Below are 72,089 nucleotides of genomic sequence, written 5' to 3'. Positions count from 1 at the left end.
AAGGAACTTATGTTCATCAATCAAAATATACTAAAGAACTTCTGAAGAAATTCAACCTAGATGATTGCAAAATAATGAACACTCCTATGCACTCAACTACCAACATGAGCAAGTCAGAAGATGAAGGAAAAGTAGATCAAAAGGTCTACAAAGGTATGATTGGTTCTTTACTCTATCTGACAGCCTCTAGACCAGATATTTTATTCAGTGTTTGCTTATGTGCAAGATTCCAGTCAAATCCTAGAGAATCTCATCTTACTCTGTAAAGAGAATCTTTAGGTATCTGAAAGGAACAACTAATCTTGGACTTCTTTATAAGAAATCCAATGATTATGTACTGAATGGATTCTGTGATGCTGACTATGCTGTAGATAAAATTGAAAGAAAATCCACAAGTGGCAATTGTCAATTTGTTGGTGAAAACCTTATCTCCTGGGCTAGTAAGAGACAAACTACTATAGCTTTGTCTACAGCAGAAGCAGAATACATTTCAGCAGCTAAATGTTGCACACAACTGCTCTGGTTAAAATATCAGTTAGAAGATTATCAAGTAAGCAGTCACAATATTCCTTTATATTGTGATAACACTGCAGCCATTCATTTATCTAAAAATCCTATCCTACACTCTAGAGCCAAACATATTGAAATTAAACATCATTTTATCAGAGATTATGTTCAGAGAGGCATTATAGATATTAAGTTTGTTGATATTGAAAATCAATGGGCTGACATATTTACTAAAGCCTTACCTGTTGAAAGATTTGATTTTATAAAGAAACATCTGAACATGTTTTCAATCTCTGAATAAAAAATTTTTTTTGGCAATTAAAGTGTAAGAGGTTATGTATATCAGAACTTATGATTCAGAACATCTGAAACACAAGCTCTGAAATACTTAACTCTGATAGAATATTTTAAAAACTCAGAGGCTCTGAACTATTCAAATGGAAAACGTTTGGTATTTGGTACTGAACAGTTGCCCATTAAAATAGCAGTTACCGAGTAATTTTCTGCACGTGGTCTACGTGTGTCAGGTAGTGGGTGGTTAATGATGACCTTTTGTATTCATTTTTTTTGTCAATTAGCGTAACTTCCCAAATTTGCCATTTCTGTGTTAACTGTATTCATTTAAATAAACTTACACAATACACTTGCACACTTTTCACACTTTTCACTCTCACAACCCACACTTTCTTTTCTCTCTAAACCTTCAACAAAAACTTTCTTTCTCTCTCGTTAGTTCCAAACCTTACCCTAAACTCCATCATGGCTGGTGCTTCGTCTTCGTCTTCAACAAAGATTCCACCTTTTATGTTCAAGAATCTTCAGCTCGTTGGGAACGAGATGGAGTTTCCAGAATCTGAACTTATATTTCTATCGGAGAAGATGGTTGATTTTGACAGTCTACAAGCAAATGGGTTTGATGTGAAACAGTACTTCTCCACTCAAGGTTGGGATAAGTACTTTGACATGCTTAATGGTCCTACATATCCAGATCTTTTGAAGAAATTCTGGATGAAAGCTAAAGTTTTCGACAAGTTTGAAGCTGAGAAGGAAGAACGTGCTGCAATCGAAAGAGATCCTAGTCTGAAAGGAAAAACTAGGAAGGATATGGGTCTGTTGGAATTCACTGGTAAACAGATTAGGTCGAATATTTGTGGTATGAATATGGCGTTCTCGCCTATTCACTTCAATGCTCTACTTGGTTTGCCTAACTCTGGGATAGAGTTAGATGCGTTTGAGAAGGATACCAGATACAGAGATGATCTTCTGCATCTGATTTGCACTGATTTGAAGTTGAAAGGCAAAGTCAAGGGTCTGACTGATGAATGCAGAGTACTTTTTAAGATCATCTTAGCAGCTATCAGTCCAAGGGTTGGTGGCACTGATACAATCTCCTGGACTCATCGTCATCTGCTGTATTTCCTTCTGACAGGAAAGAAGGTGAATCTAGGAGACTACTTCTTTGAGAGGATCTGTGAAGCAATCTTCTCAAGCAAATCTCAGAGGAAAACAACCATTGTTTATCCTAGGCTGCTGTCAGATCTTCTGTATCAAGGACATGTGGTTCAAAATCTGAAGAAGTTCCATCCAGAACTTGTGAAGAAGAAGTTCACGCCTGAAATTCTGAATGCAAGCTTTCTTACTAAGATGCGTCTCATCTCTACTAAGTTGGTTGCACCTCCACAAGAGTTCTCTGCTCGTCTTGAAGATCGTCTTTATGTGGATGGATATCCAGTAATTTCTGAAGCTGATGCTGAGCACATCATTCAAGACTATTTGGAAGTGTTAAGAGGAGAAGGGTTTACTGTTGATAGGAGTATGATTCCTCCAGCTCCTGTAAACATGTATAATCCTACAAGGAGACCAAAGAGGAAAGCTGATTCTCAAGATGATCAACCTAAGCCAGATCTTTTGGCTCAGAAGAGGATTAAAGTGGAGCAATATGTGGCTGAACAGAGGACTAAGAAGAAACATGAAGATGTTGTTAACAAGGCTGCTGAAGGGTCGTCTAAAGAGCCTATTGTTGTTGAGGTAGACAATTCATCTGAGGAGACTGAATCTGAAGATGAAACTGAATCTGATGAAGAGACTATTGGTGCCAAGCTTCGTAGAAGACAAGTTCCTGATCCTAAAGGTAAGTCTTCTAAGTTTGTTTTTAATGAAGCTGAAGTTGGAATAGGTTATACCAAACCCCTTAGGACTGTACTTCCTGAACCTGCTAATATTTCAACCTCTGATAACCCTCTTTCAGAACTTGAAAAACATCTTAGCCCTGACCCCCTCAATAATCAAACCTTCACCCATCAATCTTCATCACCCCCTAAACCAAAATCACCTTAACCCCAATCACAAATAGAAACATCTGCCATTCCATTATCTGAACCTGAACCAAATATTCCAATCACTGAACAAGATTCTCCCACAAAACAACCTTCTCCAATTAAATCTCCTGAACACTCATCTCGTGAACCTCAACCAAACCCAAGTGTTGAACATGCTTCTCCTGAGCGTATTCACACTTGTGCTCTCAAGCCTTCAGAGGCAGAAGTTGTTATCATTAACAACCCTGCTAATGAATCACCAAATCTCCCTACCATTCCTAATATCCCACCCTCATCCTCTGACCCTTTTGGTAACCTATCCACTCATCTTTATGATGACTTACTTAGGTTATCTCAGATAAAGGACAGGTTCTTGGTGTGTCCCTCTGATGTGGATATAGAGGTGTCAAGTCTTAAGGCCAAGATCTGCAATGCCTTGGATGCTGTGGGTGAAGACATCAAGGCTGTTATTGGTAAAAGAGATCTGGAAGTGGTGAGTCTTATGAAGGACAGTTTAGCAAGGGCTGGTTTGAAGAGGTTGACTTCATATAGTCATGAGGAGTTTGAGCATGCCAAGATTGAAGCTATTACTGCTACTGCACAGCGTTTGTCTGCTTTCAAAGTTTGCTGGGTAGATTCCAAGTTGTTTCAGAGTCTTGAAGCTCAAAGGGTTGAGAATGAACGTCTGGAAGAAGCTGCTGCAAGGGTTGCCCAAATAGCTAATAAGCTGAATCAAGAGGATGCCCCAGTGGATGATGTACTTGATGTACTGAATCAAGATGATGTACTGATGCTTGATTATCAAGAGGAAGGTGAACCCTCCTCTGATAAAGGAAAGGCTCCTATGGTTGAAGAACAATTGCAGACTCTCCAAGAAGCTCTGAGGGAACAGCAGGAAGGATTGGAAAGGCAAAGAACAGCTCAACAAACATTGGAAACCAAGGTGGATGGTTTAGTTTCCAATGTGGGATCGCTGAATGACAAATTTGACAAACTCTTAGCCTTCCTTCAAAAACCCTAGGAATCTACGCACAATCTTTTGTTTAAGCTGTTTTGTTTTTGTTTCAACTTCTGAACAATTTTTTTTGGTTTATTCATTTCAAGTTGCTTATTATGTTTTGGTTGATTTTTTATTCTGCTTATGCTTTTATTGATATGATCTGAGGTCTTTGTGTCTTAGATTAGAAAAGAAAAACAACACAAGAACATTTATTCTAAAACGAAAATTTTATTGATTCAAAGAAGATGTAGAGTACATTGGTGACAAGAAAAAGAAACAAAACAACCTAATCCTACTCAGACTGATACTCAGCAGAAATCTCAGATTTCTCCTCAGTATCATCTGAGGAAATTTCAATGGGTTCTGGGTTGTGATTTTCTTCTTCTTCATCTTCTTGTTCCTCTTCAGGAACATAGCCCGCCAGGTACTCTGCATAATCTTGATCAATTTAATCGTCCTCAGACTCAGAGTCTGAAGAGATGACTATGATCTCAGCTTCTTGTGGTGTTTTCTCCTTTTCTTCTCTCTTATCTCCTTCTTCTTCTTTCTCGCGCTCTTCTCTTCTCTTACGGAACTCAGCTATGCGCGTACTGAATCTTCTCATTCTTTCTCACTTTCTTTTGATAAAATGTTTTTGGTGTGAAGAATGTGTGTTCACAAAGTTCTCTTTTATAGCGTTTTTGGCGCTTTGGTTTTCGTCTTTTGAAATAAATTCACCTTTGTAACCACCAATTCACTTCTTTGACTTTCTTGATTTTCTAAAATTCTTACTTTTTGATAATGACAAAAGGGGGAGTAGGTTACGGCATTAATTGATAAGTTTCAAAAGCTGAAACCACGCTTTTATTTGCTTAAGTTAAAAGTTATTTTTTTAAGTATTTTGCGTATTTCAATGTGGAGACTAAGTAAGTTGAAACTGAACTAAATTTCATAAGTAAGGATAAGTTAAAAGTGCAATTTTAACTTAGACTTATGAGACTCAGGGGGAGAGCTTGCAAACCTCTCACTCTGAAGAAAGATATGAAATTTATTTCATGTCAAACTATCTTAATCTTATACTAAATTAAAATATCATGGATAAAACGTAAAGTTTAGACTTTATGGAGTATCAATCTTAGGGGGAGCTTGCAAACCTCATAAACCTAAGAGAAACATGATAAGTTAATTTAACAACAATTGTCAATTAATACTTATGTTTGTCATCATCAAAAAGGGGGAGATTGTTGGAACAAAATTGATTTAAAAATGTTTGCCCCTAAATCTATAAAGGTTTTGATGATAACAAAGTATTAATAAACAATTGGAAGGACTAAAAATTTATTTTAAGTGCGCAGATATAAGCTTCAGATAAGCTCTGAGTGAAGCTCAGAAGATGTGAATTCAGAAGTTCACAAGCGCTCAGAAGATGTTGGACTTCAGAAGTTACAACCTTCAGATGATGAAGTCATCAGAACTTCTTAAGTGACTAAAGCTTCATCAACCTCTGAAGATCTTCTTGTAATCTGTGAAGATTCCCTTTTGCAAGTCAACTCTTCTACCAATGAAGAAAAGGACCTTTCAAGCCTGATCAGTACAGCTACTCTCATTTTGTCTGTTCTCTCAAGAACGTGGGTTTTCAGACTTGTTAGCTGAATAAGGAAAGTCCTCTCTGCAGTAGTCAAAGTACCTGAAACTCTTACTCAGTTTTAGATACAAACAAACTGCATCAAGACAGGCTGCTTGAAGACAAAAGGTTATCTACTTCAATGGTTCTTTTGCAACGACTCTTTTCTGGTGATATATATACTAGAAGGATCAGTTGTATTAAATAACAACTTTATCAAGGATTGAACTTGCGCTGAACAAACTCTGAATTCTGTGTATACAAGCTCTGAACCTCTGATCTAGTGTTTTTGCACTTATAGTTCAAATACTCTGTACTCATTGTATTTGCTCTCTTTAGGTTCTTCTAAGAGCATCTGTACACTTTCATATACTTTACTATTACTTGAGGAAACTTAAGCTTGTGTGCTTAAGTGAGAAGTCTTAAGCTTGTGTGCTTGAGCATTGTTGTGAAGTCTCTTGCTTGTGTGCTTGAGCATGTGTAATCTTGTGTGATTATAGTGAAATCCCTTGGAAGTGCAAGGGGACTGGACTACTCTCGTTTTGTGAGAGGAACCAGTATAAATTGCTTGTGTACTTTCTCTCTCTCTATCTTGTTATTATTTGTGTTATTTATCCGCTGCTAACGTAGTTAAGTTAAGAACTTGAAAAAGTTTTAACTTAGCTAAAACACAATTCAACCCCCCCCCCCCCCCCCCCCCCCCCCCCTTCTTGTGTTTTCACACCTTCAACAGATATAATATAACAATAAATATATGCATGACTGAAGCTTTTATCAACCGATCAATTTTGCTTAATCATGATTATTTAGAGAGAAAAATAAGAATGAGAATAATTCGAGTCACGAGCCATACGTCAGGGTCTCGAATTATTCGGGGAAGAAAGTCATACGTCAGACTAACCCTTTTTCATTCCATTTATTTTAGTTACACGGTTTTTCAAGTAAGGAAAGTGTTTTTGAAAAATGAACTTAAGATGAAAACATTAAACCAAGTAAGCAACCCGAACATTGAATATGAGTTTATTAAAATAAGCTTGAGAGGTTTTGATTAATTGATCACTTAACTAACAATCACTTATTTAAGTGTTTAACCATTTAAGCACTTAGTAATTTAAGCACTTTTTATCAAACAACTTAAATGGTTACTCACTTAATAAAGTATTTAATTAATTGACTAATTAATCAATAACTCAAATAATCATTTCCAATGGATAAGCACTTATGTAAATAAGCAGTTATGTAAATAAGCACTTATGTGAATAAGCTCTTATTTGAATAAGCACTTATATGAATAAGCTCTAAAAAATAAATAAATCGCCTCTGGGGTGTAAACTGGGTCTGGGGGTGAGGCAATAGCAAAGTTGCAACACCAAGCCCAGCCCAGTTCGTCCAAAAAAATGAACAGAACAAAAATACTCTAGTCCAAAACAAGAGGCTCTGAAGACTTCCTCTAAGTTTCATCTGAGGATATCTCTATTGGGTCTTCCTCTTCCTCAGGAACGTATGTAGCCAAGTACTCAGCATAATCAGAATCAATTTTATCTTCTTCAGATTCTAATTCTGATGAGATTATTATAATCTCAGCCTCTTGTTTCTTCTTTTCCTGCTCCTCCTGCTGCTTGTTGTCTCGCTCTCGTTCCTCTTCCTTCTTGCGACGAGCTTCTGCAATTCTTGTGCTGAATCTTTTCATCGTTCTTTGGTTTGTTATTCTTTGCTTGGTTTGTTATTTTGTGAGTGACAATGACATCTAGTAACGTATTTATAGCCTATTTGGGGCGTTGGTTTTATCTTTTGAATTAATTTCTTCTCTCGTAAAAACAAATTCTTATCCTTGACTGCCTTGGAATTTTACATCTTTGACCTTTGACTATTACTTTTTGATAATGACAAAAGGGAGAGTAGTTACGCATTAATTGATATGTCTCAAAACCTGAAACCACGCATAAAGTTGTTAATAAAGTTTGTTACATTCTTCTTCTTAAATATTTTATGCGGAGACTAAGTGTTTTACAAGTGAAAATAAATTTTCATATGTAAGGATAAGTGAAGAGTGCAATCTTAACTTAATCTTATGTGACTTAGGGGGAGAGCTTGCAAACCTCTCGTCCTAAAGAAAAATATGAAATCTTATTTCAATTTAAAAACAACTTAATCTTATACTAAATTAAAATATCATGGATAACACTTAAAGCTAAGGCTTTATGGAGTATCAATCTTAGGGGGAGCTTGCAAAACTCATAAACCTAAGAGAAACATGATAAATTAATTTAACAACAATTGTCAATTAATACTTATGTTTGTCATCATCAAAAATGGGAAGATTGTTGGAACAAAATTGATTTAAAATTGTTGCCCCTAAATCCAGTAAGATTTTGATGATAACAAAGTATTAAATGTACAATTGGAGATACTAAAAATTTATTTTAAGTGTGCAGAACTAATATACAGGCAAGCTCTGAATCAAGATCATAAGTTGATTCTCATAGCTTCTCAGTGACTCAGAGGATAGAATCTTCAGAAGTTATGTATCAGAGGATGAAGACCTCAGGACTTGTTAAACTCTGATGTCAATCAAACTCTGATGTTTATCTTGGTTTGTGTGAAGATTCGAAATTGAAGGTCAACTCTTTTACCAATGAAGAAAAGGACCTTTCAACCTTGATCAGAACAGCTTCTTACATTTTGTCTGTCCATAAGGGAGAACATGACTTGTCTGGCTTCTTAGCTTAATAAGGAAAGTCTTCTCTGCACCAGGTCAAAGTTACTGAAACTCTTACTCAGTTTTAGTAACATCCAAACTGCATCAAGACAGATGCAAGAAGACAAAAGGTTATCTTCATCAACGGTCTTTTGCAACGACTCTTTTTCTCAGTAATATATATACTAAAAGAAGTGAATTGCAACATACAACACACGCACGAACAATCTTTCATTTGCTAATACAAGCTCTCAACCTCTGAACCGAGAATTCCACTCTTTGTCAAAATACTTTGAAGTCTTTGTGTACTCATTGTATTTAGTCTTTAAGGTTCTTTTAGAGTATTGTATTACACTTACAAACTTTATTTACTTTCTTAAGTTTGAGAAGTCTCTTGCTGTGTGGTTGAACATTGTGGTGAAGTCTCTTGCTAGGTGCTTGAGTAATTGTAATCTTGTGTGATTATAGTGAAATCCCTTGGAAGTTCAAGGGGACTGGACTACTCTCGTTTTGTGAGAGGAACCAGTATAAATTCTCTATGTGTTGATTCTCTCTATCTCCTTTACTTGTTTTATGATCGTTCTAGTTTATCCGCTGCTAAGAACTTGTGTGATAAGTTGAAAAAGTTTTAACTTACCAAAACACAATTCGATCGTTCTAGTTTCCTCTTGTGTTTTCAATCCTTCAATTTGTATCTGGTCTGTTACATTCACTTAACAGTGAGACAGTAAAGATCGTGAGAACATCATGTCTGGAGAAGAAATTACAACTAGAACTGGTGCTAGTGTTGCAGGTGAAGGTAGTGGTGGTAGCTTTTAGTGATGACTATTTGAATAATGAATCATATGAACACAGTGGCAATAGAAAAGCCCCTGTATTCAATGGTGATGCTTGGAATGAAAGACTTTACAGTAACATCATTGTCATTTATCATGAGTTATGGGACTTGGTTGAGCTGGGAGTAACTTTCGAGCATTTGAATGAAAATGGAAGATTATCCATTGAGCATAGGAAGTTACTTACACCAGCTAACCTAAAGCTCTATACTAAGCATCACAGAGTTAAGGACATTGTTGTTGGTTCTATCAGACATGAGGATTAAGTCAGGATAGAAGACAAGTCATCTGCTAAATCCATTTTTGACTCTATGTGTGCAACATATGATGGAAACAAGAAAGTTCAGGAGGCTAAAGCTAGTCTCTTGATAAGACAGTATGAACTCTTCACCATGGAGAAAGATAAAGATATTGAAACCATGTTCACAAGGTTTCAAACTCTTGTATCTGGTCTCAAGGTGCTGAAGAGAAGCTACACTACCTATGACCATGTTTAGAAGATTTTGAGGAGTCTTCCTCTTGTGTGGAGACCTAAGGTCACAGCCATTGAGGAAGCTCAAAATCTCAAGAATATGAGTCTTGAAGTTCTGATAAGCAATCTCAGAAGTCATGAGATGGTTCTGAATGCTGACTCAGCTGCTAAGAAGAAATCCAAGTCAGTGGCTTTACAGTCAACAAGGACTTCTTCCAAAGCACTTAAGACTCAGCTTCTTGATATTGAAGAAGAATCTTCTGGAGACTGTCAAGAGGAAGACATGGGAGAAGATGAATTTGCGCTTTTCACCAAGTTTCAACAATGGACAAGATTCAACAAAAAGAATTTCAGAGGAAATAATTCAAGAAACTTTGTTGGTAAAAAGGAGGAACAGAAGAACTAACTGCAAAAAGCCAGGACACTTCATAGCTGATTGTCCATAAATATCCTCCAAGGACAAGACCAAAAGATTCAACTCTAAGAAGCATCAGTTTAAGAGTAAGCTGAAAAAGAGTCTGATGGCAACATTTGAAGAACTATCATCTGAAGAAGAAGATGAAGAAGCAATGTCGCGGCGCGAAAAATATCCTCGAGTGTGAACACTCGAAAGATGACAGAGTCGCCACCGAATTTTATTTATCCCAAAGAAGGGAAAGGAAAATATCGAGAAAACCTTGAGGGGTAGAGAAATGGATTCGGGAGTTGGTTATGCGAGGGGAAGGTATTAGCACCCGTCACATCCCAGTTGTACTCAACGGGAACCTTTTAGAGGGAAATTGTTTGTTTGCTTTAATGTGTTTTTAATGTTTGTTTGATTAATTGTTTCTTGCTTCATCGATAGAAAAAAGTTTGTTTTTTATTATTATGATTATGGATACGGGAAAAAAGGTTTTGTCTTTTATTATTGTGCCCGACAAGATGTTGAATCCTGCTCCTACGTATTCCCAGGTGCAATGGGAAAATCAGGGTTTCGTAGTTCAGGGTAAAAAATGTTTGTGGGTTGGTTGTTTTTAGACGCATGACGTCTAAGTCGCATTCTCGTATTTAAACGTTGCTTGTATGCTCGCACTTTGGAGGCTTAAGCGTGGTTTGTATTACAAAGAATGTCGCATTCTCGTATTTAAACGCTGCTTGTATGCTCGCAAAGTGGAGGCTTGAGCGTTGTTTGTGTTGCGGAGAAAGGACGAAAACGTCACCCGTTTTATGAAAAGAGTTTTACTTTTACTGCGCGCATGGGCAGTGAAAAAAGTTTGAGTGTGTTGAGTTGATTTTAGGAGTTTTTATGAAAACATCCGAGAATGAGGATAATCCGAGTCACGAGCCATACGTTAGGGCCTCGAATTATCCGGGGAAGAAAGTCATACGTCAGACTAACCCCTTTTCACTCTAATTATGCTTAAGTTCTTTTATTTGATTTAAGAAAATCAAAAGAAAAGATGAAGCGGATGACGAAGTGTTTTAATGTTTTTTAGTGTTGGGGAATGAGAATGATTCAAGTCACGAGCCATACGTCAGGGTCTCGAATCATTCGGAGAAAGAAAGTCATACGTCAGACTAACCCTTTTTCATTCCATTTATGATTTAGTTTGATATGTTTAAGCAAGATTACCAAGAAACAAAGCAAACAGATATAATATAACAATAAATATATGCATGACTGAAGCTTTTATCAACCGATCAATTTTGAACAGAACAAAAGAAGTGAATTGCAACATACAACACACGCACGAACAATCTTTCATTTGCTAATACAAGCTCTCAACCTCTGAACCGAGAATTCCACTCTTTGTCAAAATACTTTGAAGTCTTTGTGTACTCATTGTATTTAATCTTTAAGGTTCTTTTAGAGTATTGTATTACACTTACAAATTTTATTTACTTTCTTAAGTTTGAGAAGTCTCTTGCTGTGTGGTTGAACATTGTGGTGAAGTCTCTTGCTAGGTGCTTGAGCAATTGTAATCTTGTGTGATTATAGTGAAATCCCTTGGAAGTTCAAGGGGACTGGACTACTCTCGTTTTGTGAGAGGAACCAGTATAAATTCTCTATGTGTTAATTCTCTCTATCTCCTTTACTTGTTTTGTGATCGTTCTAGTTTATCCGCTGCTAAGAACTTGTGTGATAAGTTGAAAAAATTTTAACTTACCAAAACACAATTCAACCCCCCCCCCCCTTTTCTTGTGTTTTCACACCTTCAGTTTTTTGTTGCAGGAAAGAAGACATTCTCACCAATAGCGAATTCTAAATCATACCAACTAATTTAATATTGCTAAAGCAATTACGTTCGCAAATAGTTAATTTAATTCCAGTTTAAAAACTTAGGGTCAGTAGCGATTTATGCCTTAAAATCAAATAAAAAGTGATAGAGAATAGAAAAGAATTAAATACAAAATTAATTTAATAACTATTACTAGTTTTTATTGAATAAACTAGATTCTCGTAGTTAAATGGTTCAAATAGTTCCAATGAGTGTCCGAATGAATTGGGTGAAATGTATGTACATTAAGGATGAGTGCATATGCATATATGAGGGGTGGATATGCATGAAGATATGCATAACAACCTTGTAGTTGTAGTCCTCAACGTGAATGAAATTGACAGATGTGCAATCCATGCAGGGTCATTTATACGCTATAGATAGTGCAACATAGAGTATGGTGTGCCTTGAATATAACATGGATGAGCTGTCATGGACTGAAGGACGTATTGGGTCATAATCATTGTAAGCTTTAATCCAGTCTAACTCTCAATTATTGGTTATTGATGACCAATGATTCTCTCTTTTTGGCTCCGTAAGATTCCCAAAACCCTAGCACCCCTGAAAATCCAGTACTACTCGCCCCGCACGTGAGGTAGAACATGTAACTCTCCCTCCGATAGAAAAACTTGAGATTTTAAAGCATACACAACAAATAAAAAATCACAATTTCATAACCTTTCATTATAAATATACCTCTAAATTTACAAATCACAATTAATTAATGTGTTAAAAAGTAAACAACAATTAACAATGAACATCTATTAAATAAATATGTATGACTATTATATATCTAATCTAATTCTTGAATCACTTCCAGCTCAAAATCCATACATTTTGCAGTGCTAGTAGGAGTTGTATTAGTTGAAGTTGTAAGGCATAAATCACGAAGTTACACCGGAACTTCGCCAGAGAAACGCCATTTCCGATCTTTTTTTTGCTCATCCATGGAGTTTATTGTAACTTTTATCACGTAAGCTCTCTTTCAGACTACTTCTTTCACGATTTTGGTTTGAAACGCTCAACTTCTCTTCTCCACTTCTCTCATACATGCAACAACAAATCAGAATTTGGATTTTGGATCTCAACATTTCTTGTTTAACATTATTTTGTTGAAAACAGTAGTTAATTCATTTTGAATCTGTTTTCTTTATTTGTCTGCAATTTGTTTTGTTAGACAAAATAGTCTCATATAAAGAGAAATTGATGTAGATGTTAAAAAAAATTGTTAATTTAATTTTTGGACCTATAATTTAATTTTTGTTTGGTAGAATTATTTTTTGTTAAGTTAGATGACTACATTTTCCGGCGACTACCGCGCCGAAAACCGCTGTCCCGCGGTAGAAAGTAAGTTGACTATGTTTATGTTATTCCATCATTCAATCCTCTGTTCTTCATTATCTTTTTTTTTTTTTAGATTTGTTTCTTACTTTATTGTAGATCTTAAATAAATTGTACAAAAATAAATAAATTAATTTTGAAAGTTTTGATCTTTTGTACAAGTACAATAACAATGTTTTTTTTTTTACAAAAGCAAAATAACAATGTTCATAAAAAAATAAAGATAAAAAATTCAAAAGTTTTCAGGTATTTATTGTTAGTAAGTTGTAGTTTTTTTTTTCTTCTCCATCATACATGTAAAAGAAAGATAAACAATTTTAAAGATATATTTGTAGATCTGAAAAACAAACATAAATTATAGTTTTCTTTTTATTTGAAAAGAGCCATCAAAAGATTTTTGAAAGTTGTTTGATGCAATAACATATCCCGTTCTCTCTTCATGTGTTTTTTTTTGTCCCGTAAAAAAATAAAATAAAGTGAGTTTAAATTTCAATTTATTGTTTCTGTAATTTCAAGTTAAATAAAAATAAATAAAATTGTGGTATGTGTTTCTCATTTTTTTTCTCTTTGTGCTCCCTGAAGGTCTAAAACAAAAATCAAAGGATTTGTGAAAAATTCATATGAAGGTTTCATGTAAAAAAACATTGATAGCGTTAATAACGAAAAAATGTTGCATCTATAGCGTTAAATGAATGAAAGAGAAAAAATAACATAGAACACTATTTGTTTATCATTATTTGCTTACCTTATTCTTTTTTCTTTCTTGTAGAGATAAGAATTATCCTTTAGATAAAAAAACATGTTCATTTTTATCAGTAAATTAGAAAACATAGAGAGAACAAATCATTTATAAATTTTTTATGGTTTTATTTATTATGTATTAGAAATGTTGTTAAAATCATACCTTGTGATATAGTCACTCTTCAATGATGAATATGAGAGTAAAATTATTGTTAGTTAATAATAATATGAACAAAGCTAGATGAAACACTGCCAACCATTCTTTCAAAATATGCCCCTTGTAGAGTGTTAGTGAATATGTCCACTAGTTCGGCTTCTAAGAGTGGAGGATGTACTTGTGCAGCCAACTCTCTCCAACGTTGAGCATAGACCCTGAATGACTCACCCTCCTTTTGAGACATGTTTTGTAACTGAGTACGATCCGGAGCCATGTCAATGTTGTACTTGTACTGCTTAATGAAAGCATTTTCCAAATCTCTCCATGACTGGATACGACTCCCCTCCAATTGCATGTACCAATTGAGTGATGCCCTAGTGAGGCTATCTTGGAAGCAGTGCATCATGAGTTTTTCATCTTTAGCAAAGGAGGCCATCTTCCGACTATACATAATCATATGATTCTTTGGACAGTTGAGGCCTTTATACTTTTCGAAGTCAGGGACTTTAAATTTTGGCGGGAGCACCAAGCCTGGCACTAAGCACATATTTGCAAGGTCTATGGGGTCACCTCCACCTTCCATCATGCTTAGACGGTCTTCAATGGCCTTGAATTTCTATTGAGTTTCCTCCAGCTGAGGAACAACAAAATTTACTCCAATTTCATCATTTGGTATCTCTATACCATGATAAGCAATTCTGGGATCCTCCAAAGAGTTGGAGGTTGGGGGTAATGTGAGTTATGGGTTGAAGGGCCTGGACTTCACGACGAATTTCGGGTGATAAACCGGAGATGAAACAACTAAGAAGAAAAGGGTGAGGTAAACCTACCACTTTGTTTGATATGCGCTCAAACTCGTTGAGGTATTGGTTGACAGATCCTGTTTGAGTGAGTTTGAAAAGGGCACCGCGCGGGTCATCATAGAAAGAGTGAGCAAATCGTGTTTCCAGTGTCAAAAGAAAATCTTGCCAAGAGTTGATGAGGTTATTGCGAGTCATCCACTAAACCAACTCAGTGCTGGTCTGTCCATATAGAAGGAGGCGATTGTGAGCCTTTCATGGTCAGGGGTGTTAGGAAATCAAAAAATTGACTGATTTTGAAGATCCATCCTATTGCATCGTGGCCATCAAAACGAGGAACTTCTAGTTTCATGTGTGGTCGTTGGCGTTCGGTGGTTGGAGGAGGGGGCGGCGGTGGTGTGTATGTGTTGTTGTGAAAAGGGGGTGGTGTGTATGAGTTGTTGTGAGAAGGGGGTGGTGTGTAAGAATTGGATGGTTGTTGACGCAGTGATGAGAGATTGCTGGCTAAAGTATCAATTTTGCGACGAGAAAAACCCTTGTTGAACCGAAGGCACTTGGACATTCTGAGGACCAGGCTGAACTTCAATAGATGTAGGCAGATACCCTGACGGACCATATCCAATGGGGAAACATAAAGGTGGACATATTGCATTTGGAGCTGAGAGCCCTCCATGGGATGTGGGAAGCGTGGTTTCAACCACAGCTGGCTGCGCTGGTTTATTCAGATTAAGCAACAGCTCAAGAGCCTTGTCCAACTTTCCAGTCAGTTGTGCTACCTCTCCCTTCAAGGCATCGTGCTGGTCTTGCCAATTCTCCATGACTTGTTTGGTGACGCTTCTTGTCCAATACCGACACCGGGAATATGACTGGTTATAGGAACGAATGGAATGAGACATATGAATGAAAATGCATGCAAAAATCTACGAATCTTTTTAGTCATTTTGGCAGTAAGAGCTATAAGGACGGTTTCTAAGGGTGTGGGTGGAGGTGTAGGGGGTGTGGCTGGTGGTTCAGACATGTTTGTAGCTTGAGTAGAAAAAAGCAATGAGAGCACCAATTGATATATTACCTAGGATTCTAAGCTAACTACTAAGAAAATAATAGGATAATTCGTTGCTTTCTTTATTCATTGTCCTTAACTTTATACAAAAGTGTTGGCCTTTGATTGGCTCATTGGAATCCAAGGACTAAGTTGGTGCCAGCACATAGCTATCCAACTGATACATTAAAATGATAATAAAGACAAATAAAACAGTAACTTATTAGAAAGTTAGATACTTCATAGACTTATGGAATTCTTGGTTCAATGGGCTTCAAGTTGGTAACAAAATCACTTAAGTAATTAGGCCTAGTAATAGTCCTTTTGGGCCGGATGTTCATTTTTATCAGTAAATTAGAAAACATAGAGAGAACAAATCATTTATAAATTTTTTATGGTTTTATTTATTTTGTTTTAGAAATGTTGTTAAAATCATACCTTGTGATATAGTCACTCTTCAATGATGAATATGAGAGTAAAATTATTGTTAGTTAATAATAATATGAAGAAATTTGTGGGGCAGTTTGGACATTTGTGCAACATCTTATTTTCTTATGTTGTATAGTAGATTAGTGTTGAAAGATCGATCTCATCTTTTGACACCCGAAAAACACCTTACTTTTATAACGTCCACTACTTAAGTAGCGGACGGCATTTTTTAGAAATTTTCATTTTTATAACATCCGCCATTTAAGTAGCGAAAGGGTAAAAAGGGAAAAGGCGTGCGTATGGCGCGCGACTAACCGATAGGGAAAAGTAATTCTCTTAAAAAATATATTGGAATTGATCTCTAAAAATATGTAGAACATTTTATTTTCAACCAATACAGACTAGCACCACACGAAAATAGGGACTAATTTCAACATTAACAAGACAACTAACTTTTTTGTACTATTCTATGGAAATTTTGGTTTACTAGCTAGGAACCAATTGATCTTTAATAATAGAACTTTAAACCCCTTTGAGGTGTCCTTAAACACGTCTAATTTTGTGATTGAATATGGTCATGTCGATCCTATTCCCATCAGGCCTGTTCCAAACCCTCTATTTAAGCTAAAACTGCTTTTGATGACAACTTTAAATTAAATGTTGACACTGGCTATTTTTAATTTGGATGGATATACTTGTTGAGGGTTTGATTATTCGTGATCAATTTGGCTCCATTGTTTTTTGTTGCAGGAAAGAAGACATTCTCACCAATAGCGAATTCTAAATCATACCAACTAATTTAATATTGCTAAAGCAATTACGTTCGCAAATAGTTAATTTAATTCCAGTTTAAAAATCTAGGATCAGTAGCAATTTATGCCTTAAAATCAAATAAAAAGTGATAGAGAATAGAAAAGAATTAAATACAAAATTAATTTAATAACTATTACTAGCTAGTTTTTATTGAATAAACTAGATTATTGTAGTTAAATGGTTCAAATAATTCCAATGAGTCGAAAAAGACATATCTCAATTTTGGATAATATTGAAGTTTTTCTCAGTGGGAATACATTAATAATGCCAATAAAGTATTCATACAAAGATATAAAGAAGATGACTTTAAGTTCAAGGACAAGCTTGGTCAAGGTGGCTTTGGTTCTTTCTGTATATAAAGGAAAGTTAAGTAGCCTGGGTCATTTGTTGATATAAAAGATGTTGGGTAAACCTAAGGGTAATAATGGACAAGGTTTTAAATAGCGGTCGCGGTCACGGTCGCGATCGCCTGTTACGGCTGTTGCGTTATGAAATACGGTCGTCGCGGTGTGAATAAATCACAACATCGCACAAATCTTATTAAAATTATTTGTACTATGATATATGTATAACAACTTAAATATGAGATAAATGTAAAGTTTTGAACCTCGAAAGAGTTAAAAAGATATAACATTTTATAATTTATGTTCATATTTGTATTAAAAATGTGATTTTTATGCATTTCTATTGGAAAAAATAGAAATCTCTATCTATTAGCATTTTGTCGCGGCTGTACCGGTGTTTCGTCGCGGCCGTAACGGCGTTTCGGCGTGATTTTTTTTCACCATATAAAAACGGTGAAAAACAGTAACGCTAGGCCCCAATACCTTTTTGTCGCGGCCGTTTTCGCGGTAACGGATCTTTATTTAAAACCTTGATAATGGACAAGATTTCATTAGTGAAGTCGCGACTATAGGAAGAATACATACACCATGCTGATGTGATGAGACTTATAGGATTTTGTGTTGAGAGATCAAAAACATGCTCTTGTTTATATGAGTTCATGCCCAACAGCTAGCTCTCTTGATAAATATATTTCCTCTAAAGATGGTACTATCTCTCTAACGTATAGTATAAGAAAATGTACGAGATATCTCTCGGAGTGGCTCATGGAATCACTTATTTGCATCAAGGTTGTGACATGCAAATCTTGCATTTTTATATCAAACCCCACAACATCCTTCTTGATGAGAACTTTATCCCCAAAGTCTCCGACTTTGGTTCAGGAAATTATTCAAGAAGATTTCGAAGTCAACACTGATGACTTTGATGAATCGTCTTCTACTTTTGGCTCTGCTAGTCTTATTGAAAGAGACTACAACAGAGCCTTTATTGATGAATTCTGGTTGTTCGTTTGCTTTCATAATTATATTTCTAATATCTATAGAAGAACATTAATATAGTATTTATATTATAGTGAAATCCAAGTTTCATAGTTTGTCATCGCTAAAGGGTAAACTCTTTTGGTGCTTTAGTTATCAAAGTAGATTGAAATATTCGAGTGGGCCATGAAAAAAAATTATAAATCAAATATGTAAATTATATATACTTAATCATTAAAAAAAAAATAACTACATGATTTAAAATATCTTAAAATGATACATTATGTTTTGAGCGTAACATGAAATCATCAAGGAAAAAAAAAAGAATATAAAAGAAAACAAAAGCATGCGGGGTGATAAAACCGTATAGCAGTGTCAAAAGATATAAATTATCGTATAACATGTAATGATTGTAAAAGTATCGAAGTAAAAGTTATATATCTATGTTTCATATAATGTTTCAAATTATCTTTACATTTTCATCATATGTTTTCCTATCCGACAAACAACGAGAAATCCTTTATACCTATTAATCTCAGATGTCTCGCTCAGTTAATCAATATAACAACTTTACAATCCGATAGTTTCATGACTATGAAATTAACCCAATGTCCAGCAATTAAATTTCATAGATGAAAAGTCTTTCTAAATCAAAAATCAATTTCAAGGTTTAAAACCGGAAAATCATTAAATATGGGATAGTTCATAAACATATCGAAACATATATATTTCATATATAACCATTGAAATCACATATTTACATTAAGATCATAAATAACTAACCTAATACTAAATCAAGAGAGAGTTTAGTTACTCATAATCATGAGAACCGACTTACAAATGAGAAGAAGCAAAGAGTACAGATTGTACACGAGCCTGCTTGAAAGCAAGTATGCTCTCCAATGGTGGAATAACACCTTCTCTATCCTTACTCTCTCTGATTTGTACCTCTCTAACTAGTGATATCTTAAACCAAAATAGGTTTAAGAACAATAGCCTCTAATTTTTATATTGATCACAATATTTGCAACAACAATTTGATAGTCTAAGTGTTTGTTCCTTTGAGTTGTTTGCAGATCCAAATAAACTAAACCATACAAATAAAATCATCTCAAGCGTTGATTGAGTTTTTGACATTGAAAAAACTTTCCCAAAATGTGAACTTGTATTCCAAAGTTCTTTCATCTCAAGCGTTGAATCAAGAAAAACCACCACAAACAGATAACTAAACCATACAAATAAAATCATCTCAAACATTGATTAGATTTTTTGACATTGAAAAAATGGTAAATGATTGTTTACCCCCCCCCCGCAAAATTAGGGATTTTTCGTTTACCCTCTGTGCAAAAAAAATTTCTGTTTACCCACTACAATGTGAAAATTTTCTCATTTTGCCCCATTATATGGACAACTGGGCATCTGATTGTGCATCTTTGCTTATGTGGCATGCACACGTGGAAATACATTAAATTACATTTATTTTTAACAAATCCACGTCAGTTAATAAATTATTTTTTAAAAAAAAAATTATAAAAAAAAATTATTTTTAAAAAAAAATCTTAAAACTTTATTAATATTTTTTTTTACTGTAAAAAAGAATAATACATTTGTAAAAATAATAATTTTATTTATAAAAAAATAATAAAATAATAATACTATTCAAAAAATAATAAACTTATTTATAAAAAAAAACTCTTAAAACTTTATTATTATGTTTTTAAAAAGAAAAAATTGACTCTTAAAAAAACATAATACTAAAGTTTTATGAATTTGTAAAAATAATAAAAAAATAAGTTTATTATTTTTAAAATTTATTAGTTAAAATAATTTTTAAATTTTATTTTTATTATTTCTTAAAATTATTAAAAAAAGAATAGTAAAGTTTTAAGTATTTTGTTTTTTTAAAAAAATATTATTTTTTGAATTTTTTATGGCAATACCAAAATAATAAAGTTTTAAGAATTTTTTTTTATTATTCTTTTAACAAAATATTAACTGACGTGGCGTTTTAAAAAATAAATATAAATTAAATGTATTTTCACGTGTGCATGCCAAATCAGCAAAGATGCACGGTGAGATGCTTCGTGGTCCACCTAGGGGGCAAAATGAGATAATATGCACATTGCATGGGGTAAACAGAAAAAAAATCCGCGCATGGGGTAAACGAAAAATCTCTAATTTTGCATGGGGTAAATAGGCATTTATCCTTGAAAAAACATGTAAAAATGTTACCTTGTATTCAAAAGCTCTTTCATTGCTGAAGTTGAACCTTTTTCTGTTGACACTGAAAGTTCTTTGGAGCTGTTTGCATACATAGAATAAAATGAAACATGAGAAAGATGGAGAAAGTCTGCTTTGGAAGTTGATGTTGGAGTGTCAAAGACCACAAAAGTAGGTGATTAGATCCTCTCCTTCACTCTCCTCTTCATCCCTCTCCATCCTCTCTATCTCTCTCATAATCTCACTCTCTCTCATTATTATTTTAAAACTTTTTATTGAAGAGAAAGATTGAAATTAAGAGAGAGATAGAGAGGATGAAGAGGATGGTGAAGGAGATGATCCAAATCCACAAAGTAGTGATGTGACTTGTAGTGTACGGAGTATGAGACAAAACCCAATTTTCCTCTTTACTTTGTAACTGAACCGTACTTGTTGTGGTAAATGGCTTAGATGGCTTGGTTTGAATTGGTTGGAAAAGCACTTTTCTACTCACAATGAGCCAATTGGCTCGTGTGGCTTAGTTACTTGTGCATTTTTAGTTCAGTTAGCAAATTTTTAGACATCAATATTGCTCTTACTTTAGACAGATGGCAATATTTTAAGTAAGGATAATTTGGAGTTTAACGGAAAGATAACTTTCTTATATTATATAGATATAGATTATTTCAACTGATAATTCATTGGTCATATTCTTTCTTTGGAAAGTTTTACAATGGTATTTGAGCTTGTATAAAATTTACATCACGTTGAGTCATTGTAAGCAAACCACTTGTAATCACTTCAATTCCTCCATGCGATGAGTTGTCAGTAAACCTCAAGGTTTTTGAGGTAGTAGAATCTAGGACTTGGGTGTTTTAGTGGAAGTCTAGGACTTGCATGTCTTAGTAGTTGCATTGTAATATATAGGATTATAGTGAAAAACTTCCAAGTGCCAAGAACCGGAGTAGCACCGATTTGTGGTGTGAACCATGATAAATTTATGTCTGTCTCTCCCTATCGTCCAACACTATTGGGTTTTGTCTGCGAATATAAATGGTGGATGGCCCGATCAGAAATTTGACAGCAGGCGGCCCAGCGGATCATGAAGAGGCTCTGATACCATCTTAGAATTGAGTTTTGAGCTTAACTCAACCCTACAAAATCGGCTTGTAAGGTGAGAATTGCTCTCAGTTTATAAACGCATATTCAGGTCATCTCGCAACTTATGTGATACTTCTTAAGAGATGTGATGGAAATGAGGAGCTAGAAAGCTGATTTAAGTTTGAAATCCTTGAAAATTTTGTAAAGGAAGATTAGATTTTTTGTTTGAGATAATAAGAAGTGTTGAAAAGTGAAAAGGGATAAAGTATTAGGCTTATGGAATGAAAACCGAGTAAAAGTGAGAGTAGGTGTAGGTAATGAGGGAGTAAATTACAGTTAATGGGTGGTTATGCATTGGAATCCATAACCATTAGTTATGTTGTGGTTGCTCGGCGACCATTAATTATGCTATGTTGTTTACTCCAATTCAGCGAAAGTACTCCTTTCCTTATTAACAAATAATAATAAGAGGATAAATATTTTTCTAGGCCAGAGAACCTCTTTGGCTTATGATACCAAGTCGAATATATTGAAGGAATTCAGAGTGGAAAATTCTAGGAAGAAGTCAAAAAACTCACTTCTTGAAAGAAGTCGTCACTGTAGCCAATTAATGAAACAGTTGAATTAGTCAATTGCCACATAGGATTATATGGTGTAGAAGGCTTACCATACATCTTCATGTTGCAAACAAGTCCCTAACAAATTAAAACTTACAAAATTACCCCAAACTTAATATTGTTTTATTAATCATAATTCCCAAATAATCAAATCAAATAATCAAATAATCAAATAATCAAATCAAAATATCTGTTGTTTCATTGTTCGTATTTCCCCATTCACCAGCCAACCTGTTTGTTCTTCGCCCACCATTTTTGAACGAATTGATTTCTTCAACTTCTTCGTTTCATCGTTCATCAACATCTTATTTTCTCACCACCCAACCTCATTTATCTTAGACTCTATCGTTCTCCTCCACCATTGTTGAACGAAGTTCGAGTTCGACATTCAAAAATCAGATGCTCGTCTCGTATTAAGGTAAACGATTTACAACTTTATTTGTAATTAGGTATTAAGATATAATGATATCAAATTTTAATTTGGGTTTGTTAAATTTGATTTCAATTTGTGAATTAGGGTTTTCTAGTGGAGCTCGTAAATTAATTTGGGAATTAGGTTAGATACCTTTTGATTTTAGTGTTTAGGTAATATGGTGGTTTTGTAATTGATGCTGAGCTGAGTTTTGTTTGGTGACAACTTGTGTTAATTCAGGATAACAATGGAAAACTATGATGAGTCTGCTGATGTTGATGTTGATTCCATTCATTCAAGTGAACGTGATTCATGGGACGAGGAGTTGGATGATGAAGAAAGTTATTCGATATCTAATATGAATCAAAGTTCAGTGGATGGCGATCATTCAGCTGATAATGGCAATGGTGATGGAGATGCAGTTGGAGGCAATAGCCAGATAAGGTTTGATACCATAACTGCTGAAGAAATTCGTTCTATGGAATTTGCCACTCTTAATGAAGCTTATGACTTTTATTACCGTTATGGTAAGTATAATGGTTTTGCTGTTAGGAAAGGTGATAGTAGGGTAAGAGGTAGTGAAGGTAATAAAGTAATAAAAATGAAGCAGTTTGTATGCAACAAACACGGTGTAAGAGAGAAGAGACACTTAGTTAGGATAGATAGGAAATTAGAACATAGACGTTTGACCCGCACTAAATGTGGAGCCAGTCTTCGTGTGAAATACAAAGCTGAAAAGGATAGATATGTAGTTTCAGCTTTTGAAGAGACTCATAACCATGAATTAACCCCAGCTAGGTTTGTGCACTTACACCCCGTATATCGTAAAATTTCTGAAGTAGATAAGGCTCAGGTGGATAGTCTTCAGAAACGTGGCATTAGAACATGTCATATAATGGGGTACATGGTTGCACAGAAGGGTGGATATGCTGATGTTGGTTTTACAAAGAAGGATTTGTACAACTATTTTGATAAAAAAATGCGTGCTGTTATTAAAGATGGTGATGTTGCCGCAGCTTTAAACTACCTGAATATGAAGTCGTCTAGTGATCCCATGCTTTATGCTGAGTATGCTGTAGACAACGTTAATGGAAGAATGAAGACTCTTTTTTGGGCTGATGGGATTAGTAGGACCGACTATTTTTGTTTTGGTGATGTGCTTGCATTTGACACGACTTACAGGAAGAACAAGTACAACTATCCGTTGGTTGTATTTTCAGGGTGTAACCACCACTCTCAAACAGTAATTTTTGGTGCTGCATTGGTGTCAGATGAAACGACGGAGACGTATAAGTGGGTGTTGAGGTGTTTCCTAGAATGCATGGAAGGTAAACAACCAAAAGCGGTGGTAACAGATGGGGATGGGGCAATGAGAGAGGCCATAAAACAGATTTTTCCCGATGCTAACCATAGGTTATGTGCTTGGCATTTGAATAAGAATGCAAGTGAGAATGTGAAGAACGGAAATAATTTTTTGGACGGTTTTTCAAAGGCCATGTACTCAAATTTTACAATAGATGAATTTGAAGAGTATTGGTCACAAATGATTAAAGAAAATGGAGTGCAAGGACATCCTTGGGTAGTCAAAACGTACGAGAATAGGTCACTGTGGGCTACTGCATATCTACGAGATAATTTTTTTGGACGTATAAGAACTACGTCGCAGTGCGAAGCTGTTAATGCAATAATTAAGAGTTATGTCAGGAAGCAAGGATGCATTTTTGAATTTATGAACAACTTTGATCAGGCTTTGAGAGATTATAGAAATAATGAGTTGGTTGCTGATTTTAAATCATCGTCTACAGATCCTGTGTTGTCGACGCAACTGCCTGTGATTGAGAGTCATGCTGGTAAAATATATACGGCGGAGCTTTTCAAAGAAGTTAGACATGAAATATTGAAAGCCGGTGAATTGATAGTTAGGGAGAAAAGCGAAGTTGGGGGTAGGAAGAATTATAGATTGACAAAATAATGTAAGGATGGTTATGAAAGAAGTGTTGTTTACGATGGTTCGACATTTGAGTGTTCATGTAAGAGGTTTGAGTCCCGTGGCATTCCGTGTTCTCATATTTTTTACGTAATGAAGGAAGAACACGTTGATCGTATCCCAAACAATTTGGTTTTGACGCGATGGACCAAGGATGCAAAAATTCAGTTTTTGAACAGCAGCAATTTTAATGATAATGTTGATTTGAATACGATTGCCGAAGCTCGTTTTGGTTCATATTGTACTGTTTTAACAGAGTTCTGCAAAGAAGCTTCAAAAAAAGATGGTGTTTATGCACAAATAATGGAAGACCTGATGCAGCTGAAAAAAAAGTATTGCAGTAAAGATGATGATGCAATCGGTACACAAAAGTCAGCAGTAGGCGATCCAGTTATGGTTAAGTGTAAAGGTGCTCCAAAGAAAAAGAATAATGTCGCAAAATCTGCCAGGCGCCGTTCAAATGGCAAAAATACAACTCCTAATTCGAAGAGATGTTCGGTAATTTTAATAAATCATTATTTGTTTGTCAGTTTTATATAATGTTTTACTGGTTATCGAGCATTGTAATTGATATTGTTAAATTTGCAGGGTACACAACAAACGACAGAACAAGTGGCAGAACCAAATGTCGATTTGTACTCGGTGTCGATTTCTGATTCTGTAAGCCAAATTGCTGAGGTATTATATTTGTATTTTTTGTTATTTGGTTATTATATTCTGAAAGCCAAATTGCTGATTTGGTTTTGGTTTAAATATTGTGTAATTATATAAGCAATTATGTTGATTTTTCAGAAAAGGAAAAGAAAAGAAGCTTGCAATGTTCAAAGAAGTGTGCAAAACAAAACTTTGTATCCGCCAAGATACCGCGCTGCTACCACCATTACGACACCTGCACATATGGAATTACAGAGCACAAGCAGAAATATGAATCAACAACTGTATCCTATGATGCCTATGGTACATCCGATGATTCAACCGATGCCCGTACAACCCATATACCCAATGTATGGACTGCAACCTGGAATGCAACAAGGAATGCAACATGGAACGAATGTTGGTCAAAGTTCATGCTATGGTCTGCTACAACATGTTATGAAATCTGCTAAGAATGATTGACTATTTTGAGTAGATTTGAATGTATTTTGGTAATAGTTAGGTAATGTTTATGGATGATTTTGGGTGTAATGTTTGTGGATAATTATTTTGGAGATATTGAAACAAAATTAAAGTTTGGGATTCGATGTTTGTTAAATTTAATTTATACAAGTTTTATTAAAGTTTGAGAAATTGATGCAAGTTCATATTGTTTGCTTAATATGAACACTAATTCAGGCTTATATTGATGGTTGGAAGGTAGACATTGATGCAAATTTTATAAAACTGAAGGTTGAATGTGATATTATTTTAAGATTCATAATGCATAATAATTCAAATGGTTTAGAAGTGTGTCAGTGGTTTAAGGTGTTTCATATTGCAAGCAGGATGTGGGTTCGAATCTTGTTTGCTACATTTTTAAATTTGTTTTTAACTGTTAACTGCAGTGGAAATAAATTAAAAAAAAGTGGAACAGAGGAGGTTCGAACCAAGGACCTGAACATGATGGACAAATAACATATCCGCTAGACTGTGACAATTTCATTTGTAAATGTTTCATTCCGTAATTATATATTTATACACTTAGATCATGTTTCAAAAAAAAATAGATCTAAATTTAGTTTCTATAACACATTTAAATTACATTAAATTAAATAAAAAGGACCAAACATAAAGTCATTTTAAAATAAGTGGATTACAAAAAATAAATAATAATAAATATCACAACTTACTCAAATTAAACGAGGCATTATTAACGATAGGTTTTTGCCAAGGGTTAAATTCTTATTATCTGGTCAATACGACATATACTCAATCAAATGAGATGATTTGTACATTAAAATGAAATAAACTAAATATTCCACCTCGCTCGAATTTGACTCGTGCGTTATTGTCGGAGTACTTTTCTAAATGTGGTTATGATCCGATTCACCCGAGCTACTCTACGACCTATTATCTGGTCAATACGACATATACTCAATCAAATGAGATGATTTGCACATTAAAATGAAATAAACTAAATATTCCACCTCGCTCGAATTTGACTCGTGCGTTATTGTCGGAGTACTTTTCTAAATGTGGTTATGATCTGATTCACCCGAGCTACTCTAAGACCTATTATCTGGTCAATACGACATATACTCAATCAAATGAGATGATTTGCACATTAAAATGAAATAAACTAAATATTCCACCTCGCTCGAATTTGACTCGTGCGTTATTGTCGGAGTACTTTTCTAAATGTGGTTATGATCCGATTCACCCGAGCTACTCTACGACCTATTATCTGGTCAATACGACATATACTCAATCAAATGAGATGATTTGCACATTAAAATGAAATAAACTAAATATTCCACCTCGCTCGAATTTGACTCGTGCGTTATTGTCGGAGTACTTTTCTAAATGTGGTTATGATCCGATTCACCCGAGCTACTCTACGACCTATTATCTGGTCAATACGACATATACTCAATCAAATGAGATGATTTGCACATTAAAATGAAATAAACTAAATATTCCACCTCGCTCGAATTTGACTCGTGCGTTATTGTCGGAGTACTTTTCTAAATGTGGTTATGATCTGATTCACCCAAGCTACTCTACGACCTATTATCTGGTCAATACGACATATACTCAATCAAATGAGATGATTTGCACATTAAAATGAAATAAACTAAATATTCCACCTCGCTCGAATTTGACTCGTGCGTTATTGTCGGAGTACTTTTCTAAATGTGGTTATGATCCGATTCACCCGAGCTACTCTACGACCTATTATCTGGTCAATACGACATATACTCAATCAAATGAGATGATTTGCACATTAAAATGAAATAAACTAAATATTCCACCTCGCTCGAATTTGACTCGTGCGTTATTGTCGGAGTACTTTTCTAAATGTGGTTATGATCCGATTCACCCGAGCTACTCTACGACCTATTATCTCGTCAATACGACATATACTCAACCAAATGAGATGATTTGCACATTAAAATGAAATAAACTAAATATTCCACCTCGCTCGAATTTGACTCGTGCGTTATTGTCGGAGTACTTTTCTAAATGTGGTTATGATCCGATTCACCCGAGCTACTCTACGACCTATTATCTCGTCAATACGACATATACTCAATCAAATGAGATGATTTGCACATTAAAATGAAATAAACTAAATATTCCACCGCGCTCGAATTTGACTCGTGCGTTATTGTCGGAGTACTTTTCTAAATGTGGTTATGATCCGATTCACCCGAGCTACTCTACGACCTATTATCTGGTCAATACGACATATACTCAATCAAATGAGATGATTTGCACATTAAAATGAAATAAACTAAATATTCCACCTCGCTCGAATTTGACTCGTGCGTTATTGTCGGAGTACTTTTCTAAATGTGGTTATGATCTGATTCACCCGAGCTACTCTACGACCTATTATCTGGTCAATACGACATATACTCAATCAAATGAGATGATTTGCACATTAAAATGAAATAAACTAAATATTCCACCTCGCTCGAATTTGACTCGTGCGTTATTGTCGGAGTACTTTTCTAAATGTGGTTATGATCCGATTCACCCGAGCTACTCTACGACCTATTATCTGGTCAATACGACATATACTCAATCAAATGAGATGATTTGCACATTAAAATGAAATAAACTAAATATTCCACCTCGCTCGAATTTGACTCGTGCGTTATTGTCGGAGTACTTTGCTAAATGTGGTTATGATCCGATTCACCCGAGCTACTCTACGACCTATTATCTGGTCAATACGACATATACTCAACCAAATGAGATGATTTGCACATTAAAATGAAATAAACTAAATATTCCACCTCGCTCGAATTTGACTCGTGCGTTATTGTCGGAGTACTTTTCTAAATGTGGTTATGATCCGATTCACCCGAGCTACTCTACGACCTATTATCTCGTCAATACGACATATACTCAATCAAATGAGATGATTTGCACATTAAAATGAAATAAACTAAATATTCCACCTCGCTCGAATTTGACTCGTGCGTTATTGTCGGAGTACTTTTCTAAATGTGGTTATGATCCGATTCACCCGAGCTACTCTACGACCTATTATCTGGTCAATACGACATATACTCAATCAAATGAGATGATTTGCACATTAAAATGAAATAAACTAAATATTCCACCTCGCTCGAATTTGACTCGTGCGTTATTGTCGGAGTACTTTTCTAAATGTGGTTATGATCCGATTCACCCGAGCTACTCTACGACCTATTATCTCGTCAATACGACATATACTCAATCAAATGAGATGATTTGCACATTAAAATGAAATAAACTAAATATTCCACCTCGCTCGAATTTGACTCGTGCGTTATTGTCGGAGTACTTTTCTAAATGTGGTTATGATCCGATTCACCCGAGCTACTCTACGACCTATTATCTCGTCAATACGACATATACTCAATCAAATGAGATGATTTGCACATTAAAATGAAATAAACTAAATATTCCACCTCGCTTGAATTTGACTCGTGCGTTATTGTCGGAGTACTTTTCTAAATGTGGTTATGATCCGATTCACCCGAGCTACTCTACGACCTATTATCTGGTCAATACGACATATACTCAATCAAATGAGATGATTTGCACATTAAAATGAAATAAACTAAATATTCCACCTCGCTCGAATTTGACTCGTGCGTTATTGTCGGAGTACTTTTCTAAATGTGGTTATGATCCGATTCACCCGAGCTACTCTACGACCTATTATCTGGTCAATACGACATATACTCAATCAAATGAGATGATTTGCACATTAAAATGAAATAAACTAAATATTCCACCTCGCTCGAATTTGACTCGTGCGTTATTGTCGGAGTACTTTTCTAAATGTGGTTATGATCCGATTCACCCGAGCTACTCTACGACCTATTATCTGGTCAATACGACATATACTCAATCAAATGAGATGATTTGCACATTAAAATGAAATAAACTAAATATTCCACCTCGCTCGAATTTGACTCGTGCGTTATTGTCGGAGTACTTTTCTAAATGTGGTTATGATCTGATTCACCCAAGCTACTCTACGACCTATTATCTGGTCAATACGACATATACTCAATCAAATGAGATGATTTGCACATTAAAATGAAATAAACTAAATATTCCACCTCGCTCGAATTTGACTCGTGCGTTATTGTCGGAGTACTTTTCTAAATGTGGTTATGATCCGATTCACCCGAGCTACTCTACGACCTATTATCTGGTCAATACGACATATACTCAATCAAATGAGATGATTTGCACATTAAAATGAAATAAACTAAATATTCCACCTCGCTCGAATTTGACTCGTGCGTTATTGTCGGAGTACTTTTCTAAATGTGGTTATGATCCGATTCACCCGAGCTACTCTACGACCTATTATCTCGTCAATACGACATATACTCAACCAAATGAGATGATTTGCACATTAAAATGAAATAAACTAAATATTCCACCTCGCTCGAATTTGACTCGTGCGTTATTGTCGGAGTACTTTTCTAAATGTGGTTATGATCCGATTCACCCGAGCTACTCTACGACCTATTATCTCGTCAATACGACATATACTCAATCAAATGAGATGATTTGCACATTAAAATGAAATAAACTAAATATTCCACCGCGCTCGAATTTGACTCGTGCGTTATTGTCGGAGTACTTTTCTAAATGTGGTTATGATCCGATTCACCCGAGCTACTCTACGACCTATTATCTGGTCAATACGACATATACTCAATCAAATGAGATGATTTGCACATTAAAATGAAATAAACTAAATATTCCACCTCGCTCGAATTTGACTCGTGCGTTATTGTCGGAGTACTTTTCTAAATGTGGTTATGATCTGATTCACCCGAGCTACTCTACGACCTATTATCTGGTCAATACGACATATACTCAATCAAATGAGATGATTTGCACATTAAAATGAAATAAACTAAATATTCCACCTCGCTCGAATTTGACTCGTGCGTTATTGTCGGAGTACTTTTCTAAATGTGGTTATGATCCGATTCACCCGAGCTACTCTACGACCTATTATCTGGTCAATACGACATATACTCAATCAAATGAGATGATTTGCACATTAAAATGAAATAAACTAAATATTCCACCTCGCTCGAATTTGACTCGTGCGTTATTGTCGGAGTACTTTGCTAAATGTGGTTATGATCCGATTCACCCGAGCTACTCTACGACCTATTATCTGGTCAATACGACATATACTCAACCAAATGAGATGATTTGCACATTAAAATGAAATAAACTAAATATTCCACCTCGCTCGAATTTGACTCGTGCGTTATTGTCGGAGTACTTTTCTAAATGTGGTTATGATCCGATTCACCCGAGCTACTCTACGACCTATTATCTCGTCAATACGACATATACTCAATCAAATGAGATGATTTGCACATTAAAATGAAATAAACTAAATATTCCACCTCGCTCGAATTTGACTCGTGCGTTATTGTCGGAGTACTTTTCTAAATGTGGTTATGATCCGATTCACCCGAGCTACTCTACGACCTATTATCTGGTCAATACGACATATACTCAATCAAATGAGATGATTTGCACATTAAAATGAAATAAACTAAATATTCCACCTCGCTCGAATTTGACTCGTGCGTTATTGTCGGAGTACTTTTCTAAATGTGGTTATGATCCGATTCACCCGAGCTACTCTACGACCTATTATCTCGTCAATACGACATATACTCAATCAAATGAGATGATTTGCACATTAAAATGAAATAAACTAAATATTCCACCTCGCTCGAATTTGACTCGTGCGTTATTGTCGGAGTACTTTTCTAAATGTGGTTATGATCCGATTCACCCGAGCTACTCTACGACCTATTATCTCGTCAATACGACATATACTCAATCAAATGAGATGATTTGCACATTAAAATGAAATAAACTAAATATTCCACCTCGCTTGAATTTGACTCGTGCGTTATTGTCGGAGTACTTTTCTAAATGTGGTTATGATCCGATTCACCCGAGCTACTCTACGACCTATTATCTGGTCAATACGACATATACTCAATCAAATGAGATGATTTGCACATTAAAATGAAATAAACTAAATATTCCACCTCGCTCGAATTTGATTCGTGCGTTATTGTCGGAGTACTTTTCTAAATGTGGTTATGATCCGATTCACCCGAGCTACTCTACGACCTATTATCTGGTCAATACGACATATACTCAATCAAATGAGATGATTTGCACATTAAAATGAAATAAACTAAATATTCCACCTCGCTCGAATTTGACTCGTGCGTTATTGTCGGAGTACTTTTCTAAATGTGGTTATGATCCGATTCACCCGAGCTACTCTATGACCTATTATCTCGTCAATACGACATATACTCAATCAAATGAGATGATTTGCACATTAAAATGAAATAAACTAAATATTCCAGAAAAAAGAAAACTGGTCAATGACAAGTATCAGAAGAGGCATAGCTTTTGTATTTCTAAAGCTTACTTGTTAGAGCTTTCATTCTCTCACACTCCCTCTTTAAGACTCTTTTTAGTTGGTTCCACAATTCCCCAATTATTTTGAGATATTGTGTATGTATGACCTAAATGTTAGGAGGCACAGTCCACCAATCATACTCAACTGGATCTTCTTCGACCCCTCGTGTCTCTCAGGTGAAATCTCAACTGTTAGATTAATCCATCAGCTAATATTTGGCTAGAGAGGATGTTGAGCTAACTTTGTCATATATCACATACCAGGGATATTAGTACTTTAAGAAATCTACCATATTCCACATGATGGAACAAATGCAACATCAACAAATTTGCATGAAAATAGAGATAACAGAATTGAACTTTCTGGACAAAAAGATATAACAATAAAAAAAGACTATAAATGTAAGAGCATGTGTGCACCACACCCCCAACTAAAACCTACTCCCTCCGGTCTTAAATATAAGTAACAAAACAAAAAAATTAAGAGTCTCAAATATAAGCAAAAATATACTTCAATCATTATGTTTTATGCCATTATTTCAATTTCAACCAATAGATGCAATGTTTTACACTTTTCAAGAAGAATATTATTGAAAATTCTCCTCAATTAATACATTTGACCCATTTTCTTAAAGAGTGTGCTTTTTTTTTTATTTTTGCTTATATATAAGACTAGAGGGAGTATTCAGCGGCAACACTTTAGATTGAGGTCGTGTCTATTGTTCAACATTTACTTGCCCGACACAACATTGGCACATGTGATTATATACAATTACTTATATTTTCTCAAATTATTATCAATGTCATGTGGTTTTCTCAAATTATTATCAATGTCATGTGGTGTCGGTGTGAGTGCCGAGTCTATGTGTGTGCTTCATAGCTCAAAACTAATGAAAATGACAACACAAAGTCCCAAGGTATTGAAAAATTGAACGATTGCCAAGAAACTGAAAAGGCCAGTGAACAAACGATACACAATACATCATAAACCCAAGAAAACCACAATCAAATCATGACATAGTTCTTAATCCATTCCAAACCCAATTGAAACAAAAGGCAAAAGATTCGGTTTTTATCATTATATTGCAAGTGGGTCATTTCATCATGTTGTGTGGAATTGTGGATCAATCGCAGTTAAGAAACGTTCTCTGCAGAATTGGTTTGAAGCTATTGGGGAACCAAACAGTTATGACAACCTTAGATTGATAGAAGAAACACTCGGTGAGAAAAAAATAAGTATGTTACCTGTGACAACAAAAGATTGAGTGTTATTTTTGTCTGTAGCAAAAAGTTTAATTATGTGGCAGATGATGAATGCAATGGCAGAATCAGAGCCACCGAAAAATGGGTTGAAATGGATTATTGAATTTTTGCAAGGGATAATGCCTGTGCTTGATTTTGTGGACTAGCTTTAGGTGTGTCAGTAGATAACAAGGCTCTGGCCTTAGTCTTTCTTTGATTGTGTGAAATAGTTCTAGCAAGTAATATAGAAAAGGAAGAGAGAATAAGGATAATTGTATTAGGACTTTTAACAAACAGTTGGCATACAATAGAAAACCAGATGTGAATAGAGAGTTTAGGGAGAAAAGTAGCAACAACACCAATCACATACATACAAAATATCACTACTGCAGTATATATAATTGATTCATGCCTTCACATATTCTTTCCACATGCTATGTGGTGTACGTGTCCTTATTCCTTTGCGAGGTGCCTTCGCTTCCGCCGTTTCCGCGTGGTTGTTAGCAATATCCTTTTCATACATATTTTGTGGGCCCTTTCTCTGATTTGCTGACTCATTAGCTGCTTCTAGACCCTCTTCTCTTTGTGGCTTCATTACAATACCCTCCCCATTAAAATTAACCTTGTCCTCAAGGTTGAAAGAAGGAAACTTCTGTTGCAAGTCATCAATTGCTTCCCATGTAGCTTCAGACACAGCATGTTGATCCCATTGAATTAAGACTTGGTGAACTGTTTGGTTGCCTTTGATAACAGTCCTAGCTTGCAACACCTTTATAGGATTTATAATAGGACCACTGTCAGACATGGTCAGAGGCAAAGGCAGATATTGATCTTGCAAAGGTCCTTTGAATGGTTTCAGCTGAGATATGTGAAAGACAGGATGGATTTTAGCATGATCCGGCAACTTGAGTTTGTAGGCTACATTCCCCACACGAGCTATGATCTCAAAAGGTCCAAAATAACGCATTCCCAGCTTTTGATTCTTCCTTAAAGCCACTGATTGTTGTCTGTAAGGCTGCAGCTTCACCAATACTAACTCTCCAACTTGAAAATTCACATCAGCTCTATGTTTGTCAGCTTGTTTCTTCATATACTGCTGTGCTTTTTGTAAATTTGCTTTCAATTGTTGTAAAATTCTATCCCTCTCCATCAACTCCTCTTGAAGTGTTGGGGGGTCACTACCCTGAGGTTCATATCTTATCAATGTAGGTGGGTCTCTCCCATAAAGAGCCTTAAATGGAGTCATACCAATGCTAGTTTGTAATGAGGTGTTGTAATAGAACTCTGCCCATGATAAAGCTTTATACCATGCCTTAGGATTGTGAAAAGTGAAGCACCTCAGAAATAATTCTACTGCTTTATTAAGCACCTCAGATTGCCCATCAGATTGAGGATGATAAGCAGAAGACATTGTCAAGCTTGTACCTTGTAATTTGAATAAGTGTTGCCAGAATGTACTTGTAAATACCTTGTCTCTATCAGACACTATAGATTTTGGCATGCCATGTAATTTCACTATATTATGCATAAATGCCTCAGCTACTGATTTACTATTGTAATCAGTTTTCATGGGAATAAAATGGGCATATTTTGTTAACCTGTCCACTATGACCATAATAACAGTGTACCCGAAAGAAAGAGGTAAACCTGTAATAAAGTCCATAGCTATGTCTTCCCACACCTGTGATGGTATAGGGAGTGGTTGCAACAATCCTGCAGGCAAGGTATTTGTTGTTTTGGCTTGCTGACACACCAGACAGTTTTGCACATAGTCCAAAACATCTTTTTTCATAGCAGGCCAATAAAATTGAGACTTAATTCTAGCCAATGTTCTTGTAATTCCAGCATGACAACCAATAGGTGATGTGTGAAACTCATAAAGTACTTGCTGTACCAATGCAGTAGTGGAAGGAATCACAATTCTGTGCTTTCAGTACAGTAGCCCCTCTTTCAGTGTATAATGTGCTGGAGCTTGGCCTTGTGTACATTTTTGCATAATTTCAAGCAAAGCAGCATCCTGCTGTAATGCTATCTTAACTTGTTGAATGAAATTGCAATGTGGTTCTGACCAAGCCATTGTCATCAATCTTGATAAAGCATCAGCTGCAAGATTCTCTTTGCCTGGCTTGTATTCAATAGAAAAATCATACCCCAAAAATTTGTGTAGCCACTCTTGTTGTTCAGGTGTCTGTAATGACTGATCCATTAAGGTCCTCAAACTTTTTTGATCTGTGCGAATTATGAACTTATGACCAAGCAAATAGTGTCTGAACTTTGCTATTGCTTCAGCTATGGCAAGCATTTCTCTAAAATAAGCAGATTTCTTTTGATTCCTGGGCACTAATTTTTTTGAAAAATAAGCAATAGGGTGATTATCTTGATGTAACACTGCACCTATTCCCACACCAGAAGCATCAGTTTCTAATATGAATGGTTTGTGGAAATTTGGTAATGCAAGTACTGGTGCAGAGGTCGCTGCACCCTTAAGTTGCTGAAAAGCTATCTCTGCTTGATCATTCCACATATAGCTTTCTTTTTTTAGCAAATCCGTCAAGGGAGCAGCTATTTTAGCATAAGATTTAATGAATCTTCTGTAGTAGCCAGTGAGACCCAAAAATCCTCTCAATTGCTTAACATTCTTTGGAGTAGGCCAACTCAACACAACTTGGATTTTGTCCTTGTCCATAGAAACTCCTTGACCTGTGACCATATGGCCCAAGTATTCTATTTCTGAAACTCCAAAAGAGCATTTGGACAGTTTGATAAATAATGTATTCTCTTGTAAAACTCTAAGAACAGCATCTAAATGCTTCAAGTGATCTTGCCAAGAACTGCTATATATCAAGATATCATCAAAAAATACTAAAACATATTTTCTCAAAACATGTTGGAAAATGTGATTCATCAAACTTTGAAAAGTTGCCGGTGCATTGGTTAGTCCAAATGGCATTACCAACCATTCATAGTGCCCATGATGTTGATCACCGTCGTTTCGTGATCAAAATAATTTTAAAATAAGTAGTACAAGGTAGTGACCTTGGTCGTTTCGCAAGGACTCACGATCGGTTTAACAATATTAGAATGAATTTAAAGGTTGCAATTTGGGGTTTTTTTGTTTGTGGAAGCAATAACAGAGATTACGAATTTAATTAATATAAAAGCAATCAATCCATTGGTTTTAGGCAACTTTGTTTATCATCTATCATGGGTTCTTATATGAATATTCATACAGTTTATGCTTCGGCTGATTATAGAACTAATTTAACAAGCGAAAATCAGTTTTATAACGAATTCGTTGATTAAGCACCAGCGTGTTCGACTAACTATGGCGATGATCAAGCGTCACCAATAACACAGTTAAAAATCATAACAATAATTCGGCAGCCCTATTTTGCAAGCGAAAATAATATAACAATTTCCTATTCAGATTAATTTGAACAAGCGTGAATTAATTTGAATAGTCTCAATGTTATGAACGTGAAACAAAATAATTAAGCATCAATTGCATCAACTCATACACAAAAGAGAGACAAGAAAATTGATATATGATAAGCATAAACATAACGATTTGCTATTAAAACCGAACCTCAAGATTCGAGAACAAAGTTCCTTACACCAATGGATCAATAGAAGTTTAGTTCTCCATGGAAGATGACGGCTGCTCTAGGGTTTGAATATTTCGTGAACAGTGAATGAATAACCCTAGCTGCCTTTTTTTCGGTTTAAATAATACATGGAACGGGCCTTAAAACAATTGGGCCGAAAAATATAAAGTTGTGCTGAATTAAATTCGTCTGGAACATAAACGCAATTATTTGACACACTTGCGCTCCGAACTGGGTTTTGGCCTCAACATGAAAGTCGTAGCTCTTGATCTCAGCTTTCCAACGCATCTTCCCGCGCCTCAATCCGATATTTGTAACTCCAGTTATGACCTGCGGACCGGAAGGGTGTCAAAGTGCTATTTATTCATAAATTAAGTGCGAAAATAAAATAGAGTTAGAAATAAACTTAAATATAAAAACACCTTAAAATAGTGAAAATAGTAAATTAAACCATAGGAATACACTAGTACAATAGTAGAAGAATGTGCATTAAAATGCACTGATCAAATTCCCCCACACTTGAACTTTTGCACTCCGAGCAAAACTCAAATGAAAAATTTAAAAACAAATCACAAGCAGTCAACATATTCCAGGTTTCAAGCTTCAAACCTTGGGTCAAAATTCAAAGATTGGCACAATTCTTATCTATCAACTTTCAATAATAATCTTGCGTGTGTGTGTGTACTGTCTCCCACTGTCAACCAAAGTAATGTCAAGATCCCTCTCTGAAACTACCATTCTAGATGCTAAGTTGTCATTCTTTTCCTATAATTTTGGATTTAACCAGAATTTCAGACTAGGGGGGGCTATTTCTTTTCAAGAGATCAAAAACTTTTCAACATCAACTCAGGGGCAACTACCTTCAAGCTTTATTATAGTTTATTATTATTTATTGTTTTTAAGCTTTAGGTACTACTCCACCTTTTCACCTGACGGGATCTTACTTGTAATAAGTCCAACCTGTTACTCAGAGTAGAGCATCCTACACAGCACTTGTTCCTCCAGTTTTGGGCACAGGAACTTGTTCCTCCAGTTTCGGGCACAGGAACTTATTATATTCATTAGTTTTAGCTCTTAAACAGTTTCCCTTTTTCTCAATTAATAGCAATGATCGGTCTATCTGTTACTCTAGCCTTTCCCCCACACTTAGTTCTAATCATACCTCCATTATATTCAAATTAGAGAACTTAGTCTAAAGAATAAATATTTCAGAGATTTATCTAGACATTACTAAGTTTGACAGTGTTCAAGCAGTTGTGCATTAAGTTGCAAAGACTATCATGTCAAGTATCAAAACAAAAAACTCCAAAAATTTCACTGACCCTACAGCTATCTGCCCTAGCCTTAGAACATGTGACTACTCATGATGATTTATTTTATTATTATTTTTTTTTTTTTTTAAAAAACACAAAAATGTAAATGTAAAATGTCCCTCCCCCACACTTAAACCAGACAGTGTCCGCAATGTAATCTAAACATAAAGTGAGAGTAAAGGAAGGATCACACCCGAGGGGCTAAGGTGTAGCGGCTGGTGCTGGTGCTTCTATGTCTGGTGGTTTTGGTGGAAGCCCTTCCACACTTTTATGGAGCAGCTTCAACCGCTGTCCTTTTGCTTTGAAAACCTTGCCAGTACCTGTACTTTTAATTTCTATAGCACCAGAAGGAAAAACATTAGTCACGACAAAGGGGCCAATCCACTTGGATCGAAACTTACCAACCATATCTTTCAGGCGAGACTTAAACAGCAAGACTTTTTGGCCAACAGAAAATTTCTTTTTGGAAATCGTCTTATCATGGAAGTGCGTAGTCTTTTCTTTATCATGGGAGTGTTTGGTTGGGGCAGCCGGAATGTCAAGAACTTTAACCGTACAGACTGCCTCATTGACAACAACTTCACCTGTATGAATGTTATTATCCTGCAAATCAGATTCAATCTTAGCACAAACAGAGCAAAGGTTAGTGTTAGTAACTAAATCCATATAAAAAACAGAATGTTCTTCCACGGGATGTTTCATGGCATCAAAAATGTTAAACTTAGCGACAATGTCGCCAAACTCCATGGACATGGTTCCATCATAAACATCAACTTTTGTTCTTGCCGTTCTCATGAATGGTCGGCCTAGAATGATGGGTGCCCTGGTGGAATTAGTTTCGCCCTCCATGTCTAGAATGTAGAAATCTGCAGGAAGAATCAAGTCATTAACTTGCACCAGGACATCTTCTACCTTCCCAGCAGGGCGGGCATTGCTCCTATTTGCTAATTGCACGATTAAACCTGTAGGCTGCAAAGGACCAAGATCAAGGTTATTATAAATAGAAGTAGGCATAACATTAATACCTGCTCCCAGATCAAGCATACAATTTTCAAACTTGCGATCCCCAATGGAACAGGGAATAGCAAAAACTCCTGGATCATCACACTTTTCTGGCATGGTCTGACCGATAACTGAGACATTAGCTGAGGAACCAGTTTTGGGCTGAATGAAAGCAGAAACATTTCGTCCCAAACTGACTCTCTCATTTTCCTTCAACTTCCTCTTGTGTGTGCACAAGTCTTTCAGGAATTTTGCATATTTAGGAATCTGTTTAATTGCATCAAGGAGAGGAATGTTAACCGCACATTTTCTGAATACATCTAAAATCTCCTTGTCTTCCTCAACTGTCTTCTTGATATTTTTCTGCACCCTTTGAGGAAAAGGAATTGGTGGCACATATACTCTTTGTTTTTCGGGTTCGGTCTCAATTGTAACAGAAGGAGGTTCAGGAGCAGATGATGATGCAACGGTTTTCTTCTTCTTTTTCTCTGGAGCTGGTTCTGACACTCTTCCGGATCTCAAAGTAATTGCACTCACATTCACATTCGGATTCGGCACTGTTTGTGCAGGAAGGTTACCCGAGCCTTGAGCTTGTAGTTGGCCTATTGCATTGGCCATTTGTCCCATCTGCGTTGTCAGGTTCTGAATGCTAGCATCTGTTCGTTGTGCCAGTTGCTTGACAAGGTCTTCCAGTGAAGAAGTGGCTGGTGGGGCAGCCGGGGCTGCAACTTGTGACTGATTCCCATATTGGAGGTTTTGATGATTCCTCCAACTAGGGTGATATTTGTTGGTGGAGAGGTCAGGATTGTTGTACCTGTTTTGATTGTAAAGGGCTGCTGCTGCATATGCTTGAGGAAGCTCAGTTATTGTTTCATCTTGTAGAATGGGGCATGTATCAGTCGGGTGCTCAGAAGAAGTACAAATACCACACACTTTTGCTGGTTGAGCATTGCTAACTGCCAACTTTTTCACCAAGGAAGTAAGTTCATCAATTCTAGCATCAAACTTGGTTTCGAGCGCCTTGATGGAGGAAGAGGAAGACTGAATCTCATTTACACTTGCAGAATTATTTCTGGTTGTAAACTGTTGCGAGTTGAGTGACATGTTTTTGATCAAGGCCTTTGCAGCAGCTGGAGTTTTATCAACAAGTGCTCCACCACTTGCAGCATCCAAAATGTTTCGATCCATTGGTAGCAACCCTTCATAGAAATATTGGATGAGTAATTGCTCGGTGATCTGGTGTTGGGGACAACTGGAAACTAGATGTTTGAATCTTTCCCAGTACTCTGCCAATGATTCGTTTCCTTGCCTAATGCCGCATATTTCTTTTCTGATTGATGCTGCTCTAGAAGCGGGAAAGTATCTCTCTAGAAAGACCTTCTTCAGATCATTCCAAGTTGAAACAGAATTTGGCTCAAGGTAGTAGAGCCAGTCTTTAGCAGCACCTTGTAACGAGAATGGAAAGGCTCTCAACTTGATGTGGTCTTCCGTGATACCTTCAGGCCTCAATGGTGTAGAACAAACTACCTGAAATTCCTTCAAATGCTTATGCGGATCCTCACCTGCAAGACCATGAAACTTGGGCAACAAATGTATCAAACCAGATTTCAATTCAAAAGGAATATCAACGTCAGTATATTGAATGCATAGACCATTGTAATTGACATCAGGAGCAGCAAGCTGCCTTAGTGTTCTTTGTTCAGCCATTATCAAAAGCAAGTTTAGAATCAAATAAAGTATGCAAAGAGAAACTATGTAAGAATCAGAATCAGACTCGTTAATGAAACAAATAGAAAGAAGAGATATGGTTAAAATAGATTCAAAAAAATATAAAAACACGAAATTTAGTCTAATTAAGTAAAATAAGAATTTTTGAAATTAGTTTGGAATTTTCTGAAACTATAAAAACAGAAATAAATTAAAATAAAATAGTAAAACACGGAATTTGGACTTTTTAGGTTGCCGTCACCTATTTTGTCCCAAAATAGGGGATTTTAAACTCTGATTTTATTTCTGATGAACAGGTACAGGAAAAACTCGATTTAGAAAAGATTTTCCAGAAAACTATTTTTTTTTACGAAAACTGATTATTAGGGCACGTAAAATCCAGAAAACACGAGAAAGCAAAGGCAAGAACGCAACCACACAGAAACTGAGTCTAATATTAGCTAAAATCAATTGAGAGTCCCCGGCAACGGCGCCAATTTGATCACCGTCGTTTCGTGATCAAAATAATTTTAAAATAAGTAGTACAAGGTAGTGACCTTGGTCGTTTCGCAAGGACTCACGATCGGTTTAACAATATTAGAATGAATTTAAAGGTTGCAATTTGGGGTTTTTTTGTTTGTGGAAGCAATAACAGAGATTACGAATTTAATTAATATAAAAGCAATCAATCCATTGGTTTTAGGCAACTTTGTTTATCATCTATCATGGGTTCTTATATGAATATTCATACAGTTTATGCTTCGGCTGATTATAGAACTAATTTAACAAGCGAAAATCAGTTTTATAACGAATTCGTTGATTAAGCACCAGCGTGTTCGACTAACTATGGCGATGATCAAGCGTCACCAATAACACAGTTAAAAATCATAACAATAATTCGGCAGCCCTATTTTGCAAGCGAAAATAATATAACAATTTCCTATTCAGATTAATTTGAACAAGCGTGAATTAATTTGAATAGTCTCAATGTTATGAACGTGAAACAAAATAATTAAGCATCAATTGCATCAACTCATACACAAAAGAGAGACAAGAAAATTGATATATGATAAGCATAAACATAACGATTTGCTATTAAAACCGAACCTCAAGATTCGAGAACAAAGTTCCTTACACCAATGGATCAATAGAAGTTTAGTTCTCCATGGAAGATGACGGCTGCTCTAGGGTTTGAATATTTCGTGAACAGTGAATGAATAACCCTAGCTGCCTTTTTTTCGGTTTAAATAATACATGGAACGGGCCTTAAAACAATTGGGCCGAAAAATATAAAGTTGTGCTGAATTAAATTCGTCTGGAACATAAACGCAATTATTTGACACACTTGCGCTCCGAACTGGGTTTTGGCCTCAACATGAAAGTCGTAGCTCTTGATCTCAGCTTTCCAACGCATCTTCCCGCGCCTCAATCCGATATTTGTAACTCCAGTTATGACCTGCGGACCGGAAGGGTGTCAAAGTGCTATTTATTCATAAATTAAGTGCGAAAATAAAATAGAGTTAGAAATAAACTTAAATATAAAAACACCTTAAAATAGTGAAAATAGTAAATTAAACCATAGGAATACACTAGTACAATAGTAGAAGAATGTGCATTAAAATGCACTGATCAATGTGTTCTAAATGCTGTCTTGTATCTATCTTGTGGCTGAAGCAATATTTGGTGATATCCTGACCTTAAGTCCAACTTTGAAAAGTACTTTGCTCCAAACAATTCATCTAAGAGTTCATCCACGGTGGGGATTGGAAAACAATCTTTAATAGTGATAGCATTCAAAGCCCTATAATCAGTACAAAACCTCCATGTTCCATCCTTCTTTTTCACCAACACTATTGGTGAGGAGAATGGACTAGTGCTTGGCTGTATGATACCTTGTTGCAGCATATCCTGGACCATTTTCTCAATTTGTTCTTTCTGACTGTGAGGGTATCTATAGGGTTTAACTTTAACTGGATTAGCTCCCTCCATTAAAGGAATGCTATGATTATGAGCTCTGCTGGGGGGTAAGGCAGATGGTGGCTGGAACAGTTCCTTGTAAGTATGGAGTAGCATAGCAATCTCAGGTTCAATGTTGGTGGGCAATTCTTTGAAAATATCTGCAGCTTCAGTAGATTTTAGCCACTGGACTGTGAAGCATTCAGCAATAGCATCAGTGGTGTGGAGTCTCTTAAAGTGATGAAGCTGAGCTGATGAGGGTCTGGCCTCAGGTTCTCCCACCAATGTCACAAATTTACCTTCCAAAAAGAACTTCAGTGTTAAAGATGCATAATCAGCAACATGTGGCCCTAATGTTGCTAACCATGAAGCACCTAATATCACATCAGCTCCTGCAACAGGTAATAAGAAAACTGGTATCTCAAGTTGGTGTCCCTGTATTTCAAGTGGTAATTGCTTAATCACCCCTTCGGCAGTCATAATTTCACCATTACCAACCAATACTCTGAATGTTGGTCCTGGCTCAACAGGTAACTTGAGGAATTTGGCAATTCTTGGCTGAAGAAAATTGTCAGAGCTCCCTCCATCAATTAAGACTTGAACCTTAATTTGCTCAATGGAGCCTGAAAAACGTAACACACCCATGTTGCTGGTACCCTTCATGGCATTTTAGGAAAGGTGGTGTTCAGGAAAGTTGGTGTCAGGGCTATTTGTAGTTATGTCTGGTGGTTGAGTCTTAACATCAAGCATTTGGTCTTCATCACTGTCATCGCATTGCAATAACATCAATTGTCTATTGGGACACTTATGTGTAAATGAGAATTTCTCATCACACCAATAGCAAAGGCCTTTGTCTCGTCTGACTTGCCTTTCAGCTGGGGATATTCTTTTGATATTGGGATTTTTTTGAAATTGACTCATTGGTCTTGTAGGGGGTGTGTTGAGGATGGGGGCTGAATCTCTAGTTATTGTTTCTGGCTTGTTGGTGAACGGTTTGTTGGTGGAGTAGTTGGTTGTATTGGTTTTTTTGTGGTTTGGATTTGATGCATATTTCTCTTCATACACTTTAGCCAGGGACACAGCCTTAACAATGGAGGAGGGTGTGTGAATCAACACATCACGACGAATCTCATTATTCAAGCCACTCACAAAACAGTCAATTAAAGCATCGTTACTTAAACCATAAACACGATTTGCTAACGATGTGAATTTCAAGTAATATTCAGCCACAGTCCCAGTTTGAGTCAATTTGAAAAGAGTTGCGCGAGGACAGTCATAAACGGAAGGTCCAAAATCAAGCTCAAGAGCGCGCGTAAACTCAATCCATGAAGTGAATGGGTGAGATCGTTGAACCATTTGATACCATGGTACCACGTCTTTGTCAAGATGAACCGATGATATGGTTAAACGATCCAGATCCGGTGTATCATAATAATCGAAAAATTGTTCAGCACGGAAGATCCATTCATGCACGTTAGTGCCGTCAAAACGAGGAAATTCGAGTTTCACATTTCGTACCTGAAACGGAGGTCTGTTATTGAGTCCAGCACCATGGTTCTGCTTCCTTGGTGATTGTTCGATGAGGACGTCAAGCGCAGCATAGACCTTATCAAACTTTTCTGCGTTTCCAGCTTCCAATCTTTCCATACGTTCAAGTATTTCGGCCTGGAATAACATCATCTCTTCTTTGTTGCGCTTGTTCTCTGTTTGGTTCATATTTGCTTTATCTTGAGCCATGGTGTGATGAAAGCACCAATGAAATAGTTCTAGCAAGTAATATAGAAAAGGAAGAGAGAATAAGGATAATTGTATTAGGACTTTTAACAAACAGTTGGCATACAATAGAAAACCAGATGTGAATAGAGAGTTTAGGGAGAAAAGTAGCAACAACACCAATCACATACATACAAAATATCACTACTGCAGTATATATAATTGATTCATGCCTTCACATATTCTTTCCACATGCTATGTGGTGTACGTGTCCTTATTCCTTTGCGAGGTGCCTTCGCTTCCGCCGTTTCCGCGTGGTTGTTAGCAATATCCTTTTCATACATATTTTGTGGGCCCTTTCTCTGATTTGCTGACTCATTAGCTGCTTCTAGACCCTCTTCTCTTTGTGGCTTCATTACATTGTGTTTTGACAAAATGGAGATGTGTCATTTTCATTTTGTGGAGTGGTTCATATAAGTTTGTTTGGTTGTCTGTTTTAGATGGTTTTTGGAGAATTTTATAGTCTTCTTTGTTGTTGCATGATTTATTGATTTTTGTTATAAGGTGGAACTTTATATATGTCACATTCTTTCCTTATAAAATCAATGTAATAATGGCAAACAAATTGGGTGAAATATGTTTTGTTTTTTTATTATTAAAAAAAGTAAGGTTAAACATGCTTTTTGATACTATAAAAATGGAATATGTGAATGCTATAATCTATTAAATAGAAAAAATACAATTAGTTATCTCTCCTTAAATTAAATTAAGGAGGAAATAGTTACAATGAGGAGTAAGAAAATAATGGATTAGTTAAAATCTCCTGGAAATAACAAACTAGGAAACTAAATATTTTTCAACAAAATACAATAAGCAAAACTGAAGTAGATTGATTCTTGCAGAGTAAATTCAAATAGCTCATAGCTTGTCAACTGGTACAATTCCTAGGAGATAGAAGCAATGTCTCATCACAACAAGTGTTGCTTCACATAATAGGAGTCTGCTAGTTTCCTCAGGCGACCCAACAACCTGGAAAATATATTCAAATTAATATACAGTAAATAGCTTATGGAAGGGCATTCAAATTCATGCACGAAAGCTTTATACCTGACAATTAGAATAAAACTTCTTTGTGAAGATTTCTGCCAAATTATATAAATATTCACACAGTGTATGTGGTAACAAGTTTGAGCACGACTCCACGAAAACCTAAAAGATATTAAAAAAAAATCATAAGTACATATTTTTTGGATTGTAAAATAATACACACACGTTCGTATAGTTGTCTCTAATGTCTCGGTCTTTTCTTATGGACACAAATTAACAAAGTATAGCATGCTAGGTATAAATCTCAAGAATAAATGTTTCACTATACCTCCGTAAATTGCAGTAAATGAAGGGCCAACGTACGCTCGTCTTCATGATCCAACACCACAGTCCCAGTCTGTCATGAGTTGATAAACAAGATATGAAGCATACAAAATTTGCATGAGTTGATTTTTAGTCGGCGTAACATTATCCAAGTATAAATAAACACAAATGTAGTACTACTACAATCATAATAGATTAGTGCTTAATTGATTCAAAACAAGTCAACCATGATCTACTCTAGTATAAAACCTAAGTACAATATAATTTATGTTTAACATTGTTAAATTAAGCATTTGATACAAAAAGTGATTAAATTACTTTTTTTCAACAAATCAATCATGGAAATTAGAAAAATTACCTTTTTTAGTTCTTCTATGTCTTTACCAGATTTCCTGATAATGGAACAGATCCTAGCATGTGCATAGATCAAATAAACAGCAGTATTACCCTGTTGGACAAAAAACTTAGAAAGGTGAGATATTTATAACTATACATTAGTTGGTTCCATGGAATGAAGAACCAGCTCAACATTTGTCATTTGTTAAAAGATATTTTTTTTAGCAGTTCTAACACCAATTGTAAATTAAAAGGACTAAAATTTAAAGATTTAGACTTCATAAATATTTCCTATGAGAGGGAAGCAGGACAGCCTGTCTGGGGCATCTTAACGGTTATAAAATCTACAAGCTTTTCTATTGTAACTTGACAAGCATTTGAAAACAATATATGTACCTTGTCATTAAGCATCTGCTCAAAGTTGATCGTGTAATTTGTTGTTCTGTTGTTCTTCAGGTCAGCATACCTGCAAAGACATCAAAAGCATGAACATGACAGGAAACAAGTTTGCATCTCATTGCTCAAAAATAAAGTACATGAAATTGTAAGACAATACATCTGGTTCCAATTTAACACAATAAAGTATGCATACAATTAAGCTAACTACATATCATTGCTCAAAAGCAATGTTGGTTGTTATACTTATATATGGGAAAACATTATTGAGATAAAGAACTTACTTAACAGCCCCATATCCAATTGCCTCTGATGCTTTCTCAATCTCTTCCTCAGACCACTCTTTAGTATTACCTAGATGACATATGACTTAAAAGGTTAACTGTCTAATGCACAATATCAGTTTCACAGATCTAAAACAAACTGAAACATTGCTTCTTTCTTTGAATATGTAACTGGTATTTACAATAGGTAATTGGTATTTACCACGTTTAAGAAGGGCAATTTTACTCTTTTCTTTAGCTTTATCGAGTAAATCAACCAATCGAACAGTCTCACCCAAGCTACTTCGTAATCGTTTTCCATCCTTGCCAAGAACAAGACCGAAACCTATATGAGTGCATATTGGATATTCATTTTCGTCTTTTGGAAGCCACCCAGCACGCCTGAAGGCCTGATAGATAAATCAAAAGGGATGTCAGTCAGATTTTTAAAATCATTGGAATATTATTATCAGTAGCAGTAACAATATATCGGTTAATTGGGACATACCTTAAAAAGCATGTCAAAATGTTGCCACTGCCCAACATCTGTAACATATATATTCCAATCAAGCTTTTCGATATTCAGACGATACCTACAAGGGTCAAATGGCTAAGGTAACTAAACCAGTTTATTTTCCACATTAGATCTATTTCCTGTTTCATACTTAGATAAAAATACAGACAAATAGAAGCATTTATCCCAAATTTTAAACAAAAAACAGTGTACAGAAACAATAATAAAAGCCTCTTTCCTATCTGAGGCCAGTTACATGAATCACTAGCAAACAACTTAAATCTACATGCTTGTGGATAATTCATGATACATTTTATTCTTTGTATTATACCTACAAGTCTAACTATTGGAATACCCTTTGGCCTTGACCTAACCCACTCTCACACTCTTCTTATTAGTACTTCAATATGTCTTCTACTTTAATACCTAAACCGCCAAAGTTCATACCACAAAGTGTGTGACATTCAAGATATACTTCAATACTGAAACCACATCACATCACAAGTGTAGAGAGAATATCCAAAATACTAAAACTAAAAACTAACCAAAGTGATGCTAGATCGGTTGAAAAGTAGTTGTAGCCTCCGTCTTTTTTCACTGCAATTAGTGGTATGTCTACACCGTCCACAAATATCACACGAGCACCATCACTGTCTTCAATCAGCCCTAATTTATCCAGTTTCTCCAAAGTTGGAGGGATTAATTCATTATAGAAGCTCTCTGGCTGTGGCCAAATACATCAATCACCAATCAGTACAAAGTAAAACACGTCACTGTTAATAAAATAAAAATCTGTAATGACTGCAACATAAATTCAAGTTATTTGACCAATTTATTGCGACACTGTGCATTATCCAACTTAATGCTACTTGCTACACAGTAACCAAATGTATTGTTGCTACAATTGCTATATACAGGCATTCAGGAAAATAAAGGAGTCATAATAAATATGTCAGCCTAGCTGAACTGAGAATAGAATTCTAACAGAAAAAACAAACAAGCTAATGAATGAGCTAGATATCATATAGTTCCCTAATGCTAATTCAAGCAACCAGCCAAATTTACGGCTGTCATAAAAAAGACACAAAATGGACTGCATAGAATGTGGTATAACTGGCTAAAATACATAATCAAAGCCACAATACATTCAATAAAAACCACACCAACAGACAGAATATCTACAAAACAAAACCTATATAAGGAACACATAGAATTCTAAGAGGCCCAACACAAAATTAAGAGATAAGAAATTCCTCATGGGAGATACAAAAGATACTAGAAACCTTACCATTTCCTCCAAATGAATTCCAAGGCGTTGATAGACCTTGTTAAACTCAGTCCTACTAATATTGCAAATTTGCTCCCATGCCTTGCGATACTTGGGATCCCCTCCCTGAATTCAGGCATACAAAAAATGAATAACAAATTCCCCGTGACCTCGCAAATAGGGGGTAGAAAGAAAAGAAAAAAATGAAGTAAAATTTACCTGGAGCTTGACCACTGACTGCTGTGCATTTAACTTAAAATCAGGATCACTGTCAAACTTCAATTTTGATTCCTTATAGAATGCCTAAAAATGCACCAAATCCAATAATATCAGAATAACTAAAATAATTTTGCATCGAAGCTAAATAACAATGAAAACATGAATATCTTATCCCTAAAGACCAATAAACATTGCCACTTCAAGGTTGATTATTCATTTATAATAATAACTAGTATATCTAGTCAAGCATAGGCCTGAACATTAATTTCTGAATTCTCAAATTGACATTTTGTAATTAAAAATAAAAAATAAAACAACAAAAAGTGGAAATGGAAGTGTTGATATGATTTATATAAAAAACTGTTAGGTTAAAAAGTTTATTCACAAACACGGTATAAAAGCAATACCAGCCAAGAAAATCAATTACTGGTCTTTTAAAGGCTGTTGGCAGTTTCATGAGAAAGTAGCAGCTTATATTATCTATTTAGGTTTCAGGGTATTTGTAACAAATTAACTTTTAGATATCCAAGGAATGTAAATGCATAGTTTTACTTACATTTAATTCAATGACAATAAGCATGCAAATAGTTAACTGCAAAATGATATGAAGTTCATTTCCAAATGTTATCTTACCTGTAGATCTCCAATATTAGATTCATTAACATTGTCTGAGTTCGGAAATTTCTCAAAGTGGTGTGCGATCAGCATCCCGAACTGCAAAACCAATGCATAGATTTTAAGCCATATGCTCCAATACCAAAATGTGATTCTTCAAACAAGAATGATCTATAACTCAAGCAAATATATCATAAGTAAACATTGTTAATTTGGTGGCAATTAAAATAGTTAAGTATCTAAATAATTTTTTTTTATGGGTGGGTACATTAGAGTTTGTAGAAGGTTACACGACTTCATTTGAATTGAAATGAATTGAAGGAGTGAAAATCATGTTGTTCGCCATGAAAACAGTTAAAAAAACCTACTTACATAAGCCATTGGTCACAAATTACACAACTAGAAGAATATTAAAACATAGCACAAAATAGCATAGTTTACATTAGAGATTAAATCTACCTGAGTGCCCCAGTCACCAAGATGATTTCGGCGGATCAGACATTCAGGCTGGCAAAACTCAAGCATTCGTGCCAACGTGTCCCCAATAATGGTTGACCTCAGGTGACCAACATGCATTTCTTTTGCTATATTAGGTGAGGAAAAGTCTACCAAAACCCTCTTGATTGGAAGTCGAGGTGCCCAGGAATCAATACCGTCGGTAAGCATCTTTTGTACCCTCTGCAGGAGGAATTTGTTTCTGTCAAGTGCATAATAATCGAAACAAGACACACACACACACACGCACACAGGAAGCACACTACAATCCAGACACTGGCCTACAAATTTTTGGAGACACACATACCCACACCACAGTACATACTATTTATAATTTAAAAGTAGAGATATAAATGCAATCAATCACCTGTGCTATCCACTTGTTTGATAATACAATATTCACAAATCCAGGACCAGCAACAGAGCACGATTCTATCATTTCTGATGGAGGAAGATTTTTCATAATGCCCTACACAAACAAAAACACACATTCAAATTAGACAAAAATAACAAGGCTAAGTAATTATATAATATGATTAATTATACAAAGGAGATTATACCTCTCCAAGTGAACGTGGATTTTTGAACTCCTCTTGCTTCCCTTTAATCTTAGCAAAAAGACTCATCGCATTATTACTGCAACCAGAATTCCCAAAAAAAAAAGATTAGATTTCATAGGCTATTCAGGAGAGCCTATCTCAAATAATCTCACCAGTACTCGTGTCAGTAATGTATATAAACTCAATCATGTTATTTCCATAATATCTATCAAATAATAATCTCACAAGTGCTTATCTATTAATCAATTTCACATATATCTATAATAATAATAATAATACATCTTACCATTGATAATCAGCATGCTTTACACCATCTTTTGGAATACATGCATCGATCAAAGGGACAATTTCAAGTTCAGTAGGCACAGTTTGTTTGAGAGCTTCGGCAAAAAGTTTTCCAAGTTGCTTTCTCACGCTAGAAGGACAATCTAGTTCCTATATATATATACAAAAATTCATTACCGAAATAATAACAACAATAATAAAACAAGTAAAAAAAATTGTAGCCTTAATTGATGAACTTACAATAATCATGATGGAGGATGTGAATTGTGTTTAACCGAATGAAAGTGTTGGCTTGTTCTTCAGATTGTATATAGTAACAAACTAGGGTTATGCTAAAGACTCGATTTTTTTTTTTTTTTGGTGTACAAAGGGGCCTAAGCCCAAAAAGACTCGATTTTCAAAACTAAGAAAATACCGTAAATTGTAACTTCATTCAATATCCTCCAAGAGAGGCACAACAATAATAAAACAAGTAAAAAAAATTGTAGCCTTAATTGATGAACTTACAATAATCATGATGGAGGATGTGAATTGTGTTTAACCGAATGAAAGTGTTGGCTTGTTCTTCAGATTGTATATAGTAACAAACTAGGGTTATGCTAAAGACTCGATTTTTTTTTTTTTTTTTGGTGTACAAAGGGGCCTAAGCCCAAAAAGACTCGATTTTCAAAACTAAGAAAATACCGTAAATTGTAACTTCATTCAATATCCTCCAAGAGAGGCACAACAATAATAAAACAAGTAAAAAAAATTGTAGCCTTAATTGATGAACTTACAATAATCATGATGGAGGATGTGAATTGTGTTTAACCGAATGAAAGTGTTGGCTTGTTCTTCAGATTGTATATAGTAACAAACTAGGGTTATGCTAAAGACTCGATTTTTTTTTTTTTTTGGTGTACAAAGGGGCCTAAGCCCAAAAAGACTCGATTTTCAAAACTAAGAAAATACCGTAAATTGTAACTTCATTCAATATCCTCCAAGAGAGGCACAACAATAATAAAACAAGTAAAAAAAATTGTAGCCTTAATTGATGAACTTACAATAATCATGATGGAGGATGTGAATTGTGTTTAACCGAATGAAAGTGTTGGCTTGTTCTTCAGATTGTATATAGTAACAAACTAGGGTTATGCTAAAGACTCGATTTTTTTTTTTTTTTGGTGTACAAAGGGGCCTAAGCCCAAAAAGACTCGATTTTCAAAACTAAGAAAATACCGTAAATTGTAACTTCATTCAATATCCTCCAAGAGAGGCGGGATTACAAATATATATATAGGTAGTAAGTACTTGGGTTTTTCCATAGTGGATCTAATAACGTACTTGTTTATTTGGGTTGGATTTTCTTGACAATATAATATCTTTTTAAGATTTGTTTTGAATTTATATTTTATAGGATATTTGTATAAAAAAAAAAACAAAATATTAGTTTGTTATTTAAAGATATGATTTGTTTTTAGGTAGTTTTTTTTGTCACGTAGTCTAGCGGTTAGAAATTCACCCTTAAAGGTGAATAAGTGGGCATATCAGGTTCGAACTCCGGTCCTGCACAAATGTGCAATGTCCTTTACCAATCGAGCTAGACTCATGGATTTTTAGGTAGTTCTATCATATTAAATTTGTTACTTTTATCTTTTTTATTTTTCAACAAAACTAATTAATACTATATTTTTGGAAAACTAAATTTTTTTTATACATAACATATTAATTTCTTTTTTTTTTTTACTCATTTTGGTCGGATTAACCCACTAATTTTCGAGTCCGGATCTGCTCCAGTGTTTGTATCCTCCAGTTTTCCAGTTTCTTTGATTGATGAGCGACACGTGGACATAAAAGAAATGAACGGATCAGAAGAAAACTTAGATAAAAAAGCTAGAATTCCTCTTCCTCTCACGATACCTACTTCATTCTTTATCCCTTTCAATTCAATTTTCCTTTTCAGTGAAACTAATCACCCTGTCTGTCGCTGTGTCACTCAGTCGCTGCCGTTGTGTCTTTCGCTCCTAGTCGGCAGTCGCTGACTCGCTGTTTTCTCTTCTCGCCACTGGCTCACAGTGGCAGTGTCTCCTTGCTTCCATTTCCCCCTTTTCAGTTTGAAGATTGGAGATTGTTGATTGAAACATTTCGCTGTAATTAATTATAGACTGTAATTTTATATTTTGCAATTTGAAGGATAGTAAGCTTATGCAATTTCATGTTCTGAATACAGAGAAAAAAATTCATCTTCTCTAAAGAAAAGTAGAGTCAAGAATAAAAGGATTAATGGTGGAAAAGAAAATACCAACAAACAACAAAGATCTATTATGCTAGATGGGATTAATTCTGGCTATAACAAACAAAAAGAACATAAAAATACACAGAACCAGAAGAAAATATTTACTATAGAGAAGAAAAAAAAACGAGAAGATAAAAGAAGATGAACCGTTGATTAATATTTTTTCCATGTGTCGGTCATCTAGCAAAAGAACTGGAAAACTGGAGGATAAGAATACTGGAGCAGATCTGGACTCCTAATTTTCGGGGCGGATAATGGGATATCCAAATGTTTTTTAATTTTTTTTAATATTAAATGACTAAACGATGAATCATCATTTTTTTTTATAAAAATTACTCAATTTTTTTATTTTTTTAAAACATTGTGTAAACTAATTTCACTACAAAAACATTTAACTATCAAACAACAAAGCATTTAGTATTTTTGTAAAAAATATAACATTAGAGTGGGTCAGTGGGTTTTTTGATTGAATCCGATTTTTTTTAAAAATATTTAACTATCAAACGGCAAAATCTTAAGAAAATTTGAGAGTCTCAAATTTATTGTATGTTCAGTTCATATTGACTACTTTTACATAATTGTTTTGAGGTTTTGATTTTTTTACTATTTTGTTACACTCTTAGAGAGGCTAAACAATTGAAGATTGTTTGTGGGTTAATAGACTTTTACCTTTACAAAGTAGGGGAATTTTATCTTACCCCTATAAAGAAAGGAAAATTCTAGGAAGAAGTCAAAAAACTCACTTCTTGAAAGAAGTCGCCACTGTGGCCAATTAATGAAACAGTTGAATTAGTCAATTGCCACATAGGATTATATGGTGTAGAAGGCTTACCATACATCTTCATGTTGCAAACAAGTCCCTAACAAATTAAAACTTACAAAATTACCCCAAACTTAATATTGTTTTATTAATCATAATTCCCAAATAATCAAATCAAATAATCAAATAATCAAATAATCAAATCAAAATATCTGTTGTTTCATTGTTCGTATTTCCCCATTCACCAGCCAACCTGTTTGTTCTTCGCCCACCATTTTTGAATGAATTGATTTCTTCAACTTCTTCGTTTCATCGTTCATCAACATCTTATTTTCTCACCACCCAACCTCATTTATCTTAGACTCTATCGTTCTCCTCCACCATTGTTGAACGAAGTTCGAGTTCGACATTCAAAAATCAGATGCTCGTCTCGTATTAAGGTAAACGATTTACAACTTTATTTGTAATTAGGTATTAAGATATAATGATATCAAATTTTAATTTGGGTTTGTTAAATTTGATTTCAATTTGTGAATTAGGGTTTTCTAGTGGAGCTCGTAAATTAATTTGGGAATTAGGTTAGATACATTTTGATTTTAGTGTTTAGGTAATATGGTGGTTTTGTAATTGATGCTGAGCTGAGTTTTGTTTGGTGACAACTTGTGTTAATTCAGGATAACAATGGAAAACTATGATGAGTCTGCTGATGTTGATGTGGATTCCATTCATTCAAGTGAACGTGATTCATGGGACGAGGAGTTGGATGATGAAGAAAGTTATTCGATATCTAATATGAATCAAAGTTCAGTGGATGGCGATCATTCAGCTGATAATGGCAATGATGATGGAGATGCAGTTGGAGGCAATAGCCAGATAAGGTTTGATACCATAACTGCTGAAGAAATTCGTTCTATGAAATTTGCCACTCTTAATGAAGCTTATGACTTTTATTACCGTTAGGTAAGTATAATGGTTTTGCTGTTAGGAAAGGTGATAGTAGGGTAAGAGGTAGTGAAGGTAATAAAGTAATAAAAATGAAGCAGTTTGTATGCAACAAACACGGTGTAAGAGAGAAGAGACACTTAGTTAGGATAGATAGGAAATTAGAACATAGACGTTTGACCCGCACTAAATGTGGAGCCAGTCTTCGTGTGAAATACAAAGCTGAAAAGGATAGATATGTAGTTTCAGCTTTTGAAGAGACTCATAACCATGAATTAACCCCAGCTAGGTTTGTGCACTTACACCCCGTATATCGTAAAATTTCTGAAGTAGATAAGGCTCAGGTGGATAGTCTTCAGAAACGTGGCATTAGAACATGTCATATAATGGGGTACATGGTTGCACAGAAGGGTGGATATGCTGATGTTGGTTTTACAAAGAAAGATTTGTACAACTATTTTGATAAAAAAATGCGTGCTGTTATTAAAGATGGTGATGTTGTCGCAGCTTTAAACTACCTGAATATGAAGTCGTCTAGTGATCCCATGCTTTATGCTGAGTATGCTGTAGACAACGTTAATGGAAGAATGAAGACTCTTTTTTGGGCTGATGGGATTAGTAGGACCGACTATTTTTGTTTTGGTGATGTGCTTGCATTTGACACGACTTACAGGAAGAACAAGTACAACTATCCGTTGGTTGTATTTTCAGGGTGTAACCACCACTCTCAAACAATAATTTTTGGTGCTGCATTGGTGTCAGATGAAACGACGGAGACGTATAAGTGGGTGTTGAGGTGTTTCCTAGAATGCATGGAAGGTAAACAACCAAAAGCGGTGGTAACAGATGGGGATGGGGCAATGAGAGAGGCCATAAAACAGATTTTTCCTGATGCTAACCATAGGTTATGTGCTTGGCATTTGAATAAGAATGCAAGTGAGAATGTGAAGAACGGAAATAATTTTTTGGACGGTTTTTCAAAGGCCATGTACTCAAATTTTACAATAGATGAATTTGAAGAGTATTGGTCACAAATGATTAAAGAAAATGGAGTGCAAGGACATCCTTGGGTAGTCAAAACGTACGAGAATAGGTCACTGTGGGCTACTGCATATCTACGAGATAATTTTTTTGGACGTATAAGAACTACGTCGCAGTGCGAAGCTGTTAATGCAATAATTAAGAGTTATGTCAGGAAGCAAGGATGCATTTTTGAATTTATGAACAACTTTGATCAGGCTTTGAGAGATTATAGAAATAATGAGTTGGTTGCTGATTTTAAATCATCGTCTACAGATCCTGTGTTGTCGACGCAACTGCCTGTGATTGAGAGTCATGCTGGTAAAATATATACGGCGGAGCTTTTCAAAGAAGTTAGACATGAAATATTGAAAGCCGGTGAATTGATAGTTAGGGAGAAAAGCGAAGTTGGGGGTAGGAAGAATTATAGATTGACAAAATATTGTAAGGATGGTTATGAAAGAAGTGTTGTTTATGATGGTTCGACATTTGAGTGTTCATGTAAGAAGTTTGAGTCCCGTGGCATTCCGTGTTCTCATATTTTTTACGTAATGAAGGAAGAACACGTTGATCGTATCCCAAACAATTTGGTTTTGACGCGATGGACCAAGGATGCAAAAATTCAGTTTTTGAACAGCAGCAATTTTAATGATAATGTTGATTTGAATACGATTGCCGAAGCTCGTTTTGGTTCATATTGTACTGTTTTAACAGAGTTCTGCAAAGAAGCTTCAAAAAAAGATGGTGTTTATGCACAAATAATGGAAGACCTGATGCAGCTGAAAAAAAAGTATTGCAGTAAAGATGATGATGCAATCGGTACACAAAAGTCAGCAGTAGGCGATCCAGTTATGGTTAAGTGTAAAGGTGCTCCAAAGAAAAAGAATAATGTCGCAAAATCTGCCAGGCGCCGTTCAAATGGCAAAAATACAACTCCTAATTCGAAGAGATGTTCTGTAATTTTAATAAATCATTATTTGTTTGTCAGTTTTATATAATGTTGTACTGGTTATCGAGCATTGTAATTGATATTGTTAAATTTGCAGGGTACACAACAAACGACAGAACAAGTGGCAGAACCAAATGTCGATTTGTACTCGGTGTCGATTTCTGATTCTGTAAGCCAAATTGCTGAGGTATTATATTTGTATTTTTTGTTATTTGGTTATTATATTCTGAAAGCCAAATTGCTGATTTGGTTTTGGTTTAAATATTGCGTAATTATATAAGCAATTATGTTGATTTTTCAGAAAAGGAAAAGAAAAGAAGCTTGCAATGTTCAAAGAAGTGTGCAAAACAAAACTTTGTATCCGCCAAGATACCGCGCTGCTACCACCATTACGACACCTGCACATATGGAATTACAGAGCACAAGCAGAAATATGAATCAGCAACTGTATCCTATGATGCCTATGGTACATCCGATGATTCAACCGATGCCCGTACAACCCATATACCCAATGTATGGACTGCAACCTGGAATGCAACAAGGAATGCCACATGGAACGAATGTTGGTCAAAGTTCATGCTATGGTCTGCTACAACATGTTATGAAATCTGCTAAGAATGATTGACTATTTTGAGTAGATTTGAATGTATTTTGGTAATAGTTAGGTAATGTTTATGGATGATTTTGGGTGTAATGTTTGTGGATAATTATTTTGGAGATATTGAAACAAAATTAAAGTTTGGGATTCGATGTTTGTTAAATTTAATTTATACAAGTTTTATTAAAGTTTGAGAAATTGATGCAAGTTCATATTGTTTGCTTAATATGAACACTAATTCAGGCTTATATTGATGGTTGGAAGGTAGACATTGATGCAAATTTTATAAAACTGAAGGTTGAATGTGATATTATTTTAAGATTCATAATGCATAATAATTCAAATGGTTTAGAAGTGTGTCAGTGGTTTAAGGTGTTTCATATTGCAAGCAGGATGTGGGTTCGAATCTTGTTTGCTACATTTTTAAATTTGTTTTTAACTGTTAACTGCAGTGGAAATAAATTAAAAAAAAAGTGGAACAGAGGAGGTTCGAACCAAGGACCTGAACATGATGGACAAATAACATATCCGCTAGACTGTGACAATTTCATTTGTAAATGTTTCATTCCGTAATTATATATTTATACACTTAGATCATGTTTCAAAAAAAAATAGATCTAAATTTAGTTTCTATAACACATTTAAATTACATTAAATTAAATAAAAAGGACCAAACATAAAGTCATTTAAAATAAGTGGATTACAAAAAATAAATAATAATAAATATCACAACTTACTCAAATTAAACGAGGCATTATTAACGATAGGTTTTTGCCAAGGGTTAAATTCTTATTATCTGGTCAATACGACATATACTCAATCAAATGAGATGATTTGCACATTAAAATGAAATAAACTAAATATTCCACCTCGCTCGAATTTGACTCGTGCGTTATTGTCGGAGTACTTTTCTAAATGTGGTTATGATCCGATTCACCCGAGCTACTCTACGACCTATTATCTGGTCAATACGACATATACTCAATCAAATGAGATGATTTGCACATTAAAATGAAATAAACTAAATATTCCACCTCGCTCGAATTTGACTCGTGCGTTATTGTCGGAGTACTTTTCTAAATGTGGTTATGATCTGATTCACCCGAGCTACTCTACGACCTATTATCTGGTCAATACGACATATACTCAATCAAATGAGATGATTTGCACATTAAAATGAAATAAACTAAATATTCCACCTCGCTCGAATTTGACTCGTGCGTTATTGTCGGAGTACTTTTCTAAATGTGGTTATGATCCGATTCACCCGAGCTACTCTACGACCTATTATCTGGTCAATACGACATATACTCAATCAAATGAGATGATTTGCACATTAAAATGAAATAAACTAAATATTCCACCTCGCTCGAATTTGACTCGTGCGTTATTGTCGGAGTACTTTTCTAAATGTGGTTATGATCCGATTCACCCGAGCTACTCTACGACCTATTATCTGGTCAATACGACATATACTCAATCAAATGAGATGATTTGCACATTAAAATGAAATAAACTAAATATTCCACCTCGCTCGAATTTGACTCGTGCGTTATTGTCGGAGTACTTTTCTAAATGTGGTTATGATCTGATTCACCCGAGCTACTCTACGACCTATTATCTGGTCAATACGACATATACTCAATCAAATGAGATGATTTGCACATTAAAATGAAATAAACTAAATATTCCACCTCGCTCGAATTTGACTCGTGCGTTATTGTCGGAGTACTTTTCTAAATGTGGTTATGATCCGATTCACCCGAGCTACTCTACGACCTATTATCTGGTCAATACGACATATACTCAATCAAATGAGATGATTTGCACATTAAAATGAAATAAACTAAATATTCCACCTCGCTCGAATTTGACTCGTGCGTTATTGTCGGAGTACTTTTCTAAATGTGGTTATGATCCGATTCACCCGAGCTACTCTACGACCTATTATCTCGTCAATACGACATATACTCAATCAAATGAGATGATTTGCACATTAAAATGAAATAAACTAAATATTCCACCTCGCTCGAATTTGACTCGTGCGTTATTGTCGGAGTACTTTTCTAAATGTGGTTATGATCCGATTCACCCGAGCTACTCTACGACCTATTATCTCGTCAATACGACATATACTCAATCAAATGAGATGATTTGCACATTAAAATGAAATAAACTAAATATTCCACCTCGCTCGAATTTGACTCGTGCGTTATTGTCGGAGTACTTTTCTAAATGTGGTTATGATCCGATTCACCCGAGCTACTCTACGACCTATTATCTGGTCAATACGACATATACTCAATCAAATGAGATGATTTGCACATTAAAATGAAATAAACTAAATATTCCACCTCGCTCGAATTTGACTCGTGCGTTATTGTCGGAGTACTTTTCTAAATGTGGTTATGATCCGATTCACCCGAGCTACTCTACGACCTATTATCTGGTCAATACGACATATACTCAATCAAATGAGATGATTTGCACATTAAAATGAAATAAACTAAATATTCCACCTCGCTCGAATTTGACTCGTGCGTTATTGTCGGAGTACTTTTCTAAATGTGGTTATGATCCGATTCACCCGAGCTACTCTACGACCTATTATCTCGTCAATACGACATATACTCAATCAAATGAGATGATTTGCACATTAAAATGAAATAAACTAAATATTCCACCTCGCTCGAATTTGACTCGTGCGTTATTGTCGGAGTACTTTTCTAAATGTGGTTATGATCCGATTCACCCGAGCTACTCTACGACCTATTATCTGGTCAATACGACATATACTCAATCAAATGAGATGATTTGCACATTAAAATGAAATAAACTAAATATTCCACCTCGCTCGAATTTGACTCGTGCGTTATTGTCGGAGTACTTTTCTAAATGTGGTTATGATCCGATTCACCCGAGCTACTCTACGACCTATTATCTCGTCAATACGACATATACTCAATCAAATGAGATGATTTGCACATTAAAATGAAATAAACTAAATATTCCACCTCGCTCGAATTTGAGTCGTGCGTTATTGTCGGAGTACTTTTCTAAATGTGGTTATAATAAAATAAAAATTGTAATAAAATTTTATAATTTTTTTTTCAGATCTGTGTTAAATTTTGTTATTAAAATAAAATAAAAAGGGAGAAGTTAGGATACGCGTGTAACTGTAGGTATCGCGTTTTCCAATACAAACACATACTAAACCTCTTCACTTACACTCCTTCTCCATACTTATTCTCCTTCTCCATTAAGTCCACAAAAAAACAACAAACACTTGCAACCGTTCCGAAGTTGAAGAATGACAAGATCGACGAGAGCGACGGCATCATCGTCGAAGCAAAGGTTCGATTTCTCATTCGCCGTAGTAAAAAACTCGTTTTTCCTTTGATGTTGTTGTTTAAAAGGTTTCTGCTTTTGCATCATACCCATGTCTTCGAGCTGTTCATGTAGTCTACGCCGTTTCTATTGTTGTTTTTTGTTATTTTGATTCAGATGCCATGCTCGTTTTTTTATTGTTGTTTCTTTTTTTTTAAAAAAAATACTTTTTTTTTAATATTGATCTATAAGAATCCGTTGTTAAAAAAGGAGAAAATAGTTGATTGATGTTGGATCTCTAATTAAAAAGAGGAAAAATTTGATTTTTTTAAAACTTTTGTAAGCAGATCATGTAGTTATTCATGTTTATTTGCCGAAAAAATTAAAAATAATGAAATGGTCACCGTAACTTGCTTATATGATGATTGCATGTAGATTTCGTTGCATCTTTAATTTTTTTTTTATTCCGAAATGGTGTATTTAAACTATAATCTGTGGCTTTGAAATAGGAACAAAAACAAAAACGTTGTCCACATTGAGGAAGAGATTGAAACAATCTACATCAGCTCGGATGATGAAGAGGTTGTTGAGGATGTTTTTGGTGAATGGGGCTGGTCAAAGGAGGTTACTGCGGCTCTTGGGAATTGGAGGAAGCCTCAAACATTGGTAAGTTTATGAACTGCCGCATCTATATGCTTAAAAAAAACGTATTATTTTAAACTTTATTAGGCATGTCCTTACCAAAAAAAATGTTAGTAATCTGTTTGGTATGACTGAGTTTTTTTAACATGATTATGAGTTTAGTTTATAGTTTTATGTATTACTAATTTTAGTTTAATCTCTCATTGTTATTACTAATTTTTGCAAACTGTGCAGCATGTCCCATCTTGGATCGTTCAATCAGCGTTGTTGCATAAGAAAGGTATTATTTTGGATTCAGTGGACAACGGCCGTACTTATCGGTGCAGTATTTTGGCTCCGCCCGAGAGAGGGATGTTTGTGAGATATCTTGGAGATGGTTGGTATGACTATTTGGAAGACCTAAAGCCAAGGATTGGTGACAAGTTGAAATTCATTGTGTCGAGCTCTAAGACCCGCTTGATGGTAAAGTTGATCCGCCACGAAGATCGTCGTTGATTGGACCGCGTCCTCTTTCTATGTCCTACTGCTTTGATATCTATGGTGTTGTAATCAATGGTGTTTTAATTATGTATGAACTATGTTTAATGACTCGGTGATTTGTATGTCTTTTTTTTTAAGCTTGTCATGGTTGTGTTAACTTCTAAGTACAACATTTGAACAATTATGAATATATTATGGTATTTCTGTTTGTGGTATGAACATATATTTTGCTATCATAAAAAGTGTGAAAATGAGATGAGTTGCAAAACCAACAAAACATAAAGGCATAAAGGAAACAAAATCACCCCATACCTTAAAAAAATATATGTTCGACGTAAAAAAGAAAAAAAAATGGTTTCTTTGTAAAACATTTTGTAGATGACATTATTTTGGAAGTTGTGTAAACTATTAAGTACCATTGGTAATTGTTGCTACAAATTGTGGCTGTTCTACCTACCATTATAGGGTTTCGGACTAGGAAGCACCGACGCTCCTTAGGTTAGGTGTGTCTGTGTCGGTGTCCGGCACCGATACTAACAATTATACTAAATTATGCCCGACACCGATAATCCTTAGATTAGGTGTGTCTGTGTCGGTGCCCGACAACGACACTAATAGTTATACTAAATTATGTCCGACACCGATAAACTAAATAAACTAAATGTTCCACCTCGCTCGAATTTACTTGCTCGCGGTTCGGTTTGGATCGGTTTTGAGGCAAAAACTCATCCGATCCGAAAATAAATTCATTTGCGGTTTGCATCGGTTTTGGATTACAGATAAAAAAAAACCGATCCAATCCGATCCAATATTATGCGGTTTAATTTGGATCGATTTTTGCATATCCAAATTATATATTGTAATTTTTCTTAATAAATATAAATATTAAAAAAATTGTAAAATAAATTAAATAAATTTTAATTTTTAAAATTATAAATTGTAATTTTTGTTCCCAATAAGGAGTAAAAATTTTAAATATTGAATAAATACAAACACGTGCGTGGAAACCAAAAGGTGGAAACCAAAAGTTTCCTTTTGAACGGATACCATAACCACACCACATATGGGTGGAAACCAAAAGATTTTCCCTTTGTTTTTGTACTTAATATTTTCCTAGGGAAACGAAAGACATTACTTTTCCATTCTCCAACAACACTCCGGATACGAAACCCTCACCTTCTCCTCTAAGCGTCCAAAACGGAAGATCGGAGCAACCAGAATGGCGTCATCATCGAGGCAAAGGTCGGTCTTTTCCACTGGTTTTCGCTTTCCCTTTTCATCGACAACATGAGTTTGTATTTTTTCGTTTCAAATTTATTCATTGCTACTGTTTCTAATATCTTTTCATCGCATGTTTTTGGGATTTAAGTGTTATTATGCTTTGTTATCGTTTTATTGGAGTTCGTTTTGAATAGGTTACCCTGTAATTGTCTTCAATAAGATGTGCATGTGATTTTTTGATAAAAAGAGTATAAAAAAGTTGGTTCGTTTTATTGGAGTTCCTTTTATATTTTTTCATACATCAAGACCTAAAACGTTGATGGTTCGTTGATTTACCAAATTTTGTGTTTGTTGTAGAGGATGTTGTTGTTATCTGAGTTATTGATGTTTATTGCTTCCTTATTAGGTATGTTTTTTGTTAGTTTATTGATCTATGAACTTTTACAATCGTTGTTTTTTCCCTTTGTTTATTTAGGACATTAGGCGTGGCACCAGTTAAGCCAGAACCTGTTGACGCAATATTGATAAGTTCAGACGATGAAGGTGATAATGTTGCTAAGGGGTTTGCTAGGAGGGTTTGTAGGAGGGTTGATAGGAATGCTGTTAACAACGGTGCTAATAGGGTTGATAAGACGGCTGATAACAACGGTGCTAGGAGGGTTGGTAAGACGGCTGTTCAGAATGTTGCTCCAAATGTGGTCAGAAAAGAAAAGGTGGTTTGGATAACACCAGTAACTAAAGCTATGCAGAAATTGAAAAAAAAACAAACACTGGTACTTTTCTAACTGTTATTGATGAATTTGTTTTAGTTTAACACCAATAACTAAAATAATGTATTAACTGTTATTGACTTTGTTTTAGTGATTGAATTTATCCTATAATGTTGAATTTATCCTATTTTTACAGCATATACCTAGCTGGGTTGTGAAGCAAGCTCTATTAGGGAAGACCGAGATTAACCTGCGATCTGCGCAGACGAAGCGTACTTATGAGTGTGAGATTTTAAATTCCGGACGCTCATTGCAGAGATACCTTGGTGATGGTTGGTACGACTACGTTGACTTGCACAAGCCAAAAGTTGGTGACATCCTCCAGTTTTCGATGAATCCGCCTTACGACCTAATTGTTGTTTCGTTGATGCGTTAGAAGAGTCATTTTAATGTGTTTATTTCTGTTTTATGTTTAATTATGTTGTTGTTGAATATTAAGTGTAAACATGCTACTTTTATATGTAGCCAGACATCAGTTTACAAACACATATGTGTTTGTGAACATATTTTGAATGATATGTGGTATTTTGAATGCAATCAATTTAAACTCTACCTTATTTAGCCTGATATATCTATGTTGTTAACTTGCTTCATCGATTATTCATTGTTATGTCAAAAAAAAAAGACCAATGTCATGGAAAAAAGACTTTGTTTTGGTGAAAATCGAAACAACTCCATTAAAAGTCAGAATAGTCGGAGTTTACTTAGTTTTCAATTAAGTAAACATTTGATTTCGAGTAAACTCCAATTTCACTACTATTTTGGATGTTGATAAGCTCAATAATCATTTGCTTTTGGGTATACTTTTCGAGTAAACTCCAATTTCACTACTATTTACGAGTAAACTCCAATTCCATGCCCCTATGTCTAAATTAATTGGTTAGCAGTTAATGATGGTATTGTATTGATAAGCTCAAATAATAGGTATACTTTTTCAGAGTTTTTCAAGTTTGGGAAGTTGAAAAACGCAATAATAACTCCACAACCCTATAATCACTCTAACCAATCCTGTCCCTTATCCCTAATGTCCACTTATTTAGTTCCACATTCATTGAATTTTAAACTTCAATTTTACAAACCAAAAATTGTAAAAATTAAGATTAAAAATAAATAAAAAACGATTATCAAAATCCAACAATATTTGGGAAATTAATAATTTCGAATAAAATTAGTTAAATTAATTAAGTAAACATTATAACATAAACAAAGAAAATAATCCAAGAACAAAACAACAAATTCCTAAACATTTTTGATGTATTCCTTTCGGAGTGTAGCTTCATCTTCATCTTATCCCCCTTATTGAATTGATTTTCTTTAAGAATTGAAGCCACCTCTTGGAACAATTCTGAGCAGTTTCAACCACAGCTGTTTGTCCCACAGTTTCTCTCTGAGTATTTGTAATCCAAAAAATTTCTGGGTCCAGATTCTGATTGACGAACATTTGATCGAACATTTGGACGAGCATTTGGACGCACATAAGGAGGGTGGCCTTCAATTTCATCATCCCATACAAAAAGATTACAACTTTGAACTCCCTGCAAATGTAATTTGAAATTAAATTTGAATCAACAAAATCTTATTTAACCAAATTTAAGTCTGATCGAAACAGAATTACCAAGTATACAACGATATGTTAGCAAACCTACCCCATGAGTTGGACATTTCCAATATCGTCGTTTAGGGTTTTCGCCTGAGTTGGATATGTACATCCTCATTGGTTTATTGCAACCACAGTCTGGGATTTGGACTGCCATTGAGTTTGCTACAGATGAGGAAGACATTGTCTGAGAAAAATTGTGAATTTAGGGTTTTCTGAAAACGGAAAAAATATATATGTAGGATACGAATTAGATGGAGAGAAGAAATGAGTATTGGGAAATTAGGGTTTTCGAAACATGAATGAATTAGGTCTTTATATAGCATTATTTGAGAAGAAATGAGACTATAATTGGGTACAGCGTATGCGTCAATCTACTAGGCGTGGCTACCGTTAGATAAACATGAATGCTTGTGATTAAAAGTTTATATGATAAATCTCAGCCATCCAACATTACACAGGGCTGTGGTTATATATAATTTAATGCAGCATATATAGCTCTACTATCAGAATTAATGCAGAAGATACTAAGTTCCTTCTCCGAAAAAATAAAATTCAAATTTATCCGAGAGCATAGCAAATAAAATTAGAAGTTAAATTTGTTTGATAAAAAGGAAAAAAAAATGAAAGTTGAGTTTGTGGACGGATACGGCGTGAGATATAGACCTTAACCCTAACAATATGACAGATACACTAAGTTCCTTCTCCGGCAAATAAAATTAGAAGTTAAATTTTATGAGAAAACTAAAAAAATGAAAGTTGAGTTTGTGGACGAATACGCCGTGAGATATAGACCGTAACCCTAACACTACGACGGAGACACTAAGTTCCTTCTCCGACAAAAATAAATTCAAATTTATCCGAGAGCGTAGCTAATAAAATGAGAAGTTAAATTTGTTTGATAAAAAGTAAAAAAAAATGAAAGTTGAGTTTGTGGACGGATACGGCGTGAGATATAGACCTTAAACCTAACAATACGACAGATACACTAAGTTCCTTCTCCGACAAAAATAAATTCAAATTTATCCGAGAGCTTAGCTAATAAAATGAGAAGTTAAATTTGTTGGAACAAAATTGATTTAAAAATGTTTGCCCCTAAATCTATAAAGGTTTTGATGATAACAAAGTATTAATAAACAATTGGAAGGACTAAAAATTTATTTTAAGTGCGCAGATATAAGCATCAGATAAGCTCTGAATGAAGCTCAGAGGAGGTGAATTCAGAAGTTCATAAGCGCTCAGAAGATGTTGGACTTCAGAAGTTACAACATTCAGAGGATGAAGACTTCAGAACTTCTTAAGTGACTACAAGCTTCATCAAACTCTGAAGAGCTTCTTGAAATCTGTGAAGATTCTCGTTGCTAGTCAACTCTTCTACCAATGAAGAAAAGGACCTTTCAAGGCTGATCAGTTCAGCTACTCTTGTTTTGTCTGTCCTCTTTTGAGAACGTGGGTCTTCAGTTTTGTTAGCTGAATAAGGAAAGTCCACTCTGCAGTAGTCAAAGTACCTGAAACTCTTTCTTAGTTCTGGATACAACCAAACTGCATCAAGACAGACTGCTTGAAGACAAAAGTTTATCAACTCCAACGGTTCTTTTTGCAACGACTCTTTTCTGGTGGTATATATACTAGAAGAATCAGCTACAACATATATACATGATTAAGGATTGAACGTGTGCTGAAAAAACTCTGAATTCTGTGTATACAAGCTCTGAACCTCTTATCAAGTGTTTTTGCACTTTAGTCAAATACTCTATACTATTTGTATTTGCTCTCTTTAGGTTCATCTAAGAGCATTTGTATATCTTCATATACTTTACTATTACTTGAGGAAACTTAAGCTTGTGTGCTTAAGTGTGAAGTCTTAAGCTTGTGTGCTTGAGCATTGTTGAGAAGTCTCTTGCTTGTGTGCTTGAGCAGGTGTAATCTTGTGTGATTATAGTGAAATCCCTTGGAAGTGCAAGGGGACTGGACTACTCTCGTTTTGTGAGAGGAACCAGTATAAATTGCTTGTGTGATCTCTCTCTCTCTCTTGTTATTATTTGTGTTATTTATCCGCTGCTAACTTAGTTGAGTTAAGAACTTGAAAAAGTTTTAACTTAGCTAAAACACAATTCAACCCCCCCTTCTTGTGTTTTCACACCTTCAATTGGTATCTAGAGCTCTGGTCTGTTACTTTCACTTAACAGTGAGACAGTAAAGATCTTGTGAGAACACTATGTCTGGAGGAGATGATAGTAGCACTAGAACAACCGGTGAAGAGGCCAGTGGAGCTGGTGGTGGTCCTAGAAATGCTTTTGGTTATGACTACTTGAGTAATGAATCACATGAACATAGTGGCAATAGAAAAGCCCCTATATTCAATGGTGATGCATCATTATTTGAGTGGTGGAAGGAAAGACTGTATAGCAATATTACTGCTATTGATCATGAGTTGTGGGATTTGGTTGAGCTGGGAGTAACTTTTGAAAACTTAAATGAACATGGAAGATTGTCCATTGAGCATAGAAAGTTACTCACACCAGCTAACTTAAAAACCTACACTAAGCATCACAGAGTAAAGGACATTGTTGTTGGTGCTATTAGACATGAGGATTATGTCAGAATAGAGAACAAGTCTACTGCTAAATCTATCTTTGACTCTATGTGTGCTACCTATGATGGTAATGAAAAGGTTCAAGAGGCTAAAGCTAGTCTTTTGATAAGGCAATATGAACTATTCACTATGCAACAAGATGAAAACATTGAGACTATGTTTACAAGGTTTCAAATCCTTGTATCTGGTCTTAAAGCTCTTAAGAGAAGTTATTCCACCTATGACCATGTTCAGAAGATTCTGAGAAGTCTTCCTATTGCTTGGAGACCCAAGGTCACTGCAATAGAGGAAGCTCAAAATCTCAAGACTCTGAGTCTTGAAGCTCTGATAAGCAATCTCAGAAGCCATGAGATGGTTCTGGATGCTGACTCAGAAACTAAGAAGAAGTCCAAGTCAGTGGCTTTACAGTCAACAAGGACTACTTCTAAGGCTCTTAAGACTCAGCTTCTTGATATTGAAGAAGAATCTTCTGCTGATGGTCAAGAGGATGAGATGAATGAGGATGAGTTTGCTTTATTTACCAAGTTTCAGCAATGGAACAGATTTAACAAAAGAAATTTCAGAGGTAACAGCTCCAGAAATTTTATCAGCAAGAAGGATGATCAGAAGAATTGCTTCAACTGTAAGAAGCCAGGACACTTTATTGCTGATTGTCCAGAAATGTCTGCTAAAGACAAAAGCAAAAGATACAGCTCAAAGAAGCAACAATTCAAGAGTAAACTGAAAAAGAGTCTGATGGCTACCTTTGAAGAGCTATCATCTGAGGAAGAAGTTGAGGAAGAAGAAGAGGCAAATCTAGCCTTGATGGCTTCAACTGACTCAGATGCAGACTCAGACGATGAATCAGAATCAGAATCAGATTCTGAAGTAACTGATGAGGTATTTTCTGACTGCTCTAAATCTCAACTTATAACTGCACTTAACAAGGTCATTGAGAAACATCTCAGAGTGTTAAGTAAACAAAAAGTTTTACAAGAAAAGCTTAACACTCTGACAGAACAAGCAGAACACTTTCAAGGTCTGTATCAAGAAACTCTGAATAGAGTAAATGACTTTGAAAAGGGTTGTGCTGTTTGTCACAAACCTATTGATGAGCAGGAAATAGCTCTTCAACAGTTTGTGCATCTCAACCTTGGTAAGAGCAAAACTGCTAATCTTGTTTATAATGTCATGAGACATAGAGGAGAGGGACTTGGCTATGAATATGGTAGAACATATTCAAAGCTGAAGACCTCTGCCAAAAAGGTTGGAAAATCTTGGGTTTATTATGTTGTTCCACAAAGTGAAGAGGGAAAGAATCTTGGTAATGTTGAAAATAACAAAGATGATCTGAGTGATTTAGAAGCTGACAGCTCAGAGGAACCTAGTTTCTCAGGATCTGGAAAGAAAAGTTCAGAAGATAGAAGTTGTTCAGAACCTGAGAACATAAGTTCAGAAGTTCTGAAAGCTTCAACATCTGAAACTTCAAATTCTGAATCCAAAGGAACTTCAGTACCTGAAGCTAGTCAATCTAAAAGATCAGAAGTTTTTAAAAGAAAAAATTCAAACTCCAAATCTCAGATGAAGTACAAGACTCAGATTATTTATGATTCTAGAGTAAGTAGATATAATCAATCAGAACATGGGATTGATGATAAATACAAACCCTGGAATCATAAACCTTGGAACAATAACAGATTTCAAACAAAGAAAAGATTTCAAAAAGGTTATTATTCCAAACCAAGATCTTTCTCTAACACTAGACAACATAGTAAGCATGTATGGACTAACAAGCGTGGACCCAGAAGATGGGTACCAAAAGCTGAAATAATGTATCATTCAGATTTACCAACTAGGAAAGGATATGTCCTACCTAGAATGTGGAAACAAGTCTTATGCAAAGGAAGAAGGGCTTATGTCCTAGACCAATGGCTGACAAGTTCTCAAGTTAACAATCAGAACTTGATAAATGAAGAGGAAGAATATTGGGATGACTTTATCATTAACCTTGATGAAGAGTTCTATCGCAATGATTAAAGTTGTTTCTCATACAGCCTGCCACTCAAAGAAATATCATGAAACACTCATGGTATCTGGATAGTGGATGTTCAAGGCATATGACTGGTGACAAACAACTATTTTCTAAGCTGACTATGAAAGAAGGAGGATCTGTTGGCTTTGGAGGTAATCAAAAGGGAAAGATAATAGGTACAGGTACAGTAGGTAATTCTTCCCTATCTATTAATGATGTTTGGTTAGTTGATGGACTCAAACATAACCTATTGAGCATAAGTCAATTTTGCGACAATGGTTATGTAGTTGTCTTTAATAAGGAATCATGTACTGTGTCTAAACAATCTGATAACTCCATTATATTCAAAGGTCTGAGAAAGAACAATGTTTATAAAATTAATCTTTCTGATTTGAATGAACAAAAAGTGATGTGTCTTTTGACCTTGAGTGAAGAAAAATGGATCTGCATAAGAGGTTAGGCCATGCTAACTGGAGGTTAATCTCTAAGCTTAGCAAGCTTGACCTTGTCAGAGGTTTACCTAAAATCAAATATCACTCAAACACACTTTGTGGTTCATGTCAAAAAGGAAAGATTACAAAATCCTCTTTTAAACCTAAGAACATTGTCTCTACCTCAAGACCATTGGAACTTCTTCACATTGATCTTTTTGGGCCAGTTCAAACTGCCTCTATCAATGGAAAGAAGTATGGATTAGTAATTGTTGATGATTACAGTAGATGGACTTGGGTAAAATTCCTAAGAACAAAGGATGAAGCTTATGATGAGTTTAGCATCTTCTGCAAACAAATTCAAAATGAAAAAGGCTACACTATTTTAAAAGTTAGAAGTGATCATGGTGGAGAATTTGAAAATGAACCTTTTGAAAACTTTTGTGAAAAATATGGCATTCTGCATGAATTCTCTTCTCCTAGAACTCCTCAACAAAATGGGGTTGTAGAAAGGAAGAATAGAACTCTGCAAGAAATGGCCAGAACCATGATGCATGAAACAAATGTAGCAAAGTTTTTATGGGCAGAAGCTGTAAACACAGCATGTTATGTTCAAAATAGAATCTATATCAGATCTAAGTTGAACAAAACTGCTTATGAATTGTTCAAAGGAAGAAAACCTGACATTTCTTATTTTCATCAGTTTGGATGTACATGTTATATCTTGAACAACAAAGTCCATCTAAAGAAATTTGATGCTAGAGGTTACAAGGGTATCTTTATAGGATACTCTGAACGCTCAAAAGCATACAGACTGTATATTTCTGAAACACATACTGTGGAAGAAACTATGCATGTCAAATTTGATGACAAAGAGCCTGACCAAGTGTCAGAGCTTGTGGAAGGTTTGTCTAGATTTCAGGTATCAGAGGATCAATATTCAGATATTCCAAACTACTCAGAACATCCATTCTCTGAAGAACCTCTGAATGAAATAGTTCCTACAGACTCTGAACAACAAAGAGCTGAAGCAACTGCTGAACCTGATGTTGATGAGTCTGAAGATGATGAGCCCCCAAGAAATACTTTCAAATACAAATCATCACATCCAGAGGAACTGATATTAGGCAACAAGGACAGTCCAAGAAAGACAAGATCTCAACTGAGAAATGAGGAATCTTTAGTTGGTCTTATCTCAATGATGGAACCCTCAAAGATTGATGAAGCTCTGAAAGATGATGCTTGGATTGTAGCAATGCAAGAAGAGCTGAATCAATTTCAAAGGAATGATGTGTGGACTCTAGTGCCTAAACCGTCACACAAGAACATTATTGGAAC

The 72,089-nt window shown here is 35.3% G+C and overlaps 4 protein-coding genes across 5 annotated transcripts; 3 read left to right on the top strand and 1 right to left on the bottom strand.

The window, feature by feature from the left end:
• Positions 1 to 22,910: 22,910 nt before the first annotated feature.
• Positions 22,911 to 24,635, top strand: LOC123886175 (protein FAR1-RELATED SEQUENCE 5-like). Its single transcript, XM_045935511.1, has one exon. The coding sequence runs from the start codon at positions 22,911 to 22,913 to the stop codon at positions 24,633 to 24,635; it is 1,725 nt and encodes a 574-aa protein (XP_045791467.1).
• An 85-nt stretch (positions 24,636 to 24,720) lies between these two features.
• On the top strand, positions 24,721 to 25,766 carry LOC123886174. The gene is made up of 3 exons (XM_045935510.1): positions 24,721 to 25,148; positions 25,239 to 25,328; positions 25,443 to 25,766. The coding sequence occupies exons 1-3, from the start codon at positions 24,744 to 24,746 to the stop codon at positions 25,764 to 25,766; spliced, it is 819 nt and encodes a 272-aa protein (XP_045791466.1). The 5' UTR covers positions 24,721 to 24,743.
• A 19,748-nt stretch (positions 25,767 to 45,514) lies between these two features.
• Positions 45,515 to 51,733, bottom strand: LOC123883686 (arginine--tRNA ligase, cytoplasmic-like). Of its 2 annotated transcripts, none has more exons than XM_045932593.1 (17): positions 51,640 to 51,733; positions 51,134 to 51,282; positions 50,848 to 50,923; positions 50,655 to 50,756; positions 50,252 to 50,470; positions 49,811 to 49,891; positions 49,178 to 49,261; positions 48,980 to 49,084; positions 48,237 to 48,415; positions 47,686 to 47,770; positions 47,401 to 47,587; positions 47,199 to 47,268; positions 46,915 to 46,984; positions 46,541 to 46,630; positions 46,187 to 46,255; positions 45,919 to 46,020; positions 45,515 to 45,840 (listed from the first exon to the last, which is right to left on the bottom strand). In XM_045932593.1, exons 1-17 carry the CDS (start codon positions 51,646 to 51,648, stop codon positions 45,730 to 45,732), a joined length of 1,788 nt encoding a protein of 595 aa, XP_045788549.1. In that variant the 5' UTR covers positions 51,649 to 51,733; the 3' UTR covers positions 45,515 to 45,729. The 2 variants fall into 2 exon arrangements, with proteins under 2 accessions (XP_045788549.1, XP_045788548.1); XM_045932592.1 differs by lacking the exon at positions 51,640 to 51,733 and adding an exon at positions 51,373 to 51,477.
• Positions 51,734 to 54,848: 3,115 nt separating this feature from the next.
• LOC123886173 (protein FAR1-RELATED SEQUENCE 5-like) lies at positions 54,849 to 57,127 on the top strand. Its single transcript, XM_045935509.1, has 2 exons — positions 54,849 to 55,045; positions 55,153 to 57,127. Exons 1-2 carry the CDS (start codon positions 54,849 to 54,851, stop codon positions 57,125 to 57,127), a joined length of 2,172 nt encoding a protein of 723 aa, XP_045791465.1.
• Positions 57,128 to 72,089: the final 14,962 nt, after the last annotated feature.

The sequence above is a fragment of the Trifolium pratense genome, linkage group LG5 (genome assembly GCF_020283565.1).
Source record: "Trifolium pratense cultivar HEN17-A07 linkage group LG5, ARS_RC_1.1, whole genome shotgun sequence".
Lineage (NCBI taxonomy): Eukaryota > Viridiplantae > Streptophyta > Magnoliopsida > Fabales > Fabaceae > Trifolium > Trifolium pratense.
This window is presented reverse-complemented; position numbering and strand designations above follow the sequence as displayed.

Coding starts and splice junctions, on each gene's coding strand:
- LOC123886175 (XM_045935511.1), top strand. CDS start 22,911: ATGGAAAACTATGATGAGTCTGCTGATGTTGATGTTGATTCCATTCAT.
- LOC123886174 (XM_045935510.1), top strand. CDS start 24,744: ATGAAGGAAGAACACGTTGATCGTATCCCAAACAATTTGGTTTTGACG. Junction 25,149..25,238: donor CTAATTCGAAGAGATGTTCG/GTAATTTTAATA, acceptor TTAAATTTGCAG/GGTACACAACAAACGACAGA. Junction 25,329..25,442: donor CTGTAAGCCAAATTGCTGAG/GTATTATATTTG, acceptor TTGATTTTTCAG/AAAAGGAAAAGAAAAGAAGC.
- LOC123883686 (XM_045932593.1), bottom strand. Junction 50,757..50,847: donor ATCCACGTTCACTTGGAGAG/GTATAATCTCCT, acceptor TTGTTTGTGTAG/GGCATTATGAAAAATCTTCC. Junction 46,985..47,198: donor ATTGGATATGGGGCTGTTAA/GTAAGTTCTTTA, acceptor ATGTCTTTGCAG/GTATGCTGACCTGAAGAACA.
- LOC123886173 (XM_045935509.1), top strand. CDS start 54,849: ATGGAAAACTATGATGAGTCTGCTGATGTTGATGTGGATTCCATTCAT. Junction 55,046..55,152: donor GGAGGCAATAGCCAGATAAG/GTTTGATACCAT, acceptor TTTTGCTGTTAG/GAAAGGTGATAGTAGGGTAA.